The sequence below is a fragment of the Heloderma suspectum genome, chromosome 2 (assembly GCF_057233095.1).
Source record: "Heloderma suspectum isolate Gila_16-S chromosome 2, 16-S_ref, whole genome shotgun sequence".
NCBI lineage: Eukaryota > Metazoa > Chordata > Lepidosauria > Squamata > Helodermatidae > Heloderma > Heloderma suspectum.
The window spans coordinates 364,878,005-364,929,345 of NC_139459.1; the positions used below are offsets into that span (position 1 = coordinate 364,878,005).

General features: G+C 47.5%; 3 protein-coding genes across 7 annotated transcripts in view; all 3 read right to left on the reverse strand.

Annotated features, from left to right (window-relative positions):
- Positions 1-4,224: 4,224 nt before the first annotated feature.
- Positions 4,225-23,612, reverse strand: LOC146355770 (uncharacterized). The gene is made up of 6 exons (XM_084830915.1): positions 23,355-23,612; positions 18,776-19,518; positions 16,673-16,775; positions 13,051-13,647; positions 8,306-8,933; positions 4,225-8,211 (listed from the first exon to the last, which is right to left on the reverse strand). The coding sequence occupies exons 2-5, from the start codon at positions 19,496-19,498 to the stop codon at positions 8,314-8,316; spliced, it is 2,043 nt and encodes a 680-aa protein (XP_084687041.1). The 5' UTR covers positions 19,499-19,518; positions 23,355-23,612; the 3' UTR covers positions 4,225-8,211; positions 8,306-8,313.
- A 2,844-nt stretch (positions 23,613-26,456) lies between these two features.
- LOC146355771 (uncharacterized) lies at positions 26,457-43,505 on the reverse strand. Of its 2 annotated transcripts, XM_084830829.1 has the most exons (5): positions 43,411-43,493; positions 34,086-34,148; positions 33,025-33,473; positions 31,691-31,817; positions 26,473-28,000 (listed from the first exon to the last, which is right to left on the reverse strand). In XM_084830829.1, the coding sequence occupies exons 1-5, from the start codon at positions 43,433-43,435 to the stop codon at positions 26,715-26,717; spliced, it is 1,950 nt and encodes a 649-aa protein (XP_084686955.1). In that variant the 5' UTR covers positions 43,436-43,493; the 3' UTR covers positions 26,473-26,714. The 2 variants fall into 2 exon arrangements, with proteins under 2 accessions (XP_084686956.1, XP_084686955.1); XM_084830830.1 differs by lacking the exon at positions 34,086-34,148 and having other exon boundaries at positions 26,457-28,000; positions 43,411-43,505.
- A 6,517-nt stretch (positions 43,506-50,022) lies between these two features.
- LOC146355772 (uncharacterized) overlaps positions 50,023-51,341 on the reverse strand; it is an 11,154-nt gene continuing 9,835 nt past the window's right edge. For 2 of the 4 annotated variants that reach the window (XM_084830997.1, XM_084831000.1), the window contains exon 4: positions 50,025-51,341. This exon is cut by the window's right edge. In XM_084830997.1, coding sequence (XP_084687123.1) covers positions 51,120-51,341 — 222 coding nt within the window. In that variant the 3' untranslated portion in view covers positions 50,025-51,119. The other 2 variants (XM_084830999.1, XM_084830998.1) reach the window with 2 other exon arrangements.

Consider the following 51,341-nt stretch of genomic DNA (forward strand, 5'->3'; position numbering starts at 1 on the left):
GTCTGTGCCAGAGTGAGAGGCAGGTGAGCAAGCAGTATCTTGCCTCTGACACCTCCACTATCAGAGGCAGTATACCTATCTACACCAGTTGCTGGGGAACGTGGGCGGGAGGGTGCTGCTGCACTCGTGTCCTGCTTGTGGGCTTCCTGTGGGCAGCTGGTTGGCCACTGTGTGAACAGAATGCTGGACTGGATGGACCCTGGGTCTGATCCAGCAGGGCTCGTCTCATTTTCTTATGTTCTTAAGGGTGACGAGAAGGAGCAACTCCACGGGGCTCTTGATGGTGGGCCCCTGCAGGGGTGTGGGCCCTGGGCAGGTGCCTGACCATGCCTACTTTTGACATCAGCCTTGCTGGGCATATGCCCCATCGAATGCAGTGGAATAGGCGTGAGGGGAGCAAACCCATCCCTCTGTTCTCAAGTCCCGTCTACACGCCCCCCCCCCACTGCATTCAGTATCCTGTGCCATGCTGAGCTGAATTATCAGAGCTTATTTTTATTTATGTGTTTGTTTCTTTGTTTGTTTGTTTGTTTCTATATCGCCCAATAGCCAAAGCTCTCTGGGTGGTTCTCAAAAATTAAAACCACGAAGCACAGCAATATAAAAACAATATAAATAGGAAAGCTTAAAAACCGCAGCATAACAGTACAACCAGAATAAAACCTAGCAGCAATGCAGAGATTTAAAATACAGATTTAAAACAGCAGAGCTAAAAGACCAGGAAGCTAAAACTCTAAAATACTGGGAAAATAAAAAGGTCTTCACCTGGTGCCATGTAATACCCATGTGAAACATTTAAGAGCCATTGAAAGCAGCAGGGCTTGCATACCTTATGAAACAGCATGTTGAACAGAGCCCACCGCCCATGTAATGGGGCCTGTAATGTTAAAAAAAGAGAAAAGTTTATTTGCCTTTCAGTATACAGCAACCGTAAAGATAATTTCTTAACACTTAAAAATTAATAGAGCAAAATATTTTACATTTAAACAACCCTCCCCCATGGAACATTCATTCATTCATTCATTCGTTACATTTCTATACCGTCCCATAGCTGAAGCTGTCTGGGCAGTTTACAGGAGTTAAAAACATTAAAATACAATATACAAAGTTTAAAAGCCATTTACATAAAAGCACATAGACAATATACACAAACAAGATATCACCAAAACCAACTTTGAACAGTCAGTCATGACCGAAGACGCATCCAGGACTGATTAAAACTCATCATGTGCTGCCAAATGCTTGGGAAAAGAGGCACAGTCCTTCAGTTCCACCCAACTTACATCCTGTCGGATTGTTAACATATCCATTGCTGCGAAATCATTAGGTCTATATTGATTCCAATACTGGATAACCAGTTTCTCTGAAGACTCTGCTGAATTAGTTTTTCCTTTCCAGAGCTGCTTAGACACACAGTGATGTGTGTTCATCACCATAAAATTCCAAGTCTTCCTTCTCCATTGACCAATAGCGGGAATGACTTCTGCCAACATTATACATGCCGCCGTTAACATACATACAACCAATACCATGTGATCTTTCCTAACATGCGCAATGCGCTTGATAGCCTCTTTCTTTAGCCCAGAGGTCACTTTTATGCCCATTTTACAGATGGGAACCAAGTTTCCACATAAAAAAGACATATAAACAAATTCCCCTGGGCAGCCACTGAGGTTGGCAGCACCTAGTGAGCTTATACACAAATGTTCTGTGGTAAATAAGTTATGAAATATAGTGCCTCAGGGAGGGAGCTATGAATCAGGAAGTCCCCAGTTCGAATCTCACTGGGTAGCCTTAGGCAAGCTGATGGTCTTGTAGGCCCCTTCCAACCCTACCATTCTCTGATTCTGTTATTCCCTCTCAGCCTCAGTCACCCCATTTGCAGTTTGGGGGATAATGAGACTTACTTACCTTCAAGGTTTGTTGTAAGTGAAGCTCTTTGAAACCTTGGTTTGTATGACTGGCTAGAATTGATGTTTGTATTCAGCATTCTGCTTTCTCTGCAGAGCCCACCTAGGAGTTAAACCTGGGACTGGGGAGTGGATGTAGTTTGTCTCCTTGATGCACATGCGTGGAAACGCATGCACATCAACACAAAAAGCTCCCTGCAATGCACAGCTTACCTTGTCATGACCTGCAACTGCAGAGGTATATTTTGAACGTTCCTAACCTATTGCAGGACCATTAGGTTTCAGTAGCACATTTTGAATCCAAAGAACAAGCACTCTGATAGTTTTTAAAAGAGTGGAAGAAGACAGATGGGGCAGCAGTTCAGTGCTAGAGCACCTGCTATGCATACAGGAGGTCCCAGCTTCGATCCCCCACATTGCCAGGGAGGCCTGGGAAAGATTCTGGCCTGAAACCCCAGAATCAGTACCAGGGCCAACAATGCTGGGCTAGATGGACCGGGCGGGTGTGTGTGTCTCTCTATGAGCGATTTACTCCACGCTTGCCTGAGTTTTGGAGCGTGTTAGTGATACATGACGTCGTGGCCATCCATCAGCCACCCTGGAGCTTATTGCGGAAAAAAAAAGATTTCCTGAGGCTGCTTCAAGTCTGATTCTTTTCCTCAGGTCGGGTTCTCCTCGGTATAGTTGCTGTGTGCCCCAACCCCCGCATTGGCCTCGAGTATGCTGGCCCTGCCCAGGGGTGTGCCTTTCATCGTGACCCCAGTCAAGGGGTGTTTCCTGTGTGTTTCCGTGTCCCTGCACAAACCCATTAGTGTCTCCTCAGAAATAGCTCCCATTGTGGTCAATCAGGCTTCTCCCCTGAAAGCCCACATCAGTACTTACAGAGATCCCCCTCAATTGGAATGGCAGAGTTTAAAGCCCAATTCCCTAAGTGCGGTAAAGCATAATCTTGCGGCTCCGATTCTCCTTTGTTTGGTTTATTGCCTTAGGGAGTAACTACTTCGACCCTTCGCTATAGAGATCCTGCGGGTTACAATGGGGGCTGGTTTCTGTCTGTGTGTTTACTGCTCTCTTTCCCACAACAAACCCATTATTGTCTCCTCAGAAGTAACTCCCATTGTGCTCAGTGATGCTTGCTCCTGAAATGCAGGTGGACCTAGTTTCAGGGGAAAGGAGAAAGGGGGGGAGAGGGGGGCAACCTCTCTTATTGGTTGAGCAGCTCCTGCCAGTCAGATGACATTCACTCCAACCCCCACCCCCACCAGTAAGTATGTTCTGTGAAGGGATTTTTACTGGTGCGGACCACTCACTCATGGAGCCCCGCATGGACCAAAGTGCAGCGAAGCTGATTCTTTTTTAAAAATCTGGTACTCTTCCATTCACTTCTTCCATTGTCGTGGAGACAAGGTCCAGGTCTGACTCAGTATATGGCCGCTTCCTTCTCACCTTCCTACGACTGCAGAAAGTAATGCCGCATAAAGCAGGCAGAATGCAGCCATCATGACATGAAACAGTGTGTTTGTATTTGGGGAGGCAGAGAGTTCAGAGAAGTGGTCCTCAGTATGATATTAGAAACACATCCCTATTTTTCTCTGTAATTTTAGACAGTATTCCCACCCCTTTATTTTTGTAGTCTCAGAGACCAATAGAAAGAGGTTCCTCAGTCACCTATCATGGTGCAGTGGTTAAAGTATTGGACTTAGTGGCAAGACCTGAGTTCAAATCCTTATGCAACTATCATGCTCATTAGCTGACCCCTGGCCAGTCACTATCTCTCAGCCTAACCTACCTCCCAGGGTTGTTATTAGGATTTATTTATCTTGTGGGGACATAGCCAGTTGCAAAGTGGATCATGTGATGAAATAATGAGTTAATAATAAGTTGTTATTTCTCAGAAGGCAAACTGGTGAGGCTGAGAGGCAACAGTGATAGAGGGATGATGGAAGGGTGGCACGACCTTGCATCCTGGAAAAAAAGGATGACCAGAGGGCTATTTTACAAACGCAGTCTGTGCTTTTCCCTGGGGTTGGAGGCGTTTCACCCTCTGAATCCTCTGGGGAGGCTGCAGCCAGGCAAGGAACCTCCACAGGGGGTGAGAGGGCTTGGGCTCCTTCTGTGCTGGTCCCTTCCCCTGGGTCTGGAGCCTGCCATTCCCCTTCATCCTCAGAGGAGTCTGAGGGAGGCATGACAGCTTCCTGCAGCGGCTCCTTCTCTGGCCGATGGATGGGGCCAGGCTGGTCAGACAAGGAAGCAAGTCAAAACTTCCAACAACAAACTGCAAACAGAAGTTGGAGAAGGAGAGCTTTGGTTTGGAATTGCAACATTCTCAGGAACAGAGTGACGAAGCGGAGACTGGTTTGTTTATTTATTTAAAGTATTTTTATCCCACTCCTCAGCCAAAAAGGCTCCCAGAGTGGCTTATGTGTCTTTGGTAAAACAAGACAGTCCCTGCCCGCAGGCTTACGATCTAAAAAGACACAACACACAAGGAAAAGGCGATGGGGAGGGAAGAGGAAAACTTTAAGAAGACCTTCAGCCGGCTGGTGGAGTAGCCCTGCTTCTTCTTTCATCTTCCTCTGTAACGCCTGCTGGAATGGCTATTTGCGGGACAAACAGAGGACACTTTCTAGAGGACGGTCCTCTTGCGGCCCTTCAAACAGAGGGCTGTCCTCTGTAAAAGAGGATACATGGCTACAGCACAGGTGACTATGGAAAGCTGCTGCCACTCAGAATAGACAAGACTGGGCTAGATGGGCTAACAGCCTGGCAGCTTTCTCTTTCCCCCTTCGGCAAAAATGGTAACAGTGACCAAGGTACCTTATACATTAAGAACGTAAGAGGAGCCATCTTGGATCAGACCAAGGGTCCATTTAGTCCAGCATTCTATTGACACAGTGGCCAACCAGCTGACACAGTGGGAAGCCCACGAGCAGGACATGAGTGCAACAGTACCCTCCCGCCCACATTCCCCAGCAAATGGTGTACATAGGCTCACTGCCTCTGGTACTGGAGGTAGCACACAGTCATCAGGACTAGTAGCCATTGAGGAACTCCGGCCAAACCAGGGGTGCAGAGCCTCAGATCTGGGGGCCAAATGCAGCCCCTCTGGGGTCACAGTCTGGCCCTCCGAGGTTCCCCAGATGGCCACGCCCCCTTCCTCTGGCCCCACCTCCCAACCACCAACCGTTTGGTGGTTTCCCAGCTTTGGTGCAGTTTTTTCCCCACATTCTAAAAGGCTGAAATGCCTCTTCTCCAGCTTACTTGCTGGCAGGAATTGCTTGAAGCTCAAATAGGTTGGTGTGTTTTGGCCCACCCCCTTTGGCCCCGCCCACCACTGGAATGCAGCGCACAAAAGATTCTCCACAATGGAATGCGGCCCCCCAGGCTGAAAGAGGTTGTGCCCCCCCCCCCGCTAAACTTTGGGGCTTCCCTGGAATACAAAATGAAATGCATTGCCCCACACAGCTGGGTGCTGCATATTTCTGGGGATCTCTCTCTCTCTCTCTCTCTCCGCGCATGCATTTTTAAATGAACTGCAAATTGATGTTAAAGAAGGTGTGGAAGTACCTTCACATGCTTAATAACTTTTAGAATGATTTTTAGCTGGCAAGACCCTAACAACAGCCAACAATTATGTGATTTTTTTTTGCAAAGCAGAGAGGTAAACAACGCTCAGAGAGAGAGATAAACAGATACATTCTAAGAATGTCACTTATATTGGCCTGTTTGACATTACTAGCTTCTGTTTTTAAAGGGCAAAAACACCATTTTGCCAGGCAGCAAACCGTTGGCCAACAGGGTTGTGTGGATTTTGTCAGCCATCACCCAGGTAACAAGGTCTGGTTCTCACCACCACCACCACCACCACGTAATCCTGTCTAGCTATTTGTTGACTCGTTCACCGTGATGGACCTATAAATGTCAGAAAAATAGGAAGCTGCCTTATACCCCTGGTCTGTCTAGGCCAGCATGGTTGACACTCAGTGGCAGCGGCTGTCCAGGGTTTCAGGCAGGGGTCTTTTCCCAGCCATACCTGGAGATGTCGGGGATCAAACCAGGCACCTTCTGCATGCAAAGCAGGGGCTCTGCCTTGATTGTTCTTCCCTCAACACGGCCCAGTTCTGGAGTTGGCCATCTTGATAAACAACGCAGGGACACAGTGTCCCTGGGTTGTTTAATTCAGCGAGGGCAGGCTGGCATGCAGGAGCTGGCACACTTCCTCGTTCCTACTTGTTCCGGCCACCCAGGGTTTGTTTAAACCCCGTCTAGCAGTGACATGCGAACCAGGCCATTGCTTGGTTCATGTCACTGGGGGATGGGTGGACACCCTTTGTGCAATACCAATGGCTTTAGGTTTTCAAAGAGAGCCTGGGATTGAGCTTTTCTGCACAAGGCATTTATTGTGCGCTGGTCATTCCCTACTTACGGTTGTTTATGGGTTCTTTAGATAACAACATGACCCTCCAGTTTCACTTCCAAGTCTAACAAGCACTTTCACCGAGTTTTTTAGAGCAGGGAAATTGCAGTATTATTTGTGGAAGTGAAAGAAAACACTTTTTTCACTTGTGTATTTGTGCTACTCTGCTATACCACAGAACCACCAAGAGGTTATATAGCAGAAAAGCAGGAAATGGCCTTCATGTAGTGCTTGGATCTCATTTCTGCAATGAACCCAAAAGCAAATGCAGCAGATTAAGAGCTGATTGACAGCCTTGCATAGAAAGCCCCCCCCCCCCTTCATTCTGTTGCGTGCCTGAATAAAGAGCATGCGACTGAACTATGAAGGCCAGAGACATTTAGTGCTTTGTTGCTTGATACTCTCTTGGGAGAAAAAAAGTTTGCTTTCCAGACAGATTGAGAACTATGTTATTTTTATTGATTAATTACATTTATATCCCACCCTTCCTCCAAGGAGGTCAAGGCAGTATATATATGGGTCTACTCCCTACCTCCACTGCTGCCATCTTATGCTCACAACAACCCTATGAGGTAGATTTCACAGAGAGAGCCTAAAGGAGAGGTGGGAAGACTTGCGGTTTGCAGGATCTACTTTGTTTCCATTAGGACTCCAGAGGTGCATCAACCAGAGCCCAGTGCAAGGTAGTGCTCTGGAGGGAGGACGCAGGCATAGAATTAAGGAGCAAGGGTGCCTCTGAGCACGTGCTCAGCCCAGGAATTTGTTTTCAAGACCAGAACTGAGCTCTCAGTCCCTTCACACACTTGCACAATCTACTACTGGGTTACCCCTGGCCACAAGCTTTCTTCTTATAAGCAACCCAATTTAGAAGAGAGGGGGGAAAGTATTTTAGGTGTTCCTATCATTAAACAATTGGGAGTCAGAAACCTTTGTGGATCTATTGCAGCCAGGGTGGGGCAGAAGGCAGATCTCCAGATGTTTTGGACTTCGGCTCCCTGAATCTCCTGCCAGCAAGGCTGGTTGGTGGTCAAGAATGCAGGGGGTTGAAGTCCAAAACATCTGGAGATCTACTTTCTGCTCACCCCTGATCTACTGCCAATTACCCAAAGATCTACCAGTAAATCCCCATCTAACTTTTGCCCACCTCAGGCCTAAGGTCACCCAGTAGGTTTCATGGCTAAGGAGGGATCTGAACTCAAGTATTCCCAAGCCTAGCTTGACACTGAAACCTAGCCTTCCCTGACGTATAGCTCAGTGATAGGGGCTGCACCTCAGTGGCACACAGAATGTCCCAGGTTCGATTTCCAGCGTTTCCAAGTAGGGTTAGGGAAAAAATTGTGACTGAAACCCTGGAGAGCAGCTGCCAGCCAGTGTCAACCATACTGGTCTAGATGGACCAGTGGTCCTCAGGCCTGCTGGCTGGGAGCTGTAGTTCAATAAATCTGGAAGGTGCTTGGATGGGGGTAAACTGCTCTGACCATTTTATCATGCTGCCTTGCTTCTACTTCTCATGTTTTAATATCCAGGTCATCTGATTTCCTACTAGCAATAAACTATGATTGGATGCGATGTTGCCTGAGAATCTCTGTGCGGAGGTCTCGAGTTCCATCACGGGGGGTTTCGGAGGACAGGATATAAATGTAACACTTTTCACCTATTGCACCAATTTGCCTCTGGGTACCCCCCCCCCCCCCGGTACTACCAACTTGCACTTAAATATTCCGTTGCGCTATATCGGGAGCGGAGAACCTTTATTCTATGAAGGGTCAGTGACCCACAGGAAAAATATATATCTGGGGACCACACACAAGCAGGGCCCCGTTGGTAGGCAGAGCGAGAGCCACCTGTAGTCAGAGCCAACAAAGTCCAGAGTCATCTTCTGATCTGCAAAAGAAATTTAAAAATTATAACTAATCAGCCCCAGCTGGACCTTTTAAAAATTTCTTTTTGACACAGAATATAAAATGGTTCAACTCACCCGCTCTTTTAGCACAAGGCCTGAGGATGCTTTTCCTCAGTGTGGTTTGTTCTATTTGCCAGCAGCAATGATGTCGCTGTTCCCAACTGGTTTCCCAAATTCACGTCCGTTAATCCGACGCACTGGCTGTTCTCTGCAAGAGCCACGTCATTAATCCGGCCCGAGGCCGTCATGCGAGATAAACTCATGCTCTCAAACAATGGAAGTTTCTCCGGCGCCAGCAAAGCTGCAGTCGCCACGATGCACTCCTTGACGAAGTCGCCTTCTGAATGAGGCCAGAGGTTTTTGGAGAGAAGCTCGCTCACCACGTGGCCGGCTCTCTCAACGCTGCTCATCTCCTTTTTCGGTTTTGGGGAAATGCCTTGCTGCGCATTCAGGTCGTTCCTCAGCGCGTTAACTTTCTCCTCACGCAGCTGCCCTTGCAGTTCTTCGTATCCGATATGTTTCGTTCGGTAGTGTCTTTGGAGGTTGGCTTTCTTCATGACCGAAAGGGCTTCCCCACAAATGAGGCAGACGGGCATGCATTTCACCTCCACAAAAAAATAGTCCACGGTCCATTTCTCATTAAAAACACGGCACTCTGCATCTACTTTCCTCCTTTTCTGTGCTGCCATTGTGACCCAGTGATCTATTGACACAGAAACAGGCAGTTAGCTGCATTTCTTCCACTGGGGGCAGAGAGGGCATGTCGTTGCTGCGCTGACAGCGAGCAAGAAACAATGTCAGGCGGCCAGGACTCCCTCGGTGAATGGGGGGGGGGGGCCTGCCATCTGCTCAGGCCAGATTAAAAGTAGCAGCGCTGCCCTGGTCCCTGTTTTATAGGTCAGAATGTGAGTTATGCTTTGCTGATTGAATAAATTAATGCTCTACGCGGGGCTGTCTTGAAAAAGTTTCCATAAAACTTCAGCTGGCTCAGAATTTATTTATTACATTTATATCCCACCATTTTTCCACCTTAAGGAACCCAAGGCTGCATATATAATCCTCCTTCTCTCCATTTTATCCTCACAACAACAACCCTGTGAGGTAGGTTGGCTGAGAGTCAGTGACTGGGCCAAAGTCACCCAGTGAGCTTCCATGACCGAGCAGGGACTAGAACCCGGATCTCCTGACTCCCAGTCCAACTCTCTAGCCACTACACCACACTGGCTCTCTGAATGCTGCAGTCAAGCTGCTGGCTGGGGCCGATTGCAGGGAGCACGTGACTCCCTTGTTACAACAACTTCCCTGGCTACCAGTCTGTTTCTGGGCACCATTTAAAGTGCTGCTTATGAAGCCCTGTACCCTATATGTATTTAAATACGTATATAAAGCCCTATAATGCCTGATATCAATTTAAATACGTATTTTGAGAGAAACACATCGCATAAGAATATAAGAAGAGCCGTGCTCGATTAGATCAAGGATCTATCTCAGGGGTCCCCAACCTTTTCAGACCCATGAGCACATTTGGGAATGTGAGAAACTGCTGTGGGCACCACCACAAAATGGCTCCCTCTGAAGGTTGTGGGGACTGCTGTGGGGACCTGGCTAGTCAAGAGGTGGTGGGGGTGGGGAGAGAAATAGCAAGGCTAGAGGGTGGGAGGGAGGGAGCAATTGCTTCGGGGCCCACCCAATCTTCCTCCATCCACAGAGCCCTTTCCCCCTTACATTCTCTCTCTCTCTCTCTCTCTCCAGCCTCTAGCCTTGCTATTTCTCTCCCCCAGCCCCTTTCCTCACTATTTTTCCTGCTTCCCCATCCCTAACCTTCTTCTTTCTCCCCTTTCCTAGCCCCAAGCCTTGCTCTTTCTCTCCCACTCACCCCTTTGCCTTGCTGTAATAACGCTAGAACTCGGGGTCATCCCATGAAGCTGATTGCGGGGAGATTCAGGACAGGTAAAAGGAAGGACTTCTTCACACAGTGCAGAGTCAAACTATGGAATTCACCGCCACAGGATGTAGTGACGTCTGCCACTCTGGATGGCTCCAATGCTCTTTCTCTCCCCATTTGCCTTTCCTTCTCTTCCTGCCTGCTGAACAACTGATCAGCGGCAGGTCCAGGAACAGGAATGAGAACCTGGTGCCCTCATGTTTTTCAGTTTTTCATTACTTGGGGGGGAGGGGAGGGTGTGAAGAGCTGTGCAGGCACCACTGGAGGTGCCCACGGGTGCCACTCTGGGGAGCCCTGCACGAGACGGCCTGCGACCAGGTGACCTGAAAGGCCGCCTTCTCCCATGCGCGCCTGCCTGGGCTTTCAAGTCTTTGGGGGAGACCCTTGTCTAGGCCCCACCACCATCAGAGGGACGTTTGGTGGCGAACCAAGAGAGGGCCTTCTCAGTGGCGGCTCTTGGCTCTGGAGCTCCTTGGGAAGAGAGGCGAGGCTGGCTTGTGCTGTGTGGTCCTTCTGCCGGCAGGCAAGGGCTTTTCTTCCGGAAGGCCTTTGGCATGTAAGCTGATCTGTCAATGGAGGGTTTTTAAACATTTGTTGGGTGTTCTCTATTCCTTTCATCGTTGTGTTCTTAATTGTGTTTTGATGGATTTGTTTATATTTTATGCTCTAATTACATTTTTCTTTTTAAGCTGCATTTCATTAGATAGCCACTGCGAGCGCCGGCACAGGCCTGCACTGATCACCTGCATAGGGCTCCCGCACCACCACTTCATCTCTCTGCTCACCCCAGACCCCCAACCCCTGGCAGCAAGATGGTAAGGCTGTTTCAACTCCCCCCACCCCCCACTCCAGTGCTGGATTTAGGAACAAGCCAAGTAAGTCATGGCTTCGGGCCTCATGTTATGAGGGGCCTCTAAATATGTTGGAGATAACTAAGATGCATTATAATTGAAGTCATTTTGGCTTAAGTATGTTGGAAAATCTGGTGGACTTACAGCAGAGTTGCCTTATATCCAGAAAGCGTGGCAACACAGCATTTAGTGTTGGAGGCAATAAGCGCAGACTACAGCCAGTTTAAAAGAAGTTCAAATCAACTTACTTTATTAGTGCTTTTATACACATCTTCAGAGAAGGCTATGTAACATGGTTTAACTACAAGAACCCCTTAATGCTGGGTGGTACCTTTCATTCCCCTTTCTATTATAATGTAATATGCTTTTTTCTCTTTATTTTTATGGTAAGGGGCCTCTGAATCTTGACATGGCTTAGGGCCTCAGCATGTCTTAATCCAGCCCTGCCCCCTCCCCTTCTTTCTGTCTCACTGTCTGCCCGCCCAGTAGCTCAATGCAAGGTGGCAGAAATGGTCCAGCTTTTCTCCCTTCACCCCTAAATAGTTTTGCAGGCTTTTTCATCCCATGCCTCTAGGCCAGGGGAGGGCAACTTCTGCCCCCACAGATGTTTTGGCCTACAGTTCCCATCATCCTTCACCATTGGCTGTGCTAGCAAGGGCTGATGGGAGTTGTAGGCCAAAATATTTAGGCTCACCATGTAGTGACCACGTTGTCTTCTCTGCCAGCCCCCTCTCCCTCCTGCACATTCACACATATATAAAGTGGAACAGCCAGTCTGGTGTAGTGGTTAGAGTGTCGGAGTCAGACTGGGACTCAGGAGATCTGGGTTCTAGTCCCTACACTGCTGTGAGGCTCACTGAGTAACTTTGGGCCAGTCACTGACTCTCAGCCTAACCTACCTCACAGGGTTGTTGTTGCGAGGATAAAATGGAGAGGCAGAGGACCATGCAAGCTGCCTTGGGCTCCGCACAAGAGGAAAAAAGGTGGGATATAAATGTAAAAGAAAGAGGGTGTGATTTGTGTCCTGACATGCTGTGTGGCAGGCATCTTAGCATGACTGATCACAGAGGGGTGGTCTAGAAAGGCAAGGGACGTCTGAACTCTTAAGGCCGGCATCCCCAAACCTGGTGCCCTCCAGATGTGTCAGACTACAACTCCCAGAAGGCCGGGGGATTCTGGGAGTTATAGTTCAACAAGTTTGGAAGGTGCCAGGTTTGAGAGTTGTTTTGCAGTTTAAACCAGCTCTCTGTTCTCTGCTGTCCCAAGAGAATCTCTTTTCACAACGTAAGCATTTTTAGATGATGCCCCCACCCGGGTGTGATATTCTGTGCCAGGGGTGGGCAGAAGGTAGATCTCCAGATGTTTTGGACTTCAGCTCCCAGAAGCCTCTGTCAGCATGGCCAACGGTCAGGAATTCTAGGAGCCCCAAAACATCTGGAGATCTACTTTCTGCCCATTCCTGTTCTATGCTCTGTGCTGAATGAGGCACTGGCCCTGAAATAAATGTTTTCAGCCCAGTACTGGACATTTTAACAGCCCCTCTCCAATGGGGACTCTAGGATGTTTTCTAAAGTGAAACGTTTCCCGCACTCGACACACCTGTATGGCTTTTCTCCCGTGTGGGTCCTCCCATGTATAACAAGATGGGTCCTCTAAATGAAGCATTGAACACTTGTAGGGGTTCTCTCCTGTTTGCACCTTTTTGTACTTAATAAGGGTGGTCCTGGTGCAGAAACATTTCCCGCAGTCAGAGCGACAGCAACATAGGAAGCTGCCTTATACCAAGTCAGACACTGGGTCCATCTAGCCCAGTGTTGTTGACACGGACTGGCAGCAGCTCTCCAGGGTTTCTGACAGGATTCTTCCCTAACCCTACCTGGAGAAGCTGGGGATCGAAACTGGGACCTCTGGCATGCAAAGCAGGGCCTCTACCACTGACTTACAGCCCCTCTGCAAGGCTTCTCCCCCATACGGGTTCTCTTGTGTATCACGAGAGATGCTACTCGATCGCTGCGGTTTCTCACCTGTGTGTATCCGTTTGTGTCTCAGAAGCTGGGAGCTGATGCTGAAGCTTTTCCCGCACTCCGAGCAGTCATATGGCTTCTCTCCCGTGTGGGTCCTTTTGTGGGCGGTCAGCGATGACTTCCAGCCAAAGCTCTTGCCGCACTCCAAGCACCGGTACGGCTTCGCTCCAGCGGGGGCCCCCTTCGGGGTGACGGGGGATGTGCCACCGCCGCCAACAGTTCTCCCGCACTGTGTGCAGATGTAAAGGTCTTCCCCAGTTCGCAGTTTCTGATTCTCTGGAAAGCTAAAGCTCCGGCAAAAATGTTCACATGCAGTGCATGGATTTGTTCTCTCGCCCAGAAGGGCTCCCTCTCTGGCGGGGTTTTCACATACGCTTTGGTCGCCTTCCCCCTCACAAAGGAAGGCCTTTTCTGCCAATTGTGCTGGAGGGTTCTTCCAGGATGTTTTTAGTCCCTGATGGTTCAAGAGCCCTTCTCCCCCGTCCTGACGTAGCAAGTCATTCTCTTTGGTTCTGTCCCATGATGTTGCGTTGAGTCGGACTTGCTCGGGCCTTTGCAGTTGAAGATCCTCCTCCTTGATCTTCACTTGTGCGATGCCTGTGGGATAAGGAGAAATGTCTTGATGGTGGGAGCAGTTTGACAATGGAACCAATTCCCTTGTCAGGAGGCCCCTGCTGGAGTGTGGACCCTTAGCAGGTGCCCAACCATGCCTACCCTTGATGCTGGTTCAGTTACCTAGAGGGGTGGTGGCCTCTCCCTCACTGGAGGTCTTCAAGTAGAGGCTGGACAGCTGTCTGATGTTCTGCATTGTGCAGGGGTTGGAGTTAGGGATGGGCCATCCCCTCCAGTCCGGTCCTGGGGGGTCTGCTGTGGGGAAATTTGGGATACTTGGGGCCCCACGGATTTCCCTGGAGCCCTGGTGCAGCCACTGGAATTCATGGGGCGGCTCTCCTTCTTTCGAAAAGGAGCAATAGGCTAATGGCAGCTGCCATGAGCCTATCGGGGGGAAATTACAGCCGTAAATGCTGTATTTTACGTCATTTGTGGCTGTAAAGCACTTACTTTTATGTAAATTGCAGCTGCTCCTTTTCGAAAGCTGGAGAGCCACCTGCCGGAACTCTTAAGGATCCGGAGGTGAGTGGTGCCAGTCCACTGCGGGATCTACAGGTCAGATTCTTTGGAATCCGGCTTCATTTGAGTCCGCAGCGGATTTCTCCAGCAACCTTAGTTGCAGTAGATGGTTTCAAAGACCCCCTCCAGATCTAGGATTCTATAATTAAACTTAAAGGAATGACCATTGGACAAAACCAGCATAAAAGAGGATTGTACACAGATGACCTCCTTTTTTGTAGCAGACCCACACGATTCAATACCAGCAATTCTGCTGGAGTTTGACTCCTTTGCCTCAGGATTTAAAATAAACTTGGACAAGTCAGAATTTCTCAAGATGTAGATCTCTCCAGAAAACACAGTGCGTCTGACACAAAGATTTCCCTTTAAATGGGTCACTAGCTCGCTGAAATATTTACAAGTCAATATATCTACTCGGTTGTCACAATTGTTTCAAACCAACTTTGCGCCATTCCTGAAAAAGACACTGAATAATTTGGCACCATGGACAAATATTTGGGAGATTAGTGTGATTTAAAAGGACAGTTGTTCCACCTTTTCTATATTTGTCTCAAGCTCTCCCAGAATCTATTCCAGCAAATGGCAGAATTGCTTTCCAGACTTAGTCTCCGATGTAAAAAAAAAATTTCAGATCTTTAAACGCTTTATAAGCACACACCACAGCCCTTTTGTCCTCCTGCTGGACCGGCTCCAGAAATCATCTCCACAGACGCCTTTATCATGCCTAGAACACTTGCAAATGCAATGTCCCATGAAGGAAAACGATTTATTATGATGGCAAGTCACGAACGCTCGTTTCAAGAGGCTAACTCACCGAACGAAGGGGCTGGTCCCTCAGACACGTCCAATATCGCTCCAGGAACAAGACAGTAATAAAAGAACTTCTATGACCAAAGTCAGGCAGTAGGGGGCAGGGGGATGCTAGGAACACAAACTGAAGAAGAGGACTGGAAGATAGTATGGTCCAGCCCTGCAACTAGCTCACTTTGACCTAGTTTACACAATTGCCACAGCCCAGCGTGCCTTAAAAATGGCGGGCAGCCATTTTTAATATTCAACCCCCAGTGGGAGATTGCCATTGTCAGTCATGTCGTTTGAACCCAGGCAGCATGGGTTGTTTGAGGGTTAAACAATCCTCGAATAACCCATGGTCTGTTGTAGGCTTATCTAAGAGTTGTTTAACCTTCGAACAACCCAGGCTGTCTGAGTTCAGATGACACGACTAACCATGGCAATCCCCACTGGGGGCTGGACATTCAAAATGGCCGCCCGCACATACCACAACCCATGGGGACTTAAATTAGCCATGGTAGGCTGTGATGATCATGTGAACCAGCCGTTTGTGTAAATGTAAATGATTTTTTTTCCTCCACAAAAGCAAAGAAGAGCCTTTCATGTAACCTGCTACCTGATCCTTTTCAAGTTCAAGATGGCAGGCACCGAACCCAGGACACTATGTAGGCAAGCCCTGTGCTATCCTGGTGAGACAGCCTCTCCCTGAAGGTGTGCCTCCCACCCCAGGAAATGGCCTTGTCTGGAACTTGAACCAGGGATTTCTCACAGCCAAAGTAAAATAAATAAATAAATAAATCATGACTGTAGACCAAGCTTCCCTGACTTGGCGCTCTCCAGATACATTGGGCTACAGTCCCCATTATCCCCAGCCAGCATGCCCATGGGGATGATGGGAACTGTAGTACAACACATCTGGAGGACACCATGCTGGGGAAAGCTGCCCTAGACCAACAAGCTTGACCTTAAAGCAAGGGAGCTGAACCTCAGGCCTGGGGTCCCAATCCAGCTCTCTGTGGCCCCCTCCCGTGGCCCCACTCACTTTCCCTGACCACTGATCATTGGGTGGTTTGCTGGCTTTTGTGCAATTCTTTTTTCTCATTCTAAAAGGTTGAAATGCCTCTCCCAAGGCTTGGGGCATTTCTACATGAATCATTTATTGCGCGCTCATCATTCCCTAACAGTTGTTTACGGGTTCTTTAGATGATGTTGTGACCCTCCAGTTTTGCTTCTGTTTTTAAACAGCACTTTCAGCAAGTTTTCTTAGAGCAGGGAAAATGCGAAAGAAAATGCTTTTCCAACCGGTATAATTGCGCTATTCTGCTATACCACAGTGCCACCTAGAGGTTATGTAGTGGAAAAGCAGGAAAGGAAACTTCTCGAGTAGCGCTCCTATCTCAATTCCGCCACAAACCCGAAAGTAGATACATTGGATTAGCAGCTGATTAACATCATTGTTTCGAAAAGCTCTTAGTTACTGGCAGTAAGAGCTGTAAGTTACAAAATGCTGGCGCTTTTGCCCCACCTGCTTTTGTCTTTGGCCCCACCCACCACTGGAATGCACCTCCTCCACCTCCCCCCAGCTTCTCCAAAACGGAATTCAGCCCTGGGGCTGAAAGAGATCCAACCCCCCAGCCCTCCAGTCTATGCTAGAATCATCCCCAAAACAACACTGAGACCCAGACACAGGAATCCTTACCCAGCAACCTAGCCAGTTCGTCACTCTGCATCTTCATGGTGTCCAACGGATCCTGCTCCAGCTCGGGGGACTGAACAGTCACGGCCTGAAATGGCTCCGGAATCTGAAAGAGAAAGAGGGATGCAGGTGGAGTGCTGATGTGGTGTAACCCACAGCCTCTCAGCCTCAGCTGCCGGGCACTGCTGGGCCAGAAACTTAATTTAACGGGGGCGGGGGGGCATTCAGGGTGCCCATCATCCACGGGTCCTGTCAGGGTGCCAAGCTTTGGCAGCTACTCAATATTGTCAGGTGCTGACCCTGTCCCAGGCCACTACTCTATTCTTCTGCAGAAAAAAATTTTTTTAGAATGCATTCTTTCATAATGTTAATCTACAGTAATAAAAGAAGACGTCTGTCTGTCCATCTATTAGCACCATAGCACTAAGACTGTTGAAGCTAGGCACCTGACACTTGGCATGGATACTGAGGGGACCCTACGGGTGTGCAGCTTGGGGTTATTTTATTTTAAATTGCATTAATTAATTTAAATATACCCATGCGAACGAAACCTGCAATAACACTTTCAGCCACTAGAGAGAGACTTCCCTAACCAGCACACAGCTTTGCAGTCTGCACAGTTTGAAGCCCAGGGAGATTAGCAGGTCAAGGGACAGAGTTAGATGCTTGCCCCTTCCCCGCTACTGTGGGGCAGCCCCCCCTCAGGTGAATGGGTGGACAGACCCCTCCCTCAGAGGGCTATAAGGGTACACCACAGCAGGGGCTGTGCCCAGGGATGCCAGTGGGCGTGGCTTCACTCAGACAGGGCAGGCACCATGTATCCAACTCTGACAGCTGCATAGGTTTGGGAGGGGCCTCAACTCAGTGTAATAGCATATATGCTTTGCAAGCGGAAGGTCCCAGGTTTGATTCCCAGCTTTTCCAGGTAGAGGGAGGAAAGAATATTGCCTAAAACCCTGGGGAGCCGCTGCCAGTCAGTATTGACAACACTGGGCTAGATGGGCCAAGGGTCTCTGACTCAGTATAAGGCAGCTTCCTATGCGGCTATGATTGCTTGAAGGCTTTGCTGAATCAAACTATAGACTATTCCAAGCCATGCAAAGCCAGGTCCATTTACTCGTTAGAAATATAACAAGACCAGTCCAGCAGCACGCACACACACCCCGTCCCAATTTTTTTTTTTTTTCGAGAAATAGGAAAAGGGCCTGGAGCTGCAATCCTGAGCGCTCTTACCTGAGAACGTTGCCCCATTGAACATCATGCAACTGATTTCCAAGTACACATACTCATGATGCTACTATGGGGTTTCCTACCCATGGTAACTATTGGAAAGGCAGAAAAGTACCCTAACAGGCATTCCTACAGCACTTATTTTCTTTCTCTTGGGTTGTGATCTTAAACACACTACAGGTGCAATACTATGCACGTTCAGATGGAAAAGAGTGCTACAACTCCCAGCGTTCCCCAGCCAGCATGTCTGGCTGGGGAATGCTGGGGGTTGTAGGACTTTTTCCCATCTAAACACGCATAGGATTGTGCCGTTACTAGGACAGGGTGTTGAACCTCAGGCCTGTGGTATATTTGGGGTTTTGGCCATGCCCCCTTTACCTTCAGCCCCGCCCACCACTGGAATGTGACCCCCAAGAGTCTTCAAAATTGAATTTGGCCCTCAGGAGAAAATACTTCTCTCTGCTAGGGAAGAAACCCTATTGAATGTCTATTGAAAACTACTTTGGAATTAACAGTTAGAATGATGCCATCTGTCTCTTAAAACGGCATCCCTCTATTTCTGATGTTCAGGCCGTGAGTGCCGTCGCTTATGTAGCTAAAACTGCTCCACCCATGCACAAGACAGTGAGATCAGCAGGCTTGAGGGAAACCCCAAGATCTGCAGAAGTACAAATAAATATTGGGCGGGGGCTAATTGGAGGTGAAAAACGTCAAACAGCCCAACGGGGCCTGGGCATGCTCAGGGGCAGGGAATGCTGACTGACTGTTGCAGGTGTGTGGGGAGGAATGGAATGGAGTGGAATGCCTTGAATCTTGAAGAGGAGCACTCTGTACTGCAACATTTTGTTGCAGGTCCCGCTCGCAAAATGCTCAAACCTTTTCCCCTGCTTTCCCGACCTCCTGCAGCCTCCGCAAGAAATCCTCCGCCTGGGCCACTGCTTGGGTGCAAGTCTCCGGACTGCTCTCCCAGACCCAGCTCTGCATTTCCAGGGGCAGGATGGCCAGGAACTGCTCCAGCACCACCAGCTCCAGGATCTCCTCCTTGGTGCGTCTCTCCGGCTCCAGCCAGTGGCGGCAAAGTTCCTGGAGCTGCCTGAAGGCCTCCCGGGGACCCTCAGCCTCCCGGTAGCAGAAGTGCCGGAAACGGTGGCAGCGCACCCCCAAGCCGACCTCGCCTTCCTCCTTCAGGATCTCTTCCTTCACTTTCACAGGAGGATTTGGGCTTTGACAGGCCTCCTGGCCTTCTCCGGGCAGGCCTTGCAGGGTCGGGGCCTCACACTCTCCCGTGGCCCAGCCGCTGGTGGCTACGGCGGCCTCAAAGGAGGCCTGGAAGCCCTTGGCCTCCTCTTCTAGTTTGAGCTTGGAGATCTGTGGATCTTTCCCCCCCGCTGGAGGGCTGTGCATCGACTTCAAGAAGTCTTGCCACTGGGACTCCCAGCGGAACTGCAGGTTTTCCTCCTCCGGTTCTTGCTTGATCTGCCGCAGTGTCATCGTTGTCAGAAACTCTCTCGTGGCTCCAGCTGAGACAAACTGAGGGCTTTTTCCTCCGTCCCCTGAGTGCTCCGCTTGTTTGGGTCGTGTTGCGTCCTGCTCCTCCATCGTTAACCTGGCTGCAGAAGCTAAAATGGAAAGGAACATAAGAAGAGTCCTGCTGGATCAGACCAAGGGTCCATGTAGCCCAGCATTCTTTTCACACAGTGGCCAAACAGCTGCCCATGGGAAACCCACAAGCAGGACATGAGTGCAATAGCACCCTCCCACCCAAGGTCCCCCGGGACCTGGTGTGCATAGGGTTACTGCATCTGATACTGGAGGTGGCACATAGCCATCAGGACTAGTAGCCATTGAGAGCCTTCTCCTCCAGGAATTTGTCCAATCCCCTTCTAAAGCCATCCAAAGTGGCAGCCATCACTACATCTTGTGGTAGCGAATTCCACAGTTTAACTGTGCGCTGTGTGAAGGAGTCCTTCCTTTTGTCTGTCGTGAATCTCCCACCAGTCAGCCCCATGGGATGATCCCATTGGAATCTAGTGTGATGAGAAGGGAGAAAAATGTCTCCCAATCCACATTCTCCACACCATGCATAATTTTGTACACCTCTATTCAATCTAGGCAAAGAGGTCCAAACCCCTATCAAGAAGAGGTTAAAATAGCTCCCTCCAAAAATAACCTCTTTCGCAATGTAAACGACACATTGATCCTCAGAGCTTAGAATGCTTCCCTCAGCAGGCGTGTTGAACCTCTTTCGGCCAGAGGGCCGAATTCTGTTTCGGAGAAGCTCTTGGGGGCCGCATTCCAGTGGTGGGCAGGGCCAAAAGCAAAGGGGGCAGGGCCACAATGACCAAAATTGCCTGCATATTTTAGCTTGAAGCTCTTCCTACCTGTAACTAAGGCTTTGCAGAGGCATTTTAATCTTTTAGTATGGGGAAAAACTGCACAAAAGCCAGGAAAACCCCCAAACGATTTGCAGTTGGGGGAAAGAGGGGGCAGGGTTGTGGCCATCTGGAGAACCTCTGAGAGCTGGATTGGGACCCCAGGTGGGGTGGATTTGCTCCTCTGGCCTGAGCTTCAAAACTCTTGCCCCAGTGAGGAAGAAGCTAAGGGGAGCCTCCAACTGCATAAGAGCAAAGGCCTCTCTAGTCTAGTATTCTGTTTCCTACAGCAGTCAACTGGATCTCTCAGGAATCCCAGAAGCAGGAGAGAAATTAAACAGCCCACTTCCAGTATTGCCGCCCAGTAGCTGACATTCAGTGGCACATACTGGCCCTGAGCTGTTGGGTAGCATATCACCATCTTTCTCTCTCTCTCTCTCTCTCTCTTTCTCTCTCTCTCTTTCTTTCTCTCTCTGTCTCTCTCTTTCTTTCTCTCTCTGTCTCTCTCTCTCTCTGTCTCTCTCTTTCTCTCTCTGTCTGTCTGTCTCTCTCTCTCTCTGTCTGTCTCTCTCTCTCTGTCTGTCTCTCTCTCTGTCTCTCTCTCTCTGTCTCTCTGTCTGTCTCTCTCTGTCTCTCTGTCTGTCTCTCTCTGTCTCTCTGTCTGTCTCTGTCTGTCTCTCTCTCTCTCTCTGTCTCTCTCTCTCTCTCTGTCTCTCTCTCTCTTTCTTTCCTTAAAATATTTCTTGGCCGCCTTTCAGGGCAGAAGCCCTCCCAAAGTGGCACACAGCAATAAAACATGTAAGAACTAAAAAAAACCCTGCCGGATCAAACCAAGGGTCGACATGGTCCTGCATTCTGTTCACACAGTGGCCAAACCTCACATCTGTGGGCCAAATTTAGGCCACCTGGGGTCGCAGTCTAGCCCTCTGCCAATCATTTCGTGGCTTCCCAGCTTTGGGGCAGCTTCTCCCTGCACCCCACCCCAATTCTGAATGGTTAAAATGCTTCTCCTAGGGCTTAATTACTGGCAGTCAGAGCTTGAAGCTAAAACATGCTGGTATTTTTGGAATTTCTGGTATTTTTCACCCCAGCCCCTTTTGCTTTCAGCACCACTCACCACTGGAATGTGGTTCAGGAGAGCTTCTCTAAAATAGAATTCAGCCCTGGGGATGAAAGGGGTTCAGCGTTGCTGGTTTAATGACAGGAGAGAAGACAAACACAGGCCATAGCAGGAGGTTGATGGGTTAGAGGGAGGGAGAGGAACTAAGCGGGGATGAAATGAGTAATGTTGGTGGATGTGAAGGTTTAGAAAGGGGAGAACAGAGGGCACCCAGCTGGTCTAGGATATAGGGTATGCAGGCACAGATCAAGCTACTACCCTGAATAATTAAATGGAACGCACATGTTCAGAGGCAATATCACTCCCTCTACTAGCGAACTTAAGCGCTGAGTGCCTCCAGGATTAAGAACATAAGAAGAGCCCTGCTGGATCAGACCAAGGGTCCGTCTAGTCCAGCATTCTGTTCACATAGTGGCCAACCAGCTGTTGACCAGGAACCCACAAGCAGGGCATGAGCGCAACAGCACCCTCCCGCCCATGTTCCCCAGCAACTGGTGTACAAAGGCTCACTGCCTCTGGAGGGAGCCCAAACCTATCCACTGAAAAACAAGAGGGTGGTATTAGCATGCTTAGAGAACCCAAAGGTTTCCAGAGGTTAAAAAAAAAATTGGGGGGAGGGAATCTAACGACCCCCACCCACCCAATAAGGGCTGAGCATGCTCAGTGGCGACAGAATGCAGAGTATGTTGGAGGGGAAAGAACAGGGAAACCGAGGGAAGGGGGAATGGAATGGTATATCCTAGAAGACAGCATGGCTGGCTGGAACCCTGAACTGGAGCATTTCACACTGTAACATTCTGTATCATGGAGAACCAGTTGCTTGGAGCAGGGAGGGCTGCCGTCCTTATGTCTGGCTGGCAGAAACACAGTGCTGGGCTAGATTACCTCTCCCTCCATTTGACCCAGCAGGGCTTTCTTTATGCTCTTATCTATGGTCAGTGGCTGTATGTTGCTATCCTCCTTTTTATTCAGGCATGGCTGCATTCTGAACTCAAACTTTCCTTCAAGTGGGATATACTTTATTTATTTATCCCCCCCCCCCCATGTCCACCAACCAGAGCCATGTGCAAATGAGTAGCGGACACATGCTAAGACTTAAGGAACAGAGTACCTCTGAGCATATGCTCAGCCCAGGACAACCCCCCCTTCTGTTTACCCTGCCAGCCAAGCTTCCTTTGTTTCAGTGTGCGTGTGTGTGCGTGGAGGGGAGTGTCTCTGAGTTGTTGTTGTTGTTATTAGACAACTGTGAATCAGAATGCCTTGCTGATCTACTGCAAATCACAGAGATCTACCAGGAGATCCTGATCTATCTTCTGCCTGCTCCAGCCCTGCTCCAGGGGTGGGTAGACTTCAGGCTTGTGGGATCAGCTTTATTTTTATTAGAATCCAAAGGTCCACCAACCTGAGCCACAGGGCAGGGGGTGGAGGGAGATGTACATTTAGAATAAAGGAAGTGGGGTGCTTTACACACACACACACACACACACACACTCCCAGTTTCTCCCACCTTCCTGAAGCCTTTTTCATATTAGCAGCCTAATTTAAAAAGGGGAGGGGGAGGGGAAGACTTTTTGTTGTTGCTATTGTTAAGCAAAGGGGAGACAGAAACCTTTGTGGATGTGGTGCAACATCATGGAGAGGCCCTCCCGATATGTTGGACTACAACTCCCATCACCACAGCCAGCATGGCCAGAAATGATGGGACCTGTAGTCCACCAACGTCATGGGGTGGCTAGGTTGGGGAGAAAGGCTGCTGCAAAGTCTGGGGCAGAGTTCTCTCCGAGCAATGGCCATGCTGGCTTGGGAGGATGGGGGTTGTAGTCTAGAGGGCACAAGATTGCGGGAGGCCGAGAGATCAGCCAGCAGATCCAAATCTAGCTTTGGCTCATCTCTGCTCTACTCTTCTTACCTGGCTGTTTCTCTGCTGTTTCTTCCAGCTCCCCCAAATTCCCTTCTCACTTACCTTGCCTCTTCTCTTCTCTTCTCTTCTCTTCTCTTCTCTTCTCTTCTCTTCTCTTCTCTTCTCTTCCAATGGCTGGATTGCTCGTAGCCCCTGGAGCTATGCAATCCAAAGCGGCCAATGTTTGACAAGACAACAAGGGGCTTCTTCTGTCAAGGGAAGGGGAGAAGGGACAACAAAAAGAATCGAGTCTAACTAAAACGCCCAGGCCCTGCAGCGGATGCCTTGGGGAACACACCAGTTCAGGAAGCGAGAGAAGAACTTTATGGTCTCTTTTAAAACAAGGCAGAACGGCAGCAAGAAACTCCACCCAGATACAACGAAGTCCAGTTCCACCTACTGACTAAGCTTATAATGACACTTACTACCCCCTCACAACCCTATCTAGGAAAAGCAGCCTTCTCCGTTGGACTACAACTCCCAGCATCCCCCAGCCAGCATGGCCAATGGCTAGAAGGGGTGGGAGTTGTAGTCCACCAATGTCTGGGGGACCCCAGGTTGGGGAAAAGGCTGATCTGAAGTCTCAACAACAGCAATGGTTGTGCTGGCTGGGGAAGATTGGGTTGTAGTCCAACACATTGGGAGGGCACAAGGTTGGGGCATGCCGGAGTTGCAGTCCAACACATCTGGAGGGCACCAGGTTGGGGAAGGCTGGTTGAACTCCTGAAAAAAGTATTTCATAAACAGGGCCAGTGGCCCTACCATTAAGCAGAGTGAGGCCTAGTATTAAATATTATAGTATCAAACAGTGTACTATTATATTATACTGTTATATGGCCTAGCATTAAATATTATACTATGCTATATTTATGATGTACCCATATATACATTTATTTGCTGTTTTTGTGAGCCGCTTTGAGCATAATTTGGAAAAGCAGAGTATCAATAAACTGGTTCTGGTGGTGAAGTAGCCGCCTCAGGCCACTGATCTGGGGTGTCATGAGAGAGCAGCAAATTGTTAGTTATTTAATTGATTGTTGGACTTTTACTGTCAGGGAGGAGGAAAGGCACTTGTGAGGTTTTCTTCCTCAGGTGCCAAAATAACTTGGCTGGCCTTGATTTTGGGATGAAGGTGCCATTTGCTGCTCTGGAACAAAGGCCAGTTGGTTCCTGGCTTCGAGTTCTTCATTCAACATGGAGCTATTGTACTCCTCAGCACCCCAAAGCAACCTTCAGGCCATCCCAGGTCATACACACACCCATGACTGGAAGACTGTGGGAACATAGGGCACTGTCCTATGGCGTCTGTGTACCAGCAGGACCTACCTCTAGCACAATGGAGAGGTAGTGGTTGCTAAAGCAACCCAAAATGAGCAGAATGCTTGTTTCCAGAATGGGGCATGTTGGATTCTGCCCATTGGAAGCTGCCTTATACCAGGTCAGGCCTTTGTTCACCTAGCTCAGTATGGGGTGGGCAACTTGTGGCCCTCACATTTTAACCTACAACTTCCATCATCCCTCACCGTTGGCTAGGGTAGACGGGAGTTGTAGGCCAAAACATCTGGAGGGCCACAAATTGCCCACCCCGATCTCAACCAACTGGTGGCGGCTCTCCAGGGTTTCAGAGAAGAATCCAGAGACCTTTTGCATGTAAAGCAGGTGTTCTACCACTGAGATACGACCTGTCTCCTTTAGGATGCCCCAGTATTGCCTCTGGCCCAAATGTTGTTTTTTCACAATGGGTCTGAACACAGAATGCCCCCAGAACACAGGAATAAGGAAACAGTGGGTTTTGTACCCAAAGTAAACCCTTGGCCACGACTAATCATAGACGCTTGCCACCAGAAGAATACAGCAAATGAGCAGAAGAAAACCCGTCCTCAGAAGTGTCAACAATTTCCATTCAGGCCCAATGCGTTTTCTTTTGATTTAGTAAACGAGAGTGTCAAGGAGTTAACTTGTGCAGATTGCCGACTGCCCCTGAAAGAGTACATTTTGTTTGCGAAATGTGTCGGCCCTGAATAAATTTTGGGGGCACGTCTGAGAATGGTTTCTCTCCCATTTCCATGCATGTGTCAGTTGTGGAAAGAACCATACTTCAGTGGTAAAGCAGATGCTTTGCATACATAAGATCCCAGGTTCAGTTAGATACATAGACAGAGAGCTGTGTTTGGGCTCTGTACAGTGCTTAGGGTGCTGGCTGTCAAAATAGAGCAGGGGTGCCCAACCTTTTTCAGCCCAAGGGGCAAATTCCATTTTGGAGAAGGCAAAAGGGGTGGGGCTAAGAAAACTCCAAATATACCAGCATATTTAGGCTTAAAGCTCTTACTGCCAGTAGCTAAGCTCTGGGAGAGGCATTTCAACCTTTTAGAATTGAGGTGGGGAGGAGGGAGAGAAACTGCACAAAAGCCGGGAAACCACCAAACAATTGGTAGCTGGGAGAGGCCTGGGCCAAGGGAAGGGGGCGTGACCTTCTGGGGAGCCCCAGATGGCTGGATTTGGCCCCGGAATCTGAGGTTCTGCACCTCCACCCTAGAGATCTGATGAAGGAGCAGCGGACTTTGGCTGTCTTATCGAACTGTTTAAGCCTCCACACGGCTCAGCCTGTGCATTTGTAAAGAAATACAAATATTACGAAGTGCCAACAAGCCTCCAGTGACCTCCTGAAACCAAACCCAGGTAAGCACGGTGCCCTTGGAACTTTCCTCAGCACGAGAAGTAGGCTGAGTGTAACAGTACTGTGTTTGGTTTATTTAGGGTGCAATCCTATCGATTGTGCCCTTGCTGCTTGGAAGCCCCTGAGCATGGAGGGAGGCTTCCGAGTTTCCTATGCCCTGCCACACTGAATCCCACTGGAACACCCCCTTTTCTGAGGCTGGCCATTTTTCCGACCTCGGAGAGGCAGACAGCATATTTCTTTCCATGCTGTCTGCGAAGGGGAGGGGGTCTGGGGTCAGATCACCAACTCGCCCTTCTGAAGTCAGAGTGCTGTCTCCGACCTCAGAGGGGTTTTATGAGCCATTCTATGGTCCCTGGGACACTCTCCCAGGGACCATAGGATTGCTCTCTCACTGTTTTAAACTTTTATTTTGTTAACCACATTATGGGGCCTAGGCCCCAACGGTCAGATGGAGAGATAAACAGTAACAAAAATATGAGGTTTCTGATGATTACAGAGACTACAGGGACAACATAACCTTTTATTTATTTATACACATTTATTTATGTAGATTTACTTTTGTGTTCCATAAGCTCTGGTATTCAACTGAAGCGTCTCCCACCCCCTATACCACATGTGGAGAACACGTGGTCCTCCAGATGTTGTTGGACTGCAAGTCCTGCTAGCCCTAGCCAGCATGGTGCAGGATGATGAGAGCTGAAGTCCAACCAAATCTGGAGGGCCACGTGTTCCCCAGCCCCGCCCTATGCTGAACAGTCATGTGGCTTCTCGCCCATGTGGGTTCTCTGGTGTGTGACAAGGGAAGATTTGCGACAGAAGCTTTTCCCACACTCAGAGCACTTGTACGGCTTCTCTCCCGTGTGTATCCTCTCATGTATTGTCAGGTCAGTGCCAGTGGTGAAGCCTTTGCCACACTCGGAGCATTTGTACCGTTTCTCTCCCATGTGGGTGCTCTCATGTCTAAGAAGGGACTGTCTCCAGCTGAACCTTTTCCCACAGTCTAAGCATTCATACGGATTCTTTCCCGTATGAATTCCCTCGTGTTTAACGAGGGACCCTTTCTGACTGAAGCCTTTGCCGCACAACAAGCATTCGTACGGTCTCTCTCCGGTGTGCGTCCCCTCGTGCCGGATAAGATCTGACCTCTGAATGAACCTGTTCTCACACCATGAACATTTGTACGGCTTCTCTCCCTTGTGGGCTCTGATATGCCTTAAAAGACAAGAGCTGTCCCGGTAGGTTTTCCCACATTCAGGGCATTCATAAGGTTTCTCTCCAGTGTGAGTTCTCCTGTGTTTAATAAGGGAGGGTTTCTGAGTGAAAGTTTTCCCACACTCTGAGCACTGGAAAGGGCTCTCGCCCGTATGTACCCGGTTGTGTCTTTTAAGGTGAGAGCTCGTGCCAAAGCTTTTCCCACAGTGCTCACACTCAAATGGCTTCTCCCCCGTGTGGATCATCATGTGTGCTCTCAGGTGAGAGTTACAGTTGAAGCTTTTCCCGCAGTATGAACATTCATAGGGTTTGTCTTCTGCATGGGCCGCGGTGTGTTTAATAAGGTCTCCTCTCTCCATGAAGCTTTTCCTGTAGTCTGACCATGTATACGGTGTCTTTCTGGCATGGGCTCTCTGATGCATAATCTGGAGCGAACTCTGGTAGAAACCTTTCCTGCAATAAGGACATTCATGTAGCTTTTCTTCCATTTCCGTTTCAGTACTTTCAAGGAAGTCTGTGTTTCCAGGGAGGCTCCTCCCGTGCTCTGAGACAAACATTTTTCTTTTATGCTTGTGGATCCCATCTTGGAAGGCACTTTGAAAAAGCCCTCTGCCACCACATTCACAAAGAAAGGCTTCTTTTGCCATCTTCCCTGCATCCTTTTCATTGCATCTTTCTGGTCCCTCCTGACTTCCCGGTTTCTCTGCCCACTCAGCAGTCTGGAAACCTTTCTTTTTGGCTGCATCCAATGATCTTCTTATGATGTCTGCTTGCTCTGGTTTTTCCAGCTGAAAGAGCATCTCCTCATTCTTCCACACTGGTAATGGAAATAACATTTCTTTATTTATATTTATATCCAACCTTTCCTCGCAAGGAGCCAAAGGCGGCTAACAACCCATATAAAAACAATACAACACATTAACAATTTTTAAATCATAACTCTGAAATTACAAACACAATAAAATACAATAAAACCACTACAACACCAGATAAAACACTTGCCTATACCTCAAAAGTTTGTACAAATAAATATGTCTTTAACGGGTGCCTGAATGACAAGTGTCAAATTGTCTGCATCCTTCTTAAAGTGTCACACTTTAAGAAGGATGCAGACAAACTGGAGAGGGTTCAGAGGAGGGCAACAAAGATGATCAGGGGACTGGAAACAAAGCCCTATGAAGAGAGACTGAAAGAACTGGGCATGTTTAGCCTTGAGAAGAGAAGACTGAGGGGAGATATGACAGCGCTCTTCAAGTACTTGAAAGGTTGTCACAAAGGGGAAGGCCAGCATCTCTTCTTGATCATCCCAGAGTGCAGGACACGGAATAATGGGCTCAAGTGACAGGAAGCCAGATTCCGGCTGATCATCAGGAAAAACTTCCTGACTGTTAGAGCAATACGACAATGGAACCAATTACCTAGGGAGGCGGTGGGCTCTCCCACACTGGAGGCGTTCAAGACGAGGCTGGACAGCCATCTGACAGGGATGCTCTGACTTGGATTCCTGCATTGAGCAGGGGGTTGGACTCGATGGCCTTGTAGGCCCCTTCCAACCCTACTATACGATTCTATTCTATCTCTAGTGGAAGGGAGTTCCATAGTCAGGGTATTTTATTTGTGTATTCTGGGCCACAATCCTACCATGCTATGCATGTTTAGGCAGAAAAAAGTCCTACAACTCCCAGCATTCCTCACCCAACATGGCTGGCTGGGGAATGCTGGCAGTTGTAGGACTTTTTCCATCTAAACAAGCATAGGATTGCGCCCTTACTTATTGAATAAATGTGCACCTCTCCTCTCTTTCCAATCTTTTTATTTTCTCAGGTCGTTTAATAATCATCTTTAATCCTCCTGATATTAGCAAGGCTCTGACAGTTTTGCAATTTAGGCTCAGCTTCAGATATATCTGAAGCAGACATGCTACAGGCCTTCCCACCTCTGCATATTGGTTTTATTGCTTATGTGATTGTTTTATCGCTTATGTGATTGTTTTATCTTTATCCTGAATTTTTATTGTGATTTCAACATTCTGCTTAGTTGTGGTATTTTTTATATTTGGTGGTACATAATTTGTACAATTTTTTAAAAATGACGTGTTTATTATGAATTTATCAATACTGATCACTTTTAAAACACCTAATATTTTCTAAGCTCTGTAAAAAGATTAAAAGGAAAGACAGACCCTGCTCGCAGGCTCACAATCTAATAGACACAATACAAAAGAAGAAAGGACTGGGGAGAAAAGAGGAAAACAAGCAAATTCAAGCACCAATAAGGTATGCAAGCATTTCTTGATTGATGGAAATCTTTTACCATCAATCCTGGTTTTACTTCTGGTCTTCCGCTAGGGGATTCAAAACAACTAACAGCATGGAGATACACAAAGAATCAAGTTACTACCAAAACACGTTTTTATACACCATCCAGGATCTCTAGGATGTTCCTAGTTGGTAACAGATAGGTGCCAGAGGTGAAATGGTAAAGGAACTTTTTGCCCATATAAGGTGGCATTGTAATCCTGTTATGGAATACTGGAAGAAGATAATACACAGCATCAGATAAATTACAGGTTATAAGTTGCAGTTAACCCCAGCAACTATACATCTGAGTGATATTAAAGATCAGATCGTTAGAGATTTGGTGGTGATGGTGACATATATGTTAATAGCTGTAAGGCGGCCCTAAGCAAAAGCCTGCCGATCGACATGCATACCGTCTCTGGTTCAATGGCTGTCTGGGAAACCTTGCAGAGTTCGAATGGAAACCCAGGCAGGCTGGGTTTGGCCCCTGGGTCTGAGGTTCTGAACCCATGCTATTAACCCTGTACTGGTCTAGGACCAAAGATCCAAAAGAACAAAAGGCCATAAGAAGAGCCCTGCTGGATCAGACCAAGGGTCCATCTAGTCCAGCGTTCTGTTCACATGGTGGCTAACCAGCTGCCACAGGAAACCCGTAAGCAGGATGTGAGTGCAACAGCACCCTCCCTCCCATGTTCCCCAGCAACTGGTCCACATAGGCGTACTGCCTCTGATACTGGATGTAGCACAGAGCCATCAGGACAAGTTGATAGACTTCTCCTCCGTGAATTTGTCTAACCCCCTTTTCAAGCCACCCAAAGCAGTGGCCATCACTACATGTTGGGGTAGGTAGCAAATTCCATAGTTTAACTATGTGCTATGTAAAGCACTTCCTTTTACCTGTCCTACAGGGGAAGCAATTACCTTCTTCTGTAGGAACCTGCCCATTGGCTCTATTGATCTACAGAGCTACCATCTTGAAGGGTTTTCTTCCTCAGGTGCCAAAATAACTTGACAGCCCTTGGGTACCTGACGTTGCAACCTGGACTTTGCGGGGGTGGGGAAGGGCACCATCTGCTGTTCCACCTCAGGCAGCAAAATGTCTCACTCTGCTCGCTCACATGCCCTTTAGGCTGCTAAAATCGGAACTCTCCCTGCTCTCCATTGTACCTACTTCACACATGGCTGGGTCAGACCTCTATTTAAGCTGAAGCTGAACCCTGAATAAGCTGAAGCTGAACCCTGACAAGACCGAGGTACTTTTGGTGGGAGACAAGAGGAGGTTGGGGGATGTTGACCTGGTGTTGAATGGGGTACGGCTACCCTTGAAAGACCAGGTCCACAGCTTGGGGGTCATCTTAGACTCCCAGCTGTCCATGGAGGCTCAGGTGTCAGCTGTGAGCCAGACAGCGCTGTACCAACTTCATCTGATACAGCGGCTGCGCCCCTACCTTCCCGACCATCTGCTCCCATCGGTAGTACATGCCCTGGTCTCCTCTTGTTTAGACTACTGTAATGCGCTCTATGTGGGGTTACCCTTGAAGACGGGTCGGAAGCTGCAGCTGGTACAGAACGCAGCGGCTCGCCTGATTAAAGGCAGCCGCTGGTGAAATCACATCACTCCAGTGCTGAAGGAGCTGCACTGGCTACCAGTTGTTTTCTGGGCCAAATTCAAGGTGTTGGTTTTGACCTTTAAAACCCTATAGGGTCCGGCCCAGCCTATCTCAAGGAGCGCCTCCAGCAACACCAGATAGGCCGCTCAACAAGATCAGCCTCGGATGGCCTTCTTTCTGTCCCATCAGCCAGGACAGCTAGGCTGGTGAGGACAAGGGAGAGGGCCTTCTCTGTGGTGGCCCCCACTCTGTGGAACTCCCTCCCTAGGGAACTCTGCCATGCCCCCTCTTTAATGAGCTTCCGCCATGCATTAAAAACATGGTTGTTCAGGCAGACATTTGGGGTGGGCTAGGGTAATTTTAGAAATGTGATGTTTTTAATGTTGAATTTTATTGTCTAAACTGTTTTTATTGTTGTACATTGCCCAGAGTGGCTGGGTGACCAGTCAGATGGGCGATTAATAAATTTAATAAATAAATAAATAAATAATTTCAGGAGATGGCACTGCTGTCATGACCAGTTTGGTCTAAACAGCCTGTGATCACACCAGTCCTGGAACTTCACAGCATCTTAAACTTTCAGGCTGTAGTGCTTACTGAGCAAGCCGGTCTCCCCGTCATCTTCCTGCTTGATCTGCGTGGGGAGATCCACTTCCACTATATCCAGTGGAACCTGCTCTGATTTGAGGGAATTGATGGCTGCACCTTCTAATGATTCCAGCACCTGAAAACCACAGAGGAGGGTGACATCATTAAGTCCAGTTGGGAGAAAGGTGACAATGGTGTGCAGAAAACATGTCATTCAAAAGTTGTGAATGGTGACACTTCCAGAGCATTTTTGTGCTACCTACAGGGGAATATTTAGGGCAGGGGTAGGCAACATGCATGCAGACCCCCCCCAGGTTCCCCCCCCCCCAGTATTTTCTGCAGAAAGTTGGTGGCATAGCAACCAAAAAGGCCCAATGTGTTAAGGGAAAACAAGCTGTGGTCCGCTGCCAAATTTCAGCATAATTGGTTTTTATGATATTTTAATGCATCATTTTTGAAAATTGATTTTCAAGTTTCTGTGTAACAGATGTCACCTTAAACAGGTTGGTAGCCACTCTGATTATAAAGAAAAGCTAAATATCAATATATATAATAAAATGAAATAAATCAGACTAGTCTGATTTTTGACAGGTGAAGCATGGAGAAATGTATTTAGAGCACATTTGAGCCTGGAAAGTGGGGAGACAGTAAGAGGCCCAAAGCAACCACTCAAACCCAGCACCACCATGTGGCATCCTCAGGCAGCTGTCAGGGGTCCAGAGCTTCAGCAAGCCCACCACTGATTTAGCACCAACCGCCACTACCCCCTTCCTGTATATATACCCAGCCAAGCTTTAAAATCTTCAGATGAGGCCTTGCTGGTCATTCCGTGACCAAGAGAATGTTGCCACATAACATCCTGAAAACAGGGCCTTCTCACCAGTGGCGCCCACCCTCTGGATACCCCCCTCACACACATGTGGTCTGGGAGCTAGAAAATGTGGTGTGTTTTAAACGCCTCCTGAAAACCTACTTGTTTATGCAGACTTTCTCTAGCTTATAATTGGTTATCATGACGCTGCTCCATTTTATTTATTTATTATTTATTAATTACAGTTTTATACTGCCCAATAGCCAAAGCTCATTTATTGTGTGTGTTTTTTTGCATGGTTTCTTTCATTCATTTAGGTTTTTAAAAAATTATAGCTGTAATTGTTTATCAACAGTATATTTTAAACAGTGATTTAGAAAAAATATTTTTATATGTAAACCGCTTAGAGATTTTATTATATCAAGCAGCATACAGGTATTATTAAAAAATAAACAAATAATTGATTAGACCCAGCAGAGGGCACTTTGCTGAGAATACCCCTCAAATTTTGGACTGGCCCTGCACTGAATACCTCTTGAGGTTCCTCAACTTGCTGGTAACAGGACTGAACAATGGTGCTCTCTTCCACAGTCTCCTCCTTCACTTGGACAGGGGAACACAGGCTTCCTGAGGCCTCTTGGGCTTGACTGAGGCCTAGCAGGCCTTGGGCTGCTTTCTCTCCTCCAGGCCTGTGTGTGCTTGGAACAAGGGAGGCCTGGAGTTCCTTCCCATCCTCCCCTGACTGGGGCTGAGGCACCAGTGGAGACACCATCGTCTTCAGATACTCCTTCCACTGAGCTTCCCAACACTGCAGGGGCTGTTCATCTGGCTCTCGCTTAAGATGCTGCAGAACTGGCTGAGTGACAAACTCCCAGCCAGTCCCAACTGCGTCAACATGAGGCTCTTTTCCTCCTGTCTTCAAACTCTCTCCAGATTCCGGCCCTGCAGGGTCCTGTTCCTCCATTTTTATTCTTTGCTGCCCTGGAAAAGATAAAACAACCACCCATGTATTAATGGATGCGGTGTGATGCAAACTGGACCAAATATCTCCCAAATAATCCTGTTTACTAATAGCAAACTCCTTCTTTGAGCATAGATCCTTATGTAGTTAAAATAACACCATCTGCACAGAAGAGGCAGGTATCGTTGGGCTCGGGGAACCCCAAAGCTTGCAGAAGTATATAAAAAAACCCTTAAGGGCCAAAAAAGCCTAAAAGGCACAGAGGATGACAAAAAAGAGCAAAATGAGGACTGAGAATGGAATGGAATATGTCAGAAGAGAGCATGGCTGGCTGGTTGGAACCCTGAAGAGCAGCACTCCATTTTGTTGCAGATCTCATGGGTACTGTTATATTTCTGGACAGTAGTCTCTGTCTGTTTGTCTGAAAACAGCATTATGTTTAATTGCCATGCTCATGAAGGAAAATTGATTGCAGATAAGTAGAAAACTTGAATCTTGAAGCTTGAAGAAGCTTGAAGAGCAACAGCAAGATGAGGCAGTGGGAAATGCTGAGGTGAAGAAAAATGGAGTAGAGGATACTCCTTGGAAAACGGTGACAGTTAGGAGAAGAAGAACTAGACGCCACTCTGCACCAGTGGAAGCGGTGGAGCTGTGGAACCGATTCCAGGTACTTGCAGATGAGACTGGAGGACAGCCTGCAGAGGAAGAATCACAGGGGAACCTGCATGAGAGTGAGCAAGAGGCTAAAGGTCAGTCAAACAGAGGCGATGAAACCCAGGCCTACAAGAAGAAGAAGAGAAGAGTGGTAGTAGTGGGAGACTCCTTGCTGCGTGGGATCGAGACCCAAGTATGTCGCGAAGACCCGTGGACTCGCCAGGTATGTTGTCTCCCGGGAGGACAGATTAGAGACGTGACTGAAAGGTTGCCTGCACTCATAAAGCCCACTGACAGGTATCCCTTTCTTCTCATCCATGTGGGAACAAATGATACCGCCAAGCGGAGCTACGAAGAGATCACGTCAGACTTTGAAGCTTTGGGAAGGAAACTCAAGAACTTTGGGGCCCAGATAGTTTTCTCATCCATCCTTCCAGTAGTTAGAAGAGGGATAGAAAGGGAACGAAAAATACTCCGGGTGAATGACTGGCTACGAAGGTGGTGCCGACGAGAGAGATTTGGATTCTGGGACCACGGGCTATACTTCCTGGAAGATGGGCTGTTGGCTAGGGATGGGTTGCACCTCACAAAGGCTGGGAAGAATGTGTTTGGCCACAGCATGAAGAACTTCATCAGGAGGGCTTTAAACTGAATCCTACGGGGAAGGGAGATGTAATGTTGGGGGTAACAATGGACGTAGGTGCATGCACTGCAATGGAGAGAACAGCGCTGATAGCGCCCAATAATAGTCTTCAGACACATGTAGGAAGAAAGCCAGACTATGAAGCACATGGTCTTCGATGTCTATATACTAATGCCCAGAGTATGGGAAACAAACAGAACGAACTTGAACTCTTAATACAGGAGGGAAATTATGACTTGATAGGTATAACTGAGACTTGGTGGGATGACTCTCATGACTGGAATACAGCAGTTGAAGGATATAACTTGTTCAAAAAGAACAGGAGGAACAGAAAGGGAGGCGGGGTTGCACTGTATTTGAAAAATACATATCTCTGCACAGAAATACAGGAGGAGGAGCTTGGTAGCCCCATCGAGAGCATCTGGGTTGAAATAAATGGAGCAAAGAATAAAAGGAACCTGGTGGTCGGAGTCTACTACCGGCCACCCAATCAAGGAGAAGCCAAGGATGAAACTTTTGAAAAGCAAATAGCCAATGTTTTAAGGAAGCATGATGTAGTAGTAATGGGGGACTTCAATTTCCCCGATATTTGTTGGGAGACAAATTCTGCAAAACATGGCCCCTCCAGGAAATTCCTGACTTGTGTGGCGGATAACTTCCTCCTACAGAAAGTAGAGGAAGGAACTAGAGGATCGGCTATCCTTGACTTGATCCTAACCAACAGAGATGACTTAGTGGATAAAGTAGCAGTTACAGGAACTCTGGGGGAAAGCGACCATGTTGTACTTGAGTTCTTGGTTCTAAGGGAAGCAAAAGCCGAGTGTACTCAAACGCGTACCCTGGATTTTAGGAAAGCTGATTTTCATAAACTCAGAACAATGATCAGTAAGGTCCCATGGCAAGCAATGCTAGCGAGAAAAGGAGTCCAAGATGGGTGGGAACTTTTAAAAAAGGAAATTCTCAAGGCACAATCACAAACAATTCCAACAAGAAGAAAAGGTGGAAGACAACAGAAGAAGCCAATGTGGCTTCACAAAAAGCTTAGGGATGACCTGAAAACAAAAAAGGACACATATAGGAAGTGGAAAGAAGGCCAAGTAACAAAGGAAGAGTACAGGCAGGTAGCACAGAATTGCAGGGATGGCGTCAGGAAGGCTAAAGCGGAGAACGAGGTGAGGTTAGCGAGGGATGCTAAAAACAACAAAAAGGCTTTCTTCAGCTACGTGCATAGTAAAAGGCAGAGGAAAGAAATGGTTGTTCAGCTATTAAATAAGGATGGCAAAATGATAACAGAGGACAAAGAAAAGGCAGAGGTGCTCAATTCCTACTTTGGCTCAGTCTTCTCCCAAAAGAGGGTCTATGACCCCCCTGGCAAAGGCAAAGTACAGGCTGAAGGGGCAGGATTGCAGCTTGAGATTGACAGGCATATGGTCAAGGAACACCTCATTACTTTGAATGAGTTCAAATCTCCAGGGCCAGATGAACTGCATCCTAGAGTCATAAAGGAACTGGCAGAAGAGCTCTCAGAACCGCTGTCTATTCTCTTTGAGAAATCATGGAGGACCGGGGAAGTGCCAGATGACTGGAGGAGGGCTAACGTTGTCCCTATCTTCAAAAAGGGTAAAAAGGAGGAACCTGGGAACTACAGACCAGTCAGTCTGACATCAATCCCTGGGAAAATTCTGGAGCAGATCATAAAGCAATCCATCTGGAAGCACCTTGACAACAATGCAGTGATTACTCGAAGCCAACATGGATTTGTCAAAAACAAGTCCTGCCAGACAAATCTGATCTCATTTTTTGATCAAGTCACCTCCCTTGTAGACCGTGGGAATGCTGTAGACATCATATACCTCGACTTCAGCAAAGCTTTCGACAAAGTGCCCCATGATATCCTGATGAGCAAACTAGCTCGAAGTGGGCTAGATGAAACAACGATCCAGTGGATCCACAGTTGGCTACAGAATCGGACTCAAAGAGTGCTTATCAATGGGACCTTCTCAAGCTGGGGAGAGGTAACGAGTGGGGTACCGCAGGGCTCAGTCCTGGGCCCAGTGCTCTTCAATATTTTTATTAATGACTTGGAGGAGGAGGTGCAGGGAATGCTGATCAAATTTGCAGATGACACAAAATTGGGAGGGATAGCTAATACTTTGGAAGACAGAAACAAAATTCAAAGTGATCTGGATAGACTGGAGTGCTGGGCAGAAAACAACAGAATGGCATTTAATAGGGACAAATGCCAAGTTCTGCACCTAGGAAAAAGAAACCAAATGCACAGTTACAAGATGGGGGATACGTGGCTCAACCACACTACGAGCGAGAAGGATCTTGGAATTGTCGTCCATCACAAGCTGAATATGAGCCAACAATGTGATGTGGCTGCAAAAAAGGCAAATGCTATTTTGGGCTGCATTCATAGAAGCATCGCTTCCAAATCCCGGGAAGTACTAGTTCCCCTCTACTCAGCACTGGTTAGGCCTCATCTGGAGTACTGTGTCCAGTTCTGGGCACCACACTTTAAGAAGGATGCAGACAAGCTGGAGAGGGTTCAAAGGAGGGCAACAAAGATGATCAGGGGACTGGAAACAAAGCCCTATGAAGAGAGACTGAAAGAACTGGGCATGTTTAGCCTTGAGAAGAGAAGACTGAGGGGAGATATGATAGCGCTCTTCAAGTACTTGAAAGGTTGTCACAGAGAAGAAGGCCAGGATCTCTTCTTGATCATCCCAGAGTGCAGGACACGGAATAATGGGCTCAAGTTACAGGAAGCCAGATTCCGACTGAACATCAGGAAAAACTTCCTGAGTGTCAGAGCAATACGGCAATGGAACCAATTACCTGGGGAGGTGGTGGGCTCTCCCACACTGGAGGCCTTCAAGACGAGGCTGGACAGCCATTTGTCAGGGATGCTCTGACTTGGATTCCTGCATTGAGCAGGGGGTTGGACTCGATGGCCTTGTAGGCCCCTTCCAACCCTACTATTCTATGATTCTATGATTCTATGATTCTATGAATCACTTGTGAAAGAGATTATAGCATTATTTATCACATTTTTAATCCTACACTTCCCCAAGGGAATTCAAGGCAGTGTATGGGGAAAGCATCTCCCCCTTTTTATCCTCACTACAACCTTGTGAGGTAGGTTAGTCTGAGAGTGGAAATGACTGGCCCAAAGTTGCCCACATGAGTTTCATGGCTGAGCTGGCATTTTAATCTAGGACTCTCTGGTTATTGTCCAACACCAGCCACTATGGCAAGCAAAGAACAGCCTCCCAGCATGTTTATGCAGCACTTCCTTTAAAAAAAAGTATCTGAGCTAAGGCAAAATCTGAAACAACTCCCTCACCATTTGTGCAGGGTTGTTGCCTAAAAATCTGATGCCACTCTAAAAAAAAAAGGTGTTGATACAAAGGAATTTGAAAAGTATTTCTAGATCTGTTTATGCATGTATTTATTACATTCATATCTCACCTTTCCACCAAGGAGCTCAAGGCAACATACAAAGTTCTCCCCCCATCCATTTAATCTTCACAATAACCCATAACCGGAATCTCCCCACTCCCCATCCAACACTGTAACCATTATAATACACTGGGTGTTTCCACACAAGGCTTTTATTGTGCTCTGCCTAAGGAATCTGCTACCACAAGATGAGTGAAGACCACCAATTTGGATGGCTTGAAAAGGGGATGACACAAGTTCATGGAGGACAAGACTATCAGTGGCTGCTAGTCCTGATGGTTGCATATTAACTCCAGTGTCAGAGGCAGTATGCTTCTCAATACCAGTTGCCCTAGCAACTGGTTCTTTTTGCTAGGAACTTTTAAGAAAATAAGCTGGTATATAAAATGCTAGGCTAGATAGGCTTTTAGTCTTATGCCCAATTCACAGAAGTTTATAGTGGGGTCCAGAGGACATCTTCCACTCGTAACCCTCCCATGTTTTCCCACTTCTTCAGGCTTTTTCCTTACCTGGGAAAACCTGCTAAGGAAAAAAAAGACGGAACAGCTGCACAATGCTTTGTCAGCCCCAGGACCCCTCCGTCTGGATGAAAGCACCCGCATTGTAACTCCACCTGCAATAACATTGTGTCTAGACCCGAGGTGCACTTTCCCATTCTTGAGCACTGTTCTTATTCTTTTTCCCACTTTTGCTTGGCTCTGCCCCTGTCCTGCTGGAAACCACTGCAGGGTCAGGGTGCTTCCAGACTCAGCTTTTATTGCCCTGCCTCATCCACTGAATTTGATGGAGAATCCAAGCAATGGTGTCTTCCATTCACAACCCTCCTGTATTTTCCCACCTCTTCTTCCATCTTTTTCCTTGCAAGAGGAATTTCCATTAAGGAGAAAAAGGTGGAAAAGCTGCACAATGTCTTCTGGTTAGTCATAACAGATAAAAGGAAGTACTTCTTTACACAGCACATAGTTAAACCATGGAATTCGCAACAAGATGTAGTGATGGCCACCAATTTAGATGGCTTTGAAAGGGGGTTAGACAAATTCATGGAGGAACAGACTATCAGTGCCTTCTAGTCCTGATGGCTATATGCTAACTCAGCATGCGGCTGCTATTAAAAAGGCAAATTCTGTGTTGGGCATAATTAGGAAAGGAATTAAAAGTAAAATTGTAAAGATAATGCTGCCCTTATGCAAATCTGTGGTGCGACCACACTTGGAATACTGTAGACAGTTCTGGTCACCACACTTAAAAATTGATATTGTAGAGTTGGAAAAAGTGCAGAAAAGGGCAACTAAAATGATCAAGGGGCTAGAGCAACTCCCCGGTGAGAGAAGGTTGCAATATCTGGGGCTGTTTAGCTTAGAAACGAGGCGACTAAGGGGAGACATGATAGAGGTGTACAAAACTGTGCCTGGTGTGGAGAAAGTGGATCGGGAGACATTTTTCTTTCTCTCTCATAATACTAGAATCTAATGGGGTCATTCCATGAAGCTGATTGGTGGGAACTTCAGGCCAGATAAAAGGAAGGACTTCTTCTCACAGTGCAGAGTTAAACGTTGGAATTCGCAACCAGATGTAGTGATGGTTGCAAATTTGGATGGCTTTAAAAGGGGATGAGACAAATTCATGGAGGGTACGGCTGTTAGTCCCCTTCATGGATCACTGCCTTGTTGTGGCGAAGGGGCTTGCGTAACTCAGTGAAGCCATAAGCTATGCCGTGCAGGGCCACCCAAGACGGACAGGTCATGGCGGAGAGTTTTGACAAAATGTCCACTGGAGAAGGAAATGGCAACCCACTCCAGTATTCTTGCCAAGAAAACCCCATGGAACGTATCACAAGGCTAAAAGAGATGACGCCGGAAGATGAGCCCCTCAGGTCGGAAGGTGTCCAATATGCTACTGGGGAAGAGCAGAGGGTATTTCCAAGTAGCGCCAGAAAGAGTGAAGCGGCTGGGCCAAACCCAAAAGGACACTCAGCTGTGGATGTGTCTGGTGGTGAAAAGAAAATCCGATGCTGTAAAGAACAATATTGTTTAGGAACCTGGAATGTCAGATCAATGAATCAAGGTAAGCTGGAGGTGGTCAAACATGAGATGGCAAGATTGAACATCGACATCTTGGGAATCAGCAAACTAAAATGGACAGGCATGGGCAAATTTAATTCAGGTGACCATCATATCTACTATTGTGGGCAAGAATCCCTTAGAAGAAATGGAGTAGCACTCATAGTCAACAAAAGGGTGGGAAAAGCAGTATTGGGGTACAATCTTAAAAATGATAGAATGATCTCAGTACGAATCCAAGGCAAACCATTCAACATCACAGTAATTCAAGTCTATGCCCCAACCACTGAGGCCGAAGAAGCTGAGGTTGATCGGTTCTATGAAGACCTACAACACCTTCTAGAACTAACACCAAAAAAAGATGTCCTCTTCATCATAGGGGATTGGAATGCTAAAGTAGGAAGTCAAGAAATCACCAGGATAACAGGCAGGCATGGCCTTGGTGCACAAAATGAAGCAGGACAAAAGCTAATAGAGTTTTGCCAAGAGAACACGCTGATCATAGCAAACACTCTTTTCCAACAGCACAAGAGGCGACTCTACACATGGACATCACCAGATGGTCAATATCGAAATCAGATTGATTATGTCCTTTGCAGCCAAAGATGGAGAAGCTCCATACAGTCAGTAAAAACAAGACCTGGAGCTGACTGTGGCTCAGATCATGAGCTTCTTGTTGCAAAATTTCGGCTTAAATTGAAGAACGTCAGGAAAACCACTAAACTGTTCAGGTATGACCTAAATCATATCCCTGATGAATATACAGTGGAGGTGAGGAATAGATTTCAGGGATTAGACCTGATAGACAGAGTGCCTGAGGAACTATGGACGGAGGTCCGTAACATTGTTCAGGAGGCAGCAACGAAATCCATCCCAAAGAAAAAGAAATGCAAGAAAGCAAAGTGGCTGTCTGATGAAGCTTTACAAGTAGCTCACGAAAGAAGGGAAGCGAAAAGCAAGGGAGAAAGGGGAAGATATACCCAACTGAATGCAGAGTTCCAGAGAATAGCAAGGAGAGACAAGAAGGCCTTCTTAAATGAACAATGCAAAGAAATCGAGGAAAACAACAGAATGGGAAAGACTAGAGATCTCTTCAAGAAAATTGGAGATCTCAAGGGAACGTTTTGTGCAAAGATGGGCATGATAAAGGACAAAGAAGGCAGGGACCTAACAGAAGCAGATGAGATTAAGAAGAGGTGGCAAGAATACACAGAAGAACTATACAGGAAAGATCTGAATGTCCCTGATAGCCATGATAGTGCGGTCACTGAACTTGAGCCGGACATCCTAGAGAGTGAAGTCAAGTGGGCCTTAGGAAGCATTAGTAACAACAAAGCTAGCGGAGATGACAGTATTCCAGCTGAGCTATTTAAAATCCTAAAAGATGATGCTGTTAAAGTGCTGCATTCAATATGCCAACAAATCTGGAACACTCAACAGTGGCCACAAGACTGGAAAAGGTCAGTTTACATTCCAATTCCAAAGAAGGGCAACGCCAAAGAGTGTTCAAACTACCGCACCATTGCGCTCATTTCACATGCCAGCAAGGTGATGCTCAAAATCCTACAAGCTAGGCTTCAGCAGTATGTGAACCGAGAACTACCGGAAGTACAAGCTGGGTTTAGAAGAGGCAGAGGAACTAGAGATCAAATCGCCAACATTCGCTGCATCATGGAGAAAGCAAGAGAATTCCAGAAAAACGTCTATTTCTGCTTCATTGACTACGCTAAAGCCTTTGATGGTGTGGATCACAACAAACTGTGGCAAATTCTTAAAGTGATGGGAGTAGCAGACCACCTTACCTGTCTCCTGAGAAACCTGTACGAGGGTCAAGAAGCAACAGTCAGAACCAGACATGGAACAACCGATTGGTTCAAAATTGGGAAAGGAGTACGACAAGGCTGCATATTGTCACCCTGCTTATTTAACTTATATGCAGAGTACATCATGAGAAATGCCGGGTTGCATGAATCAGCAATTAAGATTGCTGGGAGAATTATCAACAACCTCCGATATGCAGACGATACCACCCTAATGGCAGAAAGTGAAGAGGATCTAAAGAGCCTCTTGTTGAGGGTGAAAGAGGAGAGTGCAAAAGCTGGTTTGAAACTCAACATTAAAAAAACGAAGATCATGGCGTCTGGCCCCATCACTTCCTGGCATATAGAAGGGGAAGAAATGGAAGCACTGACAGATTTTACTTTCTTGGGCTCCAAGATCACTGCAGACGGTGACTGTAGCCATGAAATTAAAAGACGCTTGCTCCTTGGGAGGAAAGCTATGGCCAACCTAGACAGCATAGTAAGAAGCAGAGACATCACCTTGCCGACAAAGGTCCGTCTAATCAAAGCTATGGTTTTCCCAGTAGTAATGTATGGCTGTGAGAGCTGGACTATAAGGAAGGCTGAGCGCTGAAGAATTGATGCTTTCGAACTGTGGTGCTGGAGAAGACTCTTACGAGTCCCCTGGACTGCAAGGAGGTCAAATCAGTCCATCCTAAAGGAAATCAACCCTGAGCGCTCATTGGAAGGACAGATAATGAAGCTGAAGCTCCAATATTTTGGCCACCTAATGCGAAGAGAAAACTCCCTGGAAAAGACCCTGATGCTGGGAAAGACTGAAGGCAAAAGGAGAAGGGGACGGCAGAGGATGAGATGGCTAGATAGCATCACGGATGCAATGAATATGAACTTGAGCACGCTCCGGGAGAGAGCGCAGGACAGGAAGGCCTGGCGTGCTATGGTCCATGGGGTCACGAAGAGTCGGACACGACTGAACGACTGAACAACAACAACGGCTATTAGTGGTTATTAGTCCTGATGGGCATATCCTACTCCAGTTCCAGAGGCAGTAAGCCTATGTACACCAGTTACGGGGGAACACGGGCGGGAGGGTGCTGTTGCGCTCATGCTCTGCTTATGGGTTCCCGGTCGACAGCTGGTTGGCCACTGTGTGAACAGAATGCTGGACTAGATGGACCCTTGGTCTGATCCGGCAGGGCTCTTCTTATGTTCTTAGGCACCCTACAGTTGCATGCTGGCTTTCCTAAGTCTTTCTTTCTGTCTTTCTAAACCAGCTCCCTTTCTTGTCTCTCCTTCCTGTGAATCATGATCTCCCCTCTTTGCTTTCACTCACCTGTTCCTCGTTGCAGCCTTCTCATTGCACACCCCTTCTGGGAATTAAAACCTCACAATTGCTCCAATACAGGGAAAGCCAACAGGAAGTTGCTAAGCGCAAAGAGGCAGGAAGGCAGCCAGGCTTCACTTTTCTAGGCACGGGGAGCTCTGTGTGTTTAACCCTTCCAGCTTTTGACAAAGCTGCCACCGGGTTTTTCGCCCGCTGCTGTTGATCTCAGAAAATAACATGCAGCAGAAAGAAGAAGGTAAAGATGTGGGAACCAGCGGCCAGGTGTCCTCTTTTGCAGAGGACAATATTTGAAGGGCTGCCAGAGGACAGTCCCCGATTTGAAGGCAACTTTTATTTAAGTCCGGTTTAAAGATAAAGAACCATCAGAAGACAGTTCAGGGCCTTGAAATTGCTGATCAAAAGTAAGCACACGGACAGCAGAATGAGCAAGACACACAGGCCACCTGGTTACAGTCTTCCACATTATAGTGAGACGTATTGTATTTCTATTTAAATTCTAATAATTCTTCCTGAATTTGCATCTATGCCCATAAATTAGTGCATGCGAATTTTATGCAAATCGCTGCACTCGTTTGTCCTCTTTTGGGGTGATGTGTGTCCTTTTTTATTTTTATTTATTTATTTAGTGATATTTATATACCGCTAAATATAATAATAGCTGTTCACATACAAATATTAAAATCACATTTAAATGACAATATTTAAAACAAAACAGTAAAAACAATTCCAATTACAATAAAAGCAATATAAGGAGCAGTTAGATGGAGCGGCATGATTCACTGAACAGCCCAGGGAAAGCCTGGGTTTTCAGGAGGAGTTTGAAAGATGCCACATTTTCTGCCGCCCGAACTGCACGGGGGAGGATCTTCCAAAGGGTGGGTGCCGTTACCAAGAAGGCCCACCATCAGGGTTTTGCGTGGCAATGTTCCATTAGTTTTGGAATGACCAGCAAGGCCTCCTCTTAAAAGTCGCCTGGGTATGTATAAGGGCAATTTATAATGGACCACCCTACTTATACAGTAAGAAACCTGATTCAGGGAGGAAAACTCATCCAAGCCAGATACTGTAGGTACTTCCAGACTGAGTGGAAAGGCACCGTACAGCAATTCTGCCTTTTGTTTCTTAATTGATTTTTTCTTTAGGAAAGAAAACGGGAAGAAGCAGTGCAAAGACATGGGAAGCCAACAAATGGAAGGGGATGTCTTTTGGAAACCCTCCCCCCCCTTGTAAAAGTCCATGAATGAGGCAGGATGGTTGCACAATAAAGGCCTCATCTGGCAGCACCCTTTAAAAAACTGATCAAAGCCAGATCATGGCTGCTTCTAGACAGAGGGCTCCTAGAACTACCAGCCAGTTCCAAAGTTGGATGGTGGCTCTTACCAGGGAGAAGTTTCACCTAACGTTCAATGAAAATCTCCCTTCCTGTAACTTAGGCCCATTAGAACTATTCCTGCCCTTTGAGGGCAGAGGAGAACAAGCCTTAGTTTGCCCTCTTGAATGCATCTGCCTTTCCAGTGTTTGAAGCAGTGGTGCAAAACCAGATCCGGCCCTTCTTGAGTTCCCCAGATGGTTCCACCCTTAACCCTTAACACCCAGTAATTTATTTATTACATTTCTATACTGCCCAACAGCTGAGGCTTGATGGGCAGTTCATAACAATTAAAACCATAAAATACAACATGATAAAACATAAAATGTAAAGGTTTAAAGTAGCATGTAAAACCAAAGTAAAACCCAACAGCAGTTACAGCCCAGGGAAAGCCTGGGTGAGAAGGTGCATTGTTAGGAGGTGCTTCATTTTCTGCCTCCTGAGTATCATGGGGAAGGGTTTTCCAGAGGGCTTTCCCATGCGGGGCAAGTATTTGGTGGTTTCCCAACTTTTTCCCATTCCAAAAGGTTGAAACGCCACTACTAAGGCTTAGCTTCTAGCAGTGAGGGCTTTAAGATAAAATATGCTGGTATTTTTATTTTAGCCCCACCCCCTTTGCTTTCAGCTACTCCTATCATCCACAATGGCCATGCTGGCTGGGGATGATGGGAGGGGTAGTCAAGAGCATCCAGAGGGCACTGGGATGGAGGAAGGCTGACAAAGAACAAGTGGGATCTGGCACAGAATATTGCCATGTGGACAGCTCCTGTTCAAGGTGCCCCTCATACCCTTTTTCAGGAGACTCCATTCCATCCTTCAAGCTCTGCCCCCCCATAAAAGCCAGCCAGCATTCTGAATCAACTGAGCATGCTTCAACTTCATTGGGCTGTTTTCCAGTACTTCTGCAAACCTTGGTATTCTCATGAGCATACAGACACTTCCTCGTTTCTTTGTATGCCCCAGTATGGTTACATAACTGTAACTCAGTTTGATATCATTTATTATTATTGTTATTCTATGTGTGTGTATATGCGTGCACATGCGTGTGTATGTGTAAGATAAGACTAACAACAGAGTACTTTCAAATTAAATTTAAAGCTATATGTTTCAGCTTCCGCCCTCATCAGTAGCAGTTTGGAATGCTGGGAAATTAAAATTCCTAAGGAGCAAAAAACTAAGATATGAGTGGTATAAAACTTATGAATTGTCCTCCAGATTAAGGCCATATGGACTGAGTTCCAAGTCTGTAGATCCAGATGTTTTCTTTTCAGCGTGCCCCTTTACACCTCTCTCTCTCTCTCTCATCTGTGTGTGTATACATTTATAGATAGATACAATCGGGGCAGGCAACATGGTGCCCATGGGCACCAATGCGCTCCTGAACACCTTTCTTGGCACCTACCATGGTGCGCTACACCTCCCACTAAAAAAGGCAAGCAAACACATTTTCTTATCGGCATCTGGGATTGCTGTGAAATAGGTTTCTGTTGGTGCTGAAAACTGTGGCTTCAAAGGAGTTGTTTAGTGCATTGGGGCTCAAACCCCCACCTCTGCCTCATACTCCATCTTTTGGGCAGGTTACTTGTCCTTTGCCATGCCTCCCATGGCAGCCATGTTGTGGTGGTGCCCAGGACACTTTCCCAAATTGCCAAATGTGCCCATGGCCCAAAAAGGTTGCCAACCTCTGGATTAGATAGATAGATTAGATATATTTGGTGAAGCCCAATTCATGTTAAAGATTTTAGAACATGACACTAAAGACGCTTGGAGACCTGTTGCCCGTCAGACCTGTTGCCCGTCAGAGTAGTGAGCTTGATGGACTATTGATCTGACTTGGTATTAAATGGCTTTAGAAGACCCTGTAGCTCAGTGGTACAGCACATTCTTGCCATACAATATGCCCAGGTTAATACCCTGGCATCTTAACTTAAAACTGGACTGAGGATGTCATACTTAATGCTCATGTCTTACTTGTGGGCTTCCCATTGGGGCAGCTGGTGGGCCATTGTGTGAACAGAATGCTGGACTAGATGGACCCTTGGTCTGATCCAGCAGCGCTCTTATGTTCTAAGGCTCTTCCAATATTCTTATTTTCTGCTGAGGCTTGCACTGTAGCAGCCAGAGCCCAAACTGAGCAGGATCAGAGCCCAAAACAGGCAGATTTACAGATACGACTGTTACCTTTGTTCAGTACATAGAATCATAGAATAGTAGGGCTGGAAGAGACCTATAAGACCATTAAGTCCAACCCCCTGCTCAATGCAGGAATCCAAGTCAGAGCATCCCTGACAGATGGCTGTCCAGCCTCTTGAATGCCTCCAGCATGGGAGAGCCCACCACCTCCCTAGGTCATTGGTTCCATTGTTGTGTTGCTCTAACAGTCAGGAAGTTTTTCCTGATGTTAGCTGGAATCTGGCTTCCTGTAACTTGAGCCTATTATTCCGGGTCCTGCATTCTGGGATGATCGAGAAGAGATCCTGGCCTTCCTCTATGTGACAGCCTTTCATAATGGGGGGGGGGGGAGGCAGACATTTGCATCCAGCCATTCTCCTTCCTTTCCCAACTTGTACAAGGTTCTCTTCCTCAGCTTTGTTGCTGGGAGACAGAGCAGGATGGAATAAAGAGTATCAGCAATGCAGAGAGAGGGCGGCAATGTGGGGGCGTGGCTTGGTGAGAAGGGGCGTGGCCTGAGGAGAGTCTAGAGCAGGGCTCCCCAACCCTTTTTTGGACCTGTGGGCACATTTGGGAATTTGAGAAACTTCTGTGGGCACCACCACAAAATAGTTCCCACAAAGAATGTGGGTAGTAACATAAAGGCTATCATGGGGGCCTGGCTAGTCAAAAGTGTGCTAAAGAGATGGTGGGAAGGACAGACATAGTGAGGCTAAGGGGTGGGGGAAACAGCAAGCCAAAGGGATAGCTGGGCGAGAAAGAGCAAGGCTGGTGGCTGGGAGGGGGAGAAACAGCAAGGTGAAGAGGTGGGGAGAGAAACAGTGAAGCTAGAGGCTGGGAAGGGGAAACAGCAAGGCAAAGGGGTAGAGTCAGGAGAGAAAGAGTAAGGATAGGAGCTAGAAAGGGAGAGAAAGAAGATTACCCTAATGCTTTCCAAGGTTTTTATTTTTGAAAGAAATGGAACACAGCAGGGAATGAAGAGCTTCATGGGCACTGGTGGAAGTCTCCGTGGGGGCAATAGATCCTGTGCGTGCCACACTAGGGACCCCTAGTCTAGATTTCCACTCTGAAACACTTAGAGGTCTACATCTGGTCCACTGGACGGAGGCTCCCCACCCCTGACATGAAAGGGTCTCGGGTTTCGAGGCTGGGAAAGATCCCGCTCTGCTTGAGCCCTGGCAGAGCCTGAGTCAATATTACTGGGCTAGGTGGAGCCAAAGGCCAGCTTGATATGTTTTGCATGTACAAGGCCCCCGGTTCAATCCCCAGCTGCAGAAGCTGAGGTTTCAAGGCAGGGAAGGAGCCCCCTCGGCCTGAGCAGCCAGTTCGGACAATACCAGGTTCAACGATCCATTATCGGACTCAGTATCAAGCACCTTCATCTATGAAAAAGGGGAAGGAGCAGCCCCAAAGGGGCAAGGCAAACATGTTTTCAAGACTGCTGTAACAAAAACAGCAGCAACAGCAACATTTTTTCCTTTAACAAGGCAGAACAAGAGGTACCACATTCAAAATGGCTCAAAAGGAACAAACCAAAAGGAAATGCAGGTTAAATGTGCACATTTAAATAGAACCTCCTAGCCATACAAACATGAACGTTACATATTTTTCCAAGTACAAGAATACTTTGGCAGCTGCATGCCTCTCAAGCTCCTGGCTTCCAAAATGAGGCGCATTAACCCCGAGAACATGTTAAGCGCAACGAGGGGCTCAAATTGTCTCCCCTGCAAATGCACTGTCTCAACTTCAGCTTTGCTTTGCCTGCGTTGGTTCTCTAATAAGGAGATGTTGGGCCTCGGGCTCATGGGCCAAATCGAGTCCTCCTGGGGGCCAAATCGAGTCCTCTGGGATTTGCCAAACAGCCCCATCCCCTTCTTCTGGCCCCACCCCTTCCCCTGATCATTTGGAGGTTCCCAGCTTTTGCATATCCCATTCCAAACAGCTGAAATGCCTCTCATCAGGCAGTAAAAGCTTTAATCTACAGTATGCTGGCATTTCTGGCCCCTCCCCTTTGACCTTATGCCCTGCCCACTGGAATGCGGCCCCTGAGAGTTCCCCTGAAATTGAATTTGGCTCTCAGGCTGAAATTCACTGAAATTCAAATTGTGCAAAATTGCAGGCAAGCCGAGAAACCACCAAATGAGTGGCAGCTGGAGGCAAGGAGAAGGGCTTTGCTGTCAGGGGAACCCCGGAGGGTCAAAGAAGGACCTCAGGCAGGTCAGATCTGGGCCCCGGGCCTGAGCCTCTGTGATAAAGGACGCTTTATGATAAGAAAGTATTGCATATATCTCCATTTTCCCAACTTGTCCACTTCCGCCCCCCCCCACTGGTTTCCCCACCCCACAGCTTCACATTTTCCAGATTTCACATCTCTAAGACTAATACAGAGACACACACGTCCTCAGATTTGTTAGCCCAAGAGTCAAGGCTGGGAAGGCAGAGTTGTGTTCCTCCTTGAAGGACCCCCCAGTCGGCTTGCAGCCCATAGAACAGGGATGGGGAACATGTGGCACTCCAGAGACTGTTGGAGTGCAACTCCCATCATCCCCCACCATTGCCTACACTGACTAGGGCTGATGGGAGTTGTAGTCCACAAACAGCTGGAAGCAGGGGAGGCTGGTGGCTCCAGTATCCATGAGGTGGTGAATCTGCTCTAGGTTTCAGTCAGAACCTGCACCCTGGATAGCTCCTTTAGAGTTCTATCTGAAACCTGGAGCGGATTCTCCACCCCACGGACATCGGAGCCACCAGCCTCCCCTGGCTGGAAGGCCATTTCCCATCTCTGGCCTTGAGTGATGCCACCCCAGGAACCGGCCTGTGCTCTTCTCAGTTGGGCTGGCCCCAGACCTGTCCTTGAAAGCCTACACCGGCCTCTCCCAGCTTGGTGCTCTCCAGATGTTTTTGGGTGACAACTCCCAACACCCCTAACCAATGGGAAGGCTAGTTGGGGCTGATGGGTCCAACAACCTCTGGAGGGCATCGGGTTGGTTAAGGGTGCCCTACATCCAAGATGCCATTCAACTGGACAAATACACAGTTCTGAAGAGCACGTGCCAGTTATACAGAAAAGTGAAGCATTTTATGGCTCAGTTTCTTTGCAGATTTACCATTTCTTTCTTCCAGAAGAATACATATATAAATACATCACTTCTTTTTCTGAATCTTCTGAATTTCCTTTCCCTCTGGACAACCACATCACTAACCAGGAAGATCACTTGACAGGAAAATCTCCTGGCTTTCTGTGAACCAAGCAACCTCTGTGCCCCGGCAGACTAAAAAGTGCTGCGAAAATGGACGCATACATCAAATTGTATTAGCCAAGGAATTGCAGTACAGTATATAAAAGCGGTAGGCTAAAAGCCTTTGTTTCTAAGTCCTTTAGGGATGTGTGTTTATTGGTATCAAGACGGATTAGCATCCTGAAGTTCTTTCCTTAAGCAAAGCGGGGCTTTCAGTAGACGGGTCCACCACAGCGTCATCATAGGGCGACAGATACAGTCGAACTTAACGATCTGTCTCCCTTCATATCTACAATGGTACTGGAGACCAAAGCTCTCTCTCTTCCTGCCCGCCCCCCCATCTCACTCATCTACTTATTCATACAGAGCCATGACATGGCAGCTTTGCACGCTTCATGTGTCACCCCCAGAAATGACATCCCAAGAAATTTGGGCGTAGTAAGGATCACGGCCAGGGAGGAAACTTCCTCCACTATTGTTTTTAAAATATGTTGTATCGAGAACATTACTAGGATAGGTTTTTAACATAATTTTAAAAGCACCTCTGGCTGGGATAAAAGGGCTGTGACCGACAACAATTCCTTCCAGTTCTGCAACCCCAATATCATTTTCAGCAACCAAAACAAATTCTCTGGAAGCTACACCATGGAGAGTTATGGATGGAACATTCCAGGCTAGCCCATTTGGTTTATTCATCTTCCAGCAGATTCGTTGACTGCTTATAAGACATTACCCAATGCAGAAGCTGCTTTTGCAATGAGGATTGCTTTTTTTCCTGTTAGATCTCCCCCAAACCGTTTTATTTATCGTAGTAAGGAGTGATTTCTGACTGCCTCTAATTTCACGCAGTCTATACAGTTGGTGCAGGGGCCCTCGTGCATGGATCTTCTGACGTCTGAAAAGGGGAGCTTTTGTACTCAGACAGCACATTTATACGTTTTCACCCTGGTGTGAATTCTCTCATGCTTAATAAGGTTCGACCGCCAGCTGAAACACTTTCCACAGTAGGAGCATTTATACGGTTTCTCCCCCGTGTGGATCTGCTGATGCTGAAGAAGATCCGAGCCCCGGCCAAAACATTTCCCACACTCTGAACATTTATACGGCTTTCCTCTTTTAAGGATTCTCTGATGTCGGAG

What these genes read in the sequence shown, in the direction of transcription:
- LOC146355771 (XM_084830829.1), bottom strand. Translation starts at nt 43,435, where the DNA reads ATGAGAAGGCTGCAACGAGGAACAG. An exon ending in CAGCTCCACCGCTTCCACTG is followed by an intron (nt 33,474 to 34,085) that starts GTGCAGAGTGGC and finishes TATCTTTTCCAG; the next exon opens with GGCAGCAAAGAATAAAAATG. An exon ending in CGGGGAGACCGGCTTGCTCA is followed by an intron (nt 28,001 to 31,690) that starts GTAAGCACTACA and finishes TTCCATTACCAG; the next exon opens with TGTGGAAGAATGAGGAGATG.
- LOC146355770 (XM_084830915.1), bottom strand. Translation starts at nt 19,498, where the DNA reads ATGGAGGAGCAGGACGCAACACGACCCAAACAAGCGGAGCACTCAGGG. An exon ending in TCGGGAAAGCAGGGGAAAAG is followed by an intron (nt 16,776 to 18,775) that starts GTTTGAGCATTT and finishes TTTCTCTTTCAG; the next exon opens with ATTCCGGAGCCATTTCAGGC. An exon ending in CGAACTGGCTAGGTTGCTGG is followed by an intron (nt 13,648 to 16,672) that starts GTAAGGATTCCT and finishes CTTATCCCACAG; the next exon opens with GCATCGCACAAGTGAAGATC.